General features: G+C 46.8%; 3 protein-coding genes and 1 non-coding gene across 4 annotated transcripts; 2 read left to right on the forward strand and 2 right to left on the reverse strand.

The window, feature by feature from the left end:
• The first annotated feature begins 11,416 nt into the window (after positions 1-11,416).
• ankrd34c (ankyrin repeat domain 34C) lies at positions 11,417-13,012 on the forward strand. The gene has a single exon (XM_056282531.1). The coding sequence runs from the start codon at positions 11,417-11,419 to the stop codon at positions 13,010-13,012; it is 1,596 nt and encodes a 531-aa protein (XP_056138506.1).
• Positions 13,013-20,986: 7,974 nt separating this feature from the next.
• idh2 (isocitrate dehydrogenase (NADP(+)) 2) lies at positions 20,987-39,059 on the forward strand. The gene is made up of 11 exons (XM_056281577.1): positions 20,987-21,412; positions 25,714-25,805; positions 28,209-28,374; positions 33,128-33,288; positions 35,051-35,194; positions 36,253-36,389; positions 37,543-37,694; positions 37,813-37,925; positions 38,194-38,291; positions 38,382-38,474; positions 38,652-39,059. The coding sequence occupies exons 1-11, from the start codon at positions 21,298-21,300 to the stop codon at positions 38,734-38,736; spliced, it is 1,356 nt and encodes a 451-aa protein (XP_056137552.1). The 5' UTR covers positions 20,987-21,297; the 3' UTR covers positions 38,737-39,059.
• Positions 39,060-39,169: 110 nt separating this feature from the next.
• On the reverse strand, positions 39,170-46,788 carry znf710a (zinc finger protein 710a). The gene is made up of 5 exons (XM_056282483.1): positions 46,744-46,788; positions 42,865-44,355; positions 41,579-41,770; positions 41,316-41,490; positions 39,170-40,868 (listed from the first exon to the last, which is right to left on the reverse strand). The coding sequence occupies exons 1-5, from the start codon at positions 46,786-46,788 to the stop codon at positions 40,702-40,704; spliced, it is 2,070 nt and encodes a 689-aa protein (XP_056138458.1). The 3' UTR covers positions 39,170-40,701.
• An 18,439-nt stretch (positions 46,789-65,227) lies between these two features.
• trnak-cuu (transfer RNA lysine (anticodon CUU)) lies at positions 65,228-65,300 on the reverse strand. The gene has a single exon. It is a non-coding gene; the product is annotated as a tRNA-Lys (tRNA).
• Between the last annotated feature and the right edge of the window lie 6,238 nt (positions 65,301-71,538).

Raw genomic sequence — 71,538 nt, forward strand, 5'->3', positions numbered from 1 at the left:
ACCTCCACCTTGAACCCATCTGTCATTCCAACCGCACACCTCACCATTGTCACACTTCCCTCATACATATCCTGCACCACTCCTACATACTTCTCTGCAACTCCCGACTCCCTCATACAATACCACACCTCCTCTCTCGGCACCCTGTCGTATGCTTTCTCTCAATCCACAAAGACACAGTGTAACTCCTTCTGGCCTTCTCTATACTTCTCCATAACATCCTCAAAGCAAACGTCACATCTGTGGTGCTCTTTCCTGGCATGAAACCATACTGCTGCTCGCTGATCGTCATCTCTCCTCTTAACCTAGCTTCTATTACTCTTTCCCATATCTCCACGCTGTGGCTGATTAACTTTATACCTCTGTAGTTGCTACAGCTCGGTACCAGTATGCTGCTTCTCCACTCCTCAGGCATCCTCTCACTTTCCAAGATTATGTAAAACGGTCTAGTTAAAAACTCCACTACCGTCTCTCCTAAAACACCTCCATGCCTCCACAGGTATGTCTTCTCTCTATTAGTGCATTCATAAGATATTTAAACACAAGAACAGTTTTGTGTTTGTTAGTGTGGATATGATGACCCAGCAGGTAGAGGCATTTACTGATCATTTCCCTCAGCAGTCGAATACGTTCAGAAAACTGTGTCATTTTACTGTAATGCAGCCTTCAAGACAAGGCAATCACAAATTTTAAGCTGTATCTCAATATCACGATAACCAGAATCCCAGACGATATCCAACCTCATATCCCAATATCAATATCAAACTGATGTGTCGCCAGGCTCTAATACAGATTAGCTTCGGTATTCTCAAAGTGATATCAGTCTGTAAATGAAAAATGAATGAGTGCTGAATCATAGCCCAGACTACTGTTTACTACAACAGTCAAAATGACCAGACGGAGACAGGCCTTTATTGCTTAAAGATTCTCATTCAATCCTAAATTTAGATGTTCACTGCCACTTCTAAACGTCCTGTGATAAAATGCCAGTAAAAAATGAATCTGTAAAGTCAAATATATCAGTACTGAGGCCTATAATACCTCTATAATACTTATGACAACAAAGTATTGAACTCTGAATGATTAGGACTATGTGATCTATGACAACATTTATCTCTGACAACATTAGCATAAATGTACTGGAAATGAGTATTTTATATAGACCGCTGTGTATTTTACAAAACATGATTTCCAAAATCACAGCTAGAGAAATGCAGTTATCTGAGACCAGGTATTTATTTATAGAGTACTTGAAAGAGTGGGTGTGGGTGAATCTCCCTCAGTTAGGTCCAAGACAAACAAAGACCTTATCGAGCTGAGTCCGAGTCCAGATATAGACCAGAAGTGTGGTAGAGAGAGAGAGAGTCGAGTCTGACTGAGGACAAAACACCAAACCTGTGAATAGATCTGGATGGCCATGCAAGCCGGATGTAGGATTTACTGGATTTATACTTTATTTCGTTTGCCAACGTTGAACTGTTTCCACAATCCTCCTGCAGTACCAGAGAACCCCTCCGTCAGCCACCATCGCCTCAAACTGCTTTGAGGCGATGGTGGAAACTAACTCTAGAGACATAGAGTACATGGATCTCTGCTGGTTTGACTTCCCCAGACGGTCTTGTCTCCTCAGAGAGGTCATCTCCCTCTGGGGTGTGGAGAGCTGTGAGGCGTAGACGGCCGTTTCTTATCTGGATCTGCTCAGTCAGGTGTGAGGGCTTGAGGCCGAGGGGGACACTTGTAGGGGTCTCAATCCCAGGCCCCGTTAACGCACAAGGAGCTCAGAGGAAACCAGAATGTTGTTTACATTTGACCGAGTACCCTGTTTTTATTTTCCTAGAATTATTTAACTTGAACTTGTGAATTCACTGTATCCTCACTGAGCACTTAGCAAGCTAGCATTAAGATGATGATGATAATAACAATAATAATAATGATAATAATAATGAACTCTATTTGTAGAGCACTTTTCATACAAGAGATGTAGCTCAAAGTGATGCACAATAAAATAAGAAATAAAAATGCAACTCATTGAAACGGGAAAACAGAAAGACAATAAAATTAGACGATAAAAAGACAGTAGATGATGAAGTATATAAGCGAAAGTAAAAACAGAAACCAGTAAGAATAATAAAACACAAGACATTTAGTCAAAACAATGAATAAGAATGACGTTAATTAAAAGCCAAATTGAATAGACAGGTTTTCAGCCGTTGTTTAAAAATATTCAGAGCCTGGCTCTCTTAAAGGTCTTGGTAGGGTTTTCCATAATTACGGAGAATAGTTTGAAAAAAAAGCTGCACTGTCTATTTTCTGGTGTGCATAGTTGTGAGTATTTAAAGACCCAGCAGGAGAAGATCTATAAGAGCTCGTGAAGGATTATAAGACGACAAGGAGTCTGCAATGTAGGCCGGTCCCGAACCATTCAGAGCTTTAAAAACAAGTAAAAGAACTTTAAAATCTCTTCTAAAAGAAAAGATACTTCTAAATGATATACATACCATGGAGCAGCATGGTATTATATATATATATAATTATATATATATATATGTGTGTGTGTGTGTGTGTGTGTGTGTGTGTGTGTGCCCTGTGATGGTCTGGCGGCCTGTCCAGGGTGTCTCCCCACCTGCCGCCCAGTGACTGCTGGGATAGGCTCCAGCACCCCCGTGACCTTGAGAGCAGGATAAGCGGTTCTGATAATGGATGGATGGATGCTTTCATTCAGAAAATTATTCATTCATCCATTATCCAAACCACTTATCCTGCTCTCAAGGTCGCGGGGATGCTGGAGCCTATCCCAGCAGTCACTGGACGCCAGGAGGGGAGACACCCTGGATCACAGGGCCCACACACACACACACACACATTCACACCTTGGGATTTAGTACGGTCGAGTCACCTGACCTCCGTGTGTTTGGACTGTGGGAGGAAACCCACGCAGACACGGGGAGAACATGCAAACACCACACAGAGGACGACCCGGGGCGACCCCCAAGGTTGGACTACCCCGAAAAATCAGAAAATGAATTCAAATTCAGGGAATTAGATTAAAATTAAATCAATTGAAGATTAATTCAATTTAATTAAATGTATTTAAAAATCTACTACTACTACCTTCGGCTGCTCCCGTTAGGGGTCGCCACAGCGGATCATCCGAATTAAATGTATTTAAAAATAATTAACATTAATTAAAATTCAGAAAATTAATTTGGTTAAAAATAACCTTTTTAAGTACCTTGCTTAAAAAAGAAAGGTTTGATATAGGCCTATAATGAGGGGGTAGGAGTAGATCACACAAGCATCCAGTTTTTGTCATGCCTTGATATATCAAATCATATTTTTGAGGAAAAGAGAACTCTCGCTCTCTCTCTCTCCTCTCTCTCTCTCTCTCTCTCTCTCTCTCTCTCTCTCTCTCTCTCTCTCTCTCTCTCTCTCTCTCTCTCTCTCTCTCTCTCTCTCTCTCTCTCTCTCTCTCTCTCTCTCTCGCTCTCTCTCTCTCTCCCCTCTCTGCGATCTTCGGGATACCACTTCTGCCTTTCCCTGATTGCGCTGCAGTAACAGCAGGACTCAAATACAGAGAGCTCGGCCAAGTGTGTCACTTGAACCATTAGGTTTAGAGACATGGAATGAGAGAGGGAGGGAGGGAGGGAGGGAGAGACAGAGAGGGGGAGAGAGAGAGTCGTTGTTTCAGTGACAACAGAGTTATTTTTTTCCCTCCTTCAAATGTCCCCGTTATTAGGATGTGAGTTCGAGTGGTACAGAAGTTCTTCGAGGGCCTTGCACAGAGGGAGTCCATTTGGATGAATGGTGGTTCGGTGGGGTAAGGGTGGGTGACGGATGGGTCATTTCATGCCACTGATCAATTTCTCAGTTGTCATGAAACCTTTTGGTGTGGCCATCCTGCAAACGGTGAAGGCAAACCGGAGACTATGCATGAGGAATCAGGAATCAGGACCACCATCCCTTCGGACCGGCGAGATGTTCACCGTTATAGCTGTCTTTGTGTAACCCCAAGGCTTCTTCCTTATAGTGAAGAGCAATAATTACCGACTTTCATTTGTCCTCTTGCACCTGCCAGTACTGTCCACCCCCTAACGTAGCTGATTAGCCCCGGCTGTGATACGCTCTCTCTGTAGACCGTCTTCCTCTTGCCATCCGCTCTTGTATCTGAAACCAGAAGCATAATCAACTCTCCTCACAAAAGGCCCGTTCTCCAGCCTCTTATTGTTTGAGTCGGATCGTGGTTGATTAAACGCCCACCTAAGACATCTGAGAAGATACCGCCTGTAAAGTGAATCTAACGTTTAACCTACTACAAGGTTGATATTGAATTTGACTCGGTGGCTGAACGGTTGCCCATGGGTGTAGCTCGTGAAAGGAGGACTCACGAAGAAACAGATGACACGTTGTTAGCTCTGTCACCTCGAGACCTCATTTCGCAGAGGCTCGGGTGGTCCTAATCGGTCCCGTCGGGCGCCATTCTGCAGATGAACCTTGACATCCTCAGAGATAGACGGAAAGGTTCGACGTCACTAATGACAACCGACGCGGGAAACGATTTCTTGCCGGCCTTGTGCTGCAGAGGCGGTGTGCTCCGGTCAGAGCGTCTCATGGTGTCAGAAGCGTCACTGTCACAGGATGCCATGTGCAGGCGGAAGCTGTCCCCCTCCCTGTCAGAAAACACACGTCCTCGCCGGTCTGTAATACGCTAACGTGCTAGACCCGTTTAGCACCCATACTGCTGCGATGACCTCATGCCCTTTCAGGGCTGTGCTTCGTTTCGTGTTAGCCATGTTTCAAAGTTCTTCTGCTTTGTTAAGACGAACCTTGCTGGAGTCCGGCTAGCGCGGCGGTCTGTTCCGTTGCCCACCAACATGGGGATTGCTGGTTCGGATCCCCGTGTTACCTCCGGCTTGGTCGGGCCTCCCTGCAGACACAACTGGCCATGTCTGCGGGTGGGAAGTCGGACGTGGGTGCGTGTCCTGGTCGCTGCACCAGCGCCTCCTCTGGGGGAGAAATAGGGGGAATAGCGCGAACCTCCCACGCGCTACGTCCCCCCTGGCGAAACTCCTCACTGTCAGGTGAAAAGAAGCGGCTGGCGACTCCACATGTATGGGAGGAGGCATGTGGTAGTCTGCAGCCCTCCCCAGATGGGCAAAAGAGGTGGAGCAGCGACCAGGAGAGCGGGGTAATTGGCCGCATACAATTGAGGAGGAGAGGGGGGAGGGGGGGGGACAAACCTTGCTTGCTTGCTTGCTTGCTTGGCGTATATTTCCTCTGCAGACACAGTCAGACGATTCGACCATCTAAACAACTTATTCGAAGGCAGGGACAGAAGTCCTTGGAGTCCAAGCACTCCCTGTTCAGCCGATGGGGTGCAGCTACACCGGAAAGCTTCTAATCTGATGGTGTGAACAGGGGTGTGACATGTCCAACCAAAACACCAATTTGCTGCTAATCACCTTTGTAGCTGGTGAGGCATCTGTGGAGAACCTGGGTGTCTGAAAAAAAACAATAATAAAAAAAACAACAGATGAAAGTGTTAGTTGGGCAGGGGAACGGTAGAGAGCGTAGAATGGGAGGATACTGGTTGGAAATCCCACTGCTGCCGAGGGTGGGTTCTGGTTCTGAATTCTGTCTGAACGGTACTGGCGACGCTGTCATCTGTGCTTTTATCCCCAGCATCTGATTACCGAGGGGGCGTTCAAATGCCACCTCTTTCAATATCCAATTAAAGGTCTCCCAACACCTCCCAATAAGTGGGGTCTAGAGTTGAAAAGCAACCAATGCTGAAACCCCCCCTCAGCCCCCCCCCCAGCCCCAGCCCCCCCCCCCGGGCTTCATTAGGGAGATGCGGAACTGACACTGGGACTTGAACGCGGAGGACATCAAAGCAGCCACTCTGCAAAATGAGAAACAAACTCCGTATTGAATGTGGCCCCGATCTCCTTGGATACAGCCGCCGCGCACGAGAACCGCTCGGCAAAATCGTCGGCTGAATAAGGCTCTCGAACAATGCGTCCCCCGATCGCAGCCCGCCGGAAGGAAGGAAGGAAGGGCAGGTGCTGGTTTGATCAGCGAGATGCGAGGGAAAAACGGAAATTGGCCAAGAAGGGGGGGGGAGAGGGGGGGGGGGGTGGTGGAACAATTTCACGGCTTGAAGCGTGGGGAAAGTGGCCCTTCTCAGAATGAAATGATGAAAGGGGGGGGTTTTGAACATGTGCCATTCTTGGCGGGTCATCAGCATAAGCGGAAGAGGAAAGTAATAGGTCTCCAAATTAAGGTGGGCGCGTGCGGGTTTTGAAGCCACGAACAGCGGTAGGGCTCGTGCCGTTCCACCGCCGTCGCTGCGCCACGCGTTTCACTTCGCCACGGCGGCCGAGACGCCGAAATGCCACGAGGATGTCAGACTCACTTTCTAAAAGAGACAACTAGCTCAGGGCAACAAACAAGACCACGATGACAGAGGCTACACCCCCCGCCCCCCGCCCTACCCCCCCTAACCCCCCGGCTTGTGTGCAGGAGAATTCAGCTGCTTGACAGCCAGCATGCAAATGGAGATGTCAAAAGAGGAAAGTCACGTGAAGAACTCCCTTCGCAATTAATTGCATGGAATCAGTTCATTTAGACGTTCTGTCTCGTCTACATGGACTTTCAGTATCCTCCCCCACCCCCCATTAGTGGCAGATGTACAGACTTGGTGTGTGAGTTTCATGTAGGTGTGGGGTTCGAGTCAAATTCCCAATTTGACTGACAGTTCTGTCACGTTGAATGTGAACATTCGTGTACAAATCGAAATCATCACGCTTAACTAGTGGCAAACCAAGCAGACCAGTCCTGCTCTCGGATGGGAATCTGTGTAGGATGAAAAGGAGCCACAGCTCCGAGCAGCGGGTCACCCTTGTGGATTGCTTCACTAGAAGATGCTGCACGCCGCATTTGTGCTCTTCCGTCTCCAACCAGAGAAATCCAGTCCTTTGGTAGTCCACTTGTGCAGTCTATCTTAACAGGTTTGCCTTGTGTTCCTGTGAAGTCTCTTACAGTGGCCGGGGTAAAAATGTGCCTCCATCCACTCAGGAGTCAATACACTGAAGAGCTCGGGCAACTTTAGAGGCAGATGTTTCTACAGAGGTTCCGGGTCTGAAGAAGAGGAGCAGAGCCAGCCCCAGCTTTCATGTGGTTTCCAGCAAATAGTTTTTGATAAATCCCCATTTTCCACCCTACCGTCTGCTTTGGAGAAGGTAGACATTACGTGTGTGTGTGTGTGTGTGTGTGTGTGTGTGTGTGTGTGGGGGGGGGGGGGGGGGGTTGATGCCAGATTTCATATTTGCAGGGGTTGATGGCTGGAGGAGCTGGAGGACAAAGTCATCATTTTGACGAAAGCAATATTCGTGTGAGGGAACTCTTCAGTTTTCCTTTGTCGGATCCAAGAACAGGTCCAGGAGCCACGTCATGCCTGTCGAATAAAATCCCACAATGCAGAAGAGCAAAGAAAAGGTTATATTTAGACGGAGGGGGGGGGGCGGGAGAGCAGCAGGTGCGGCGTTATGATATCTGAAAATGGAAACTGCTCCCATGGGTGGGAGCGCTCGTGCTCTCCCACTTTAACTATTTATTCCCCCTTTTGTGATGGAGTGCCGACGACAGCATCGCAGGGGGCAAAGATCGCATGTGCACAGACTGCCGACGCCCCCGTGGCTTCTCTGCTAATGAGCGTGTCTAAACCAGTCAGCTCGAGGAGGGAGCTGTGCTATGTGGACTGTTTCCCAGTCCATGGCGCTCCTCCGGGAGTTCACGGAAAGCGTTGCATTGCACACAAGGCAACATTTCTGCAATTCTCTATGCCGCATTAAAAGATTGCGCGACGTTGTGCACCTACAATACCGACCTAGAATGTCAGATATGCATGAAGAAAAAAAAATGCATCTGGCAGCCTATACCTCCTTCCACCTCCGGTCCCCATCCTTGTTGCTTGATATCCCACACAACAAGGGTTGCACTCCTCTAAATATGGACCCTGTTTACGCTCGCTACAATCAAGATAAAGCCTTAATCATATGTCAGCTAGTTTGATCTTAGCATGGAGAATGCTTGGGATTCTGTGTTTATTTTTAACAGAGAGACACCCCGCAGTCTGCAATCACTCAAACCCGGGAGCAACACTTCCCCGCGAGGAGATGACTATGTGCTGTTTTATAAGCCACCTCTTCCATGTGCCTTGTAAACAGCATGTCCCCGGAGCCCCGAGAGGCAATCACAGGTGAGAAACCACAGCCGCCATTGACTGCTTTAGTCCTGAGACATCAGATGGGCGTGCGGAGGGATAATGAAGTGATTAGTGCCGCGTCTCGGGGGACCGAGGCCGGGGTCAGAGGACGAGCGATCAAATGCGCTCCGCGGGTTCTCTATGTAAATGGAAAAAACACCGTCGAGAAGTAAATACCGCAAGAGCTGCCCAGGTTCCCGGTGCGCTCTTGCGTTCCCGGTGATGCGTCCCTCGCGGGGCTGAGAACGTCACCGTCGTCCTTAGAACCCGCTTCCATCCTGTCTCATAGCAACCTAAATATAGAAATGTCCCCGTTAGCCTGCATGGCTGGTACAAGTTTTTGGCCTCTTTGATCCTGCAGGAGTAAAGCGTTATCACAGGAACGACTTCCTGCCAGGCTCCCGGTTTACGCCAGTTACCTTATAAATCAGATGAAATCCGTCACATGCAGTAGCGCTTACCTTCACAGAGCGGTTTGCCGGTTTTGACATATAGGGTGCACGAGCCCAGAGAAGGGCAGGGACCTTTTCTTCCGCTAATAGCCGCATCTTGGTAATTGGTGCTGTGTTCTGAGCGTGCACTGAAGCTCATTTATATGCTGAGTGGCATTTCATCAAACCGAACATTTCCAGTAAAGACACATACGCCACGATGCCACGGCGATGCTCCTGAACAGATTGCTTTCTCAAGATTTGCCCCTTTTCTATACATAGCCACATGCACTATGTAAAGAGACAGATTGAGTGTGTCCCAGATTTCTTCCCTTTATCAGTTATGAGAAAAATCCATCCATCCATCCATTGTCTTAACCGCTTATCCTGCTGTCAGGGTCGCGGGGAGAAAGTGACGTATGAGTATGTTTATTTTATTTTCCATCAGTGTTTATTATTTGCCCATCGTTTCACAGTGCCCCCCCCCCGAAGAAGACACCCCTTTTTACTCTTGGGCTACACAGTGGCAACAATGGCGCGCTGCAGATAAGAATAGAACGCAGGTTTTCGCAAGACGCAATTTATTTTTGGTCGACTCTGACGTCAGAGAGCACACACGTTTCATTCAGCAAGCAAAACAGTAAGTTATTTATAACCCCGGCCATGTCGACGTTGTGAGTGCGGAGTGCGCAGCGACGAGGAATGCTGCTGGCCGCCTATTGGGCTGATGGAGCGCGCGTCCACGACCAAAACCAAGAGGGCTCATGGTGCACGGGTACTGTCGCCTCTGGACAAACCTAAAGTGCGATACGTCTTTTGGACCACTTACGACTAAAAGAAAAAAAAGAGATAAAAAGAAAAATATCAATACAGAAATAGGAATATTGCCGTCCTATTGTTTCCTCTTCTTCTTCTTCTTCAACGAGCAAGCACTGCGAACTTGAACATGGCACACCTGTCCTCTGATTAGGTAAGAAATGAAGTGGACGCGAAAGTGATGATGAAAGTGTGCAATTGCGATTTGAATAGTTTAACATACACGGCTTGCCCTGTTACGAGGCAGCCAGGGAGGGTGGTTAGTATTACTTTTACCCCAGGGAGGGTGGTTAGTAGTACCTCTACCCCAGGGAGGGTGGTTAGTATTACTTTTACCCCAGGGAGGGTGGTTAGTAGTACCTTTACCCCAGGGAGGGTGGTTAGTAGTACCTTTACACCAGGGAGGGTGGTTAGTAAAACCTTTACCCCAGGGAGGGTCGTTAGTAGTACCTTTACCCCAGGGAGGGTGGTTAGTAGTGCCTTTACACCAGGGAGGGTGGTTAGTAGTACCTTTACACCAGGGAGGGTGGTTAGTAAAACCTTTACCCCATGGAGGGTGGTTAGTAGTGCCTTTACACCAGGGAGGGTGGTTAGTAGTACCTTTACACCAGGGAGGGTGGTTAGTAGTGCCTTTACCCCAGGGAGGGTGGTTAGTAGTGCCTTTACACCAGGGAGGGTGGTTAGTAAAACCTTTACCCCAGGGAGGGTGGTTAGTAAAACCTTTACACCAGGGAGGGTGGTTAGTAGTACCTTTACACCAGGGAGGGTGGTTAGTAGTGCCTTTACACCAGGGAGGGTGGTTAGTAAAACCTTTACCCCAGGGAGGGTAGTTAGTAGTACCTTTACCCCAGGGAGGGTGGTTAGTAGTGCCTTTACACCAGGGAGGGTGGTTAGTAAAACCTTTACCCCAGGGAGGGTGGTTAGTAGTACCTTTACCCCAGGGAGGGTGGTTAGTAGTGCCTTTACACCAGGGAGGGTGGTTAGTAAAACCTTTACCCCAGGGAGGGTGGTTAGCAGTACCTTTACCCCAGGGAGGGTGGTTACCGAGACTGGTGAGATGAGATAGCCACGGGGTGGCTCATGGGGCTTGTGAGGAAATGAAGGCGAGCGCTTCTTTCCGTATTGCGACGGTGCGCATCAAGTTATCCATCACGAGGACCGCGGAGAGCCACTCCGCACGTGCGCGCCGCTCCGGCACACGCTGCCTCGCGCTGTCATGTTATAATCTTGTCGAAATGGGCAAACATGTTCTCCAACAAGAATAACGCTCAGGTTCAGGGGCTGAAGACGTCGCAAAGACAAGAGGGAGACGGTTTAGTTTGTTCGCCGACATGCCGGAGATTATTTAAGGTTGTTTCCGCGTTTGCTGTGAAAATTGCACGAACGGTGTTTTGAAAAGCAGACGTGAGGTTAAGATTTAGTGCAGACAACGCAGCCCTCGTATTTCACTGCTGTCTGTAAATCTATAATAGCGCCTCCAGATTTTGGAACTTGTCGGTTCCCTTGATGCATGGATTTGGTGTTTCAGTAACATTTTGCATGTTTAGATTTTGCACATTTTTTAATTGTTTTACCATCGTAGTATCATATGTTGCAATAGCATATGTTGCACATTTGTAATAAAAACGGCAACTTTTATCTGTTTTAACATTCAGTTGGACACAGAGTGCCCCCTACTGGTAAATATGATTCTGTGGGGCGAATTGGTGAACAAAACCTCAGAATCAGAATACTTTATTCTTTTAGGGTAAAACCTCTTGAGAAACAAGCAAAAGCAAAAAAACAAAAAACAAAACTTCAGTCTTATGAGTTTTGCACTGTTGCCTAAACTGCTCCAATGATTTGTTCAAAGGGTTAAAGGCTGTTGCTGCCTTTCAACACCGAGGGAGAGCTCTGTGACTGGGAGATGTCAGACATACTGGAGCTGCGGACTGATGGCAACTCGCTGCTAAAGGCAGTATGGCTCAGACGACTGAGACTCACCAGGCTCCTGCTGGAGGGGGGTGCATACATCAACGAGAGCAACGAGCGTGGAGAGACACCACTCATGGTGGCCTGCATGTCCAAACACAGCGACCAGCAGAGTGTCAGCAAGTCAAAGCTGGTCAAATATCTGCTGGACAACAAGGCAGACCCCAACATCCAGGACAAAGCAGGCAGGACGGCCCTAATGCATGCCTGCATCCATTGGGCGGGCCACGAGGCGGTGGCTCATTTGCTATCCAATGGGGCTGACCCCAGTCTGGAGGACAGGAGTGGCGCCTCAGCACTGGTCTACGCTATCAATGCTGATGATAAGGAGACACTAAAATTGCTCTTGGATGCATGCAAAGCTAAGGGCAAGGAGGTCATTATAATCACCACGGACAAGTCACCATCTGGTGCAAAAACTACCAAACAGTACTTAAATGTTCCACCATCACCTGCACTGGAGGAGAGCTGTTCCTCTCCCTACTGCACTTCTCCCTCTGACATTGAGGTCAGTGCATCTCCCACACCTCAGCCAGCTGAAAAGCAGAACACCGTCTTCAGTTTCCAGACAAAGTTGACTACATCCTCAAGCTCAGCAGCAAAGCTTGCCAACGGGCCCACCTCTCCGACACGTCGGCCCACTAACCCGAAACGTGCACGTTTGCCTCAGCTGAAGCGGCTGCAGTCAGAGCCCTGGGGGCTCATTGCTCCATCTGTCCTGGCTGCCTCTGCTACCCAAGAGAACAGCAGGAGAACCAACTCCGACGAGGATGTCGTTGCAGGCGTGAATGGCCTCTCTCTCACCAGGAGGTCAACTCTGTCTCGACAGAACAGTGTCGATGGCAAGGACAGTTTATTTCCACTGATGGGTGAACAGCCCTACAAAATGACAACCTCACTATCAGTCCCTCCAGCATACAAAACATCATATGAGAGGTCTCTAAGCCAGCACCAGCCCCTTGCAAGGCGCAGTACTGTTCCCACTGAGCATGACAGCTATTGCTGCAATAGCGGACCAGCCAGTCTAAGAGACACAGTGCATAGGAGATGGCTGGGGAATGATCACTATGACTCAGACTCCCAGCTCTATTCAGACTCTGCTATGGTGGACTCTCCTAAGGTCCCAGTGGAGCGGAGGAAACTCAACACTTCACCACTAGCCATGCTGACCAGTTCTAGGGAATCCCTGGACAGCAACGCTAGCACATCCTCCCCTGGCACAGCACGCAGGCGTGTACCAGGTCTCCTGGAGAGGCGAGGCTCGGGGACTCTGCTGCTAGACCACATCTCTCATACCAGGCCTGGCCATCTGCCCCCTCTCAATATTAATCCCAACCCTCCTATTCCTGACATCGGGGCCTGTAGCAAGCCCTCTTCACCTCTAGCCACAGGCATTAGATCTATTGCTCCAGTAGCACCGAACACACCAAAGAGAGGTGTCCTCAAGTCTAAAAAGAAACTTGTGAGAAGGCACTCTATGCAAGTGGAGCAGATGAAACAGCTTTCTGATTTTGAAGAGCTGGCCCATTAGTCAGTGTTGGTAGAGGGCAACGCTGTCTAATACAGGGCGTACTGTAGGAGCAGAATGAAAACCATTAAGTGTTGGAGAATAAATCTATCAATTCAGTTCAGCAGCTTTTAACTCTCTCACATACATCCTAGTTGTCGTGGAATAATGTAGAATTTATTCAAAATTACACTGAAACTGAGCAATATAGATAGATTTCCTGCACACACTACCCCCAACAACCCGAGTATTTCGATCTTTTGACGTCAAGATCTAAATGTAGTCAGCTTGTGAATGTAAATACCAAAATATGGTACCTTCCTACACGATAGGGTGATGTGTATGGGGCATAGAGTGCTATTAATGCTCGACAAGCCCCTTGAAACCACCTTGTGTATATGTAATTAGCACCATAATGGACTTATTTTAGATGAGAAAACGTGATGCACTTGTTTGAGATGTAGCTCGAGTAAGGTATGAAGTTTGACTCCTGGTAGCAACACAGTGCCTTCAAGACAAGGAAACTATAAGACTGGAACGAAAAACACAGTTTATCAAGACCATACGAAATTCCCAGTGACATAACCAAAATGTTGTTGTTCCAATACTGTTAGGCCAATGAAGGCTCGGAATACTTTTGAGATGAGCAAATGAATGAGTGAATAGATGAATGGATGAATGGTATTGCCTTTAAAAAATAGGTAAATGGGGTGTATTAAAGCAGCACTTTACTGCCCACGGGAAAAATCGTGATGCTCTTAGTATCGGTTTTACAAAAGCACATGAATTAAGTTATAACCAGTACAGGCAGTGGTGATACTCGTCTTCTAAAGTCGTTTTACACTAATGGTAATCAATTAGAAGTTAGAACCTCAAACTGCTTCTGTGTAAATTATCTCTGAAGCATTCCTTCTGCTACAAAAAAAGGGGGGGGGAATCGAAATTTGGTACTGTAATGCATAGTATTTTTGTATGTACTTTGTCGTATGTTCTAAATAAATGTCTAACATTTGTCATTTTGTGATTACTCTCACAGTGATTTTCTTTTTCTTTTCGCCAAGAGCTCAGTTGATAACAAAACTAGAAATCACACTGACTGGGTAACCCACCTAGCAGGGGGCTGTTTGGTGGTCCATTGTTGATGTAAACATCATCATCATCATCATCACCTAGCCAGTACAATCATCACTGAGGCATTCAGATCCCCCAGCTTCTTGGCGGCTTCATCATCCAGACCCTATGGGGGGCACTGTTTTAGGGGCATGGCCTCTATAATTGCAGCAAATTACATACTACATACAAAGCCCTATGCATTAAACACCTGACTTTGCATGTGACCCTTAATCTGCGTCACTCAAGACTTGATGAGCACTACTCTCTACCATCGCAGGCCAGAGATCCCAGGTTGTAGGCTGTACGTAGTTACCCGTGTACCCGCATAATGACAAGAAGTAAAATGCGTTACACTCCTCGAATTCACACAAAGTTCCAACAATTTTCAACAATCACCTGGGATTAATCGTGGACTACACCACCCACTTTTAATCTTGCAAGCCATTGTGAGGAAATGCTGCAGTGATAATAAGGGTCGAATCTAAAACGCTGCAAACAGTCAAGATATTTAAGGTTTCAAAGGTGTTTCCAACCTTGTTTTTCAGATGGCCAGCTCTCTATGTGAACAGCACATGGGTCCATTCGCTTCAGTCTTCATCCTGCTCCAAGTCACCGAGTTAGATTTGACCTGCTGAGAGTGTGTGCTAAATCCCTTGGCAAAACAGCGCTATTCATTAATATGACATACGAGGGGAAGAATGTCATTGCGAGAGAACTCTTCTGATATGCAAAAAAAGGAGGTACTAAACCTCTTTCATGAGTGAACTGGAGACAGTGACGACATGAGTAGGAGCTGGTGTCTTGAGGATATCCAGGACAGTTTGCCAACAGCATGTGAGCCGAGTGGGCCACACCAAGCTGCATCTCAAAGCCATCTCCAGGCTTTCATGTCAGAGACGCCACGACTCCTAAAACTGAGCATATCACTGATATCTCTGTGGAAACACGTGTTCATCTTACGTCCCTCAGTGTTGCGTTTCATGTCATAAAACATAATGAAACAAATAACCTGGTATTGCACCACAGCGCGTGCCACTCAAGTTATTACAAAGAGGCACTTTGCAGTCAAAAACAGCAGTGGATTTCTTGTTATGAAACTCATGTTAGGTTTCTACTTTTGCAATTTGAACAATAATATCTTAGCAAACAGCATCGCCACCGATTCAAAACAATCTGAGCAGTATGCTTGTATGAGCACATTGTAGCCATCTACTAAAACCATCTGTCATTATCTTAACAGGCCATCAGTTACTAAAATCATACAGTAAAATAACAAATGATGATGAACATTCATTTCAGCAAAGGGCATAGATGGTGACTGTGTAAAAACTATAAAGACAAAATGGGATTATGACACGGCTGTGGGAAGGCATCATTCCCGTTTCCGGTGTGGGAAGATGGCGGTGCGAATTCACGTTTGCAGCGGCCTCACCCAGTACCGGTGTGGGAAGATGGCGGCATGAACTTACGTTTGTCCTCACCCAGTACTGTCCATGCAGTGTCTTTGTCCATGTCTGCGTCTGAGTTTGTCTGATGGCTGGGAGAGCTGGCGCTGGATAGGCTGGATTGGCACGGCCCTGCCTGGAGCTGCGCCCAAAGAGGAAACACCGAGGGTGGTCTGACAGGAAGCTAAAGCGGGGCAGGCTAAGCTAACTGCTAGCCCATGCAGACCGGCAGTTCCGATAACACCAAGAGCGGCCTGGCGGCAGCCTCACCTGACATTGACTGTGTTTTTGGTGTCGTCGTGTGGAGTGCGGAGAGGTGTGTCGCAGGTGTCTGGCTGGGAGAGCTGGCACTGGATCAGCTGGGGCAGCTTGGTCTGCTGCATCCGGTGGGCCGAGGGACCACGGACCTGCCTGGAGCTGCACCCAAGGAGCAAACACTGGGGGCGTTCTGACAGGACGCGGAAGCGGGGCAGGTTGCGCTAACTGCTAGCCCATGCAGACCAGCAGTTCCGACAGTCATCATGGCCTTTGCTCCCTTGGACAGTGAACAATTTTTTTTAAATATGTTCGATATATGTCTTTTTGTAGTTTTTTTTCCCTAGTTTGGATTTATGTGGTCTTGTAGTTTGGATATGTATTTTTTCCCCTTGTGTTGCACTGCTGTTGTGGGCTGGGGGGGGGGAATGATATTTCATTTCATTTCATGTACGCAAGTGCATGAAATGAAATCAAAAATAAATGTCCCTGATTCAGCTCATACATACACATTGCATAAAATAATACACTGAACTAATACATAACAGTATATACATTGAAGCAGACCAAAGTGCACCATTATACACCATTTGCACCACTGCACTCAGTGATACAGCAGGTCCCAGATAGCTCACAGAAAAGACGATTTGGAACTAAGAACCATACATCAAGATTTGAGATAGTCCAATTGTGTCGAAGAAGCTGGCAAACAAAATGTCCTTTCAAGCTCTGCATATCTGCTCGTTCTATATCTTGCATACAGACGGATTAACGTAAAGACCCAGTCACGAAGCCCATCTGGCCACACAGCGATCAATTTGATCTCGATCACAACCGCTCCAAGCCAAGGCAATGTTGAATGATGCCAAGCAGGTTTGCTAGATATCACATGAGAGAAACAAGCAAACCAGGCTGTCAGAACAAAGCCCAAATCAAACAAATGTTTAATGTATAAAATGCCCAAAACATGTACGCTATCCCTTGGCTGGGATAGTGTACAGGAATATCTGTACTGAATACAGACTGGAAGTCCCCAAGTCCAAATGGGAGACACCACCAAAGGTGGTTGAGAACGGCAGAGCTAAGATCCTGTGGGACTTCAGGTTCCAGACTGGCAAGCAGATGCTGGCTAACAACCAGACATTGTGGTGGTCGACAAGGAGCAGAAGACGGCAGCAGTGATCGATGTAGCGATCCTGAGCGACGGCAACATCAGGAAGAAAGAGTACGAGAAGCTAGAGAGATACCAATGGCTGAGGGAAGAACTAGACCGGATGTGGAAGGTGAAATCCACAGTAGTCCTAGTGGTAATAGGGGCACTAGGGGCTGTGACCCCCAAACTGGGGGAGTGGCTCCAGCAGATTCCAGGAACAACATCTGAGGTCTCTGTCCAGAAGAGTGCAGTCCTAGGAACAGCTAAGATACTGCGCAGAACCCTCAAACTCTCAGGCCTCTGGTAGAGGACCCAAATTTTGTTCTTTAGGGACTCAACTTTTTCATGTCAGTGACCCCCCCCCCCAAATAGATGAGCATTAGCATATTGGCTCCCATTTGAAAACATTTCAGCGGAAAGTTTTCGTTGTTATGACAATAGACTACTATAAATGTTTGTATCGTAGTTGGAGAGGTAGCAGTGACTGAGGAGAGAGAGATTTTTTTGGGGGGGGGTCAATGCGACAGCAGCTATAGACAAGTGACTGCTATAAAATTTGCGTAGTACATAAAATCAGACAGCAGATGGCAATGTTTGGCAGTTCACGTCTCATTTGCTGTTTTGCTTTTGCGTCGATGCAAAGGCAGGTAATCCTAAAAACCCAAAGGCGGGCTGAGAGAGACGTTCTAAAGACTCGGCCCACGACTGCTATTTTTTTTTATCCACTTTCTGGGGAATAAAAACCAAAAAAAAAAGAAAGAAAGATGTGAAGGCAAAATATTCAAAATCACACAATCGTACATTGTACAATAGTGCTATTGCGCCATAACATTTGCATATTTTCAAACCGGCCAATTTCTCAGAGAGTGTAATTAATTAACGACTTGTTTTTAATATCTCCAGATATAAAAAGTTATGCAGATTATTTCCGCCCAATGTCAGGTGTTTTACATCATGACATCTTATAGAGTTTCTTCATAGCAAAGCGTTTTTGAGAACTTTGGAGGGGGGGAAAAAAAGCAAAGCCTTTGCGGCGAAGTGAAACCGAAAGGTTATGTAAAGCATCGTTTGGCCAAGCTACTGCGCCGCAAATAATGGAAAAGATCTTCCCAATTCCTCCGGGAGATGTCACTATACGCACACTCATAGCAGCACTTTTAAATCAACCCAGCAGATGGCGCCATTTGACCCAGTTCGAATTTGTCGGCCGCTCTCGCCAGGCTTCAGCGACGAATGTTTAACCCCACCCCCCGTTGGATTTGATTCGTTTAGCTCTCGAATTTGAGCGCGAGGGGGGGGTTAAACTTCGATTTCATTGGTTTGGACTTGGGTTTGGGCGGGGTTAAACGGGGCTGCGGTTAGGGGATAACGAAGTCAAGACAACAAATCAAGATTAGTATCACTTCATCCTGCAAGCCTGTTAAAGCTGAGCAGACGCAAATAAATCATCGTGACCTTTGGAGTTAAACCGGTGTTGTTCTCCACTACGCGAGTAATTAAAGGGTTGAGACCCCTAATCGCTGGTTCACCACCTGCAACGAGTCATAAAAGATTTCATTTAAAGTGACATTTAAGAATAAATGTAATAATAATAATAAATAAAACAAAAAATATGTAATAATTAAATAATAAATGTGGCTTGATTATAGTCATGTCTTAACCTCTTAATATGCCACCAAGCCCCGGATAGCAGCTCAAAGACAATTCTCCTCCAGGGTTTCTGGCTCTTGGCTGCACATGTGGGGTTGCCTGACGTTGTTGCCTCGGACGATTCAAGAGTCACTCTCCTTATACCTTGCACTATCTCCTTACAGTTTCTTTTAAATAACCTAACACGTTTCAACTTGCTATATTCTATGTATTAACTGCACATAATCTGCATTCCTTGTTCTGTGTGTACTGGTTGCACAATGTAATTCTGTTACTCGTGCCTACTACTATGTGCACTCGATGCATTTCTCTGCGTCCTGGAGGAGGGATCCCTAATCTGTTGCTCTTCTCGAGAGTCCTCCCATCTTTTTGTTTTCCTGATAAGGTTTTCTTGTTTTCCCTCATATTGCCGTGATTGCAAAGCCCTGCAACATTCTGTCCTTAGACCCACGCATCGGATAAGGAAGAAACGCAACAGAGGAGGGATCCCTCTCCCAAGATGGACAGACGTGCGGTGGAGCAGCCCAGGACCCGAGCCATGCGACCATGCAGCCCCTGACAAGAGGACAGACTACACATGCGCACAGGGGAGACTCGCATCACGCCATTCACACGCACGGGAGAGGAGACAAGTAAACACATTAATCACACATCAGCGAGAGAGGAGGATACAACACTGAAACATGATAACAAAATTACACGGTTTTATAAGCCATACAAAGAATGTGATGAGGGGGATGCCAAGCAGCGCCCAGGTGGCGACCGCCATCGCCATGGAGACCTGGGAGGAGGACAGACTGCACGTGCACACACGGGAGACTCGCGTCACACCCATTCACACACAGAAAAAGAGAAAGCAGAAGACATCATTCAGAGAGAGAGAGAGAGAGAGAGAGAAGACATGTGAGAGAAGAGAACAGTTAGTCATTAGTCATAATCAATTAAGTCATCAATTAGTCAGAATCTATATAATCTCGTCAGCAGAACAGTGCTTGGTAAATTCATTGAGACATAATCTGGCCCACCATGCAGTAAAGGTGAAGTACTCAATTCAAAGGCAACTAATTATAGGTAAAGGGAAAAAGATGACTGTTAAGTTTGGATTTAAATGACTCAACAGACTGATTGTCTGGTGGCAGCAGGCAGGTTCTTCCCCAATAGGAAAAGGCCCTGCCACCAGATGTCTTCTCCTTAACTCTGGGGACACACAGGGGTCCTGTATTCTGAGAGCGTAGAGCTCGAGGTGGAACGCACGGTTTAAGGAGATCAGACGGGTAAAATGGGGCAAGCCCATTTAGGGTTTTATAAGTCAGCAGAAGCACCTTGTATTCTGACCTAATATGCATATGAAGCAAATGAAGGGAGGCAAGAATAAGTGTAAAATGGTCAAAACTTCTAGTTTTAGGTAGGACTCCGGCTGCAGCATTTTGAACCATGTAAAGACTTTTAGTCTTCTTTGGGTCTGTGTTGTAATCTTGGCCTACACAAATAAACCCGACTACCTACTTTGACCTGAAATGCAAAACAAGCCCTTCATTATGAGAATGTGTACATTTTCTTTCACATGACAAATAATTTGAAACAACAACAGCAACTTAGTTTTGTATAGCGCCTTTCAAGGAACCCAAGGACGCTTTACACTAGATAAGAAAACAAACATAGACACTATGAACCCTACAGTTTGCATAAAGAGATACGTGCATCTGACCATTCTTACTGGGGATGTCCTGGCCTGCCCTCCCTTTAAAAACAGAAACCATATGGGGGCTTGTTTACATTCCAAGGGTTCAAAGGTTCCCGTTTCTTGCAGAACAATTACGTCATAGGCATGCGTGTCCCTCGTCTAAACTACTCTCGCAGTCCCGCGTAGAGGAGACCGAAAATTGCGTCCCCTAAGGATATGACAGGCGACATTCTCAATTTAAACAACAAAACGGGACAAAAATGCAGCTTTAGTGGTTTCCAAGGGTCTCATCGATCCATGTCCCATTCTCCAGCTAAGAGACAACTGCACCGTCGACGGGCCTGGTTGGTGTACACTGAGGACTGACTGACTGCTTGCTGGCTCGCCTTCACATGACTACCCCCCTCCTCCTTCTCCCAGTATGGTAACTTTAACTCTGCCCAGCTAAAATTAGAGACGTCTCAGTCGTCAGAAGAAAAGGAAAAAACAGAGGCGGGTGGGGGTGGAGGAGGGATGCGATCAAATCTGACTCGGAATAATTTCAGAGTATAACCAAACGGGTCCTGCCTTGATGTGTGCATCTCCAGCGCGCCTATAGCAGCTCTTGGAATGGAAAGTGAAGGGGGAGGAGGAGGGGGGGTTCAAAGATCTTCTCGCCTCGGCTTTAGCAACCCGCCGAGATGCGCAAACCGTGCTCGGTTTTAACCCGAAAACGAGGAGTCGTGAACCTCCCCTGCTCTCGGCCGTGAAACCACGAACACCAGCTGCTCGGGAGGAGAGGGCGGCGGGTTTCCATAGATCCACTTTCCCATCCCCTCCTCTTGTCATTTGACTCTGACGTAGCAGTCGGCGTGCACGTTCAGGGAGGTGCTGAATATATCGCGGAGAGCCGCGCGTCCACCGGCCTCTCTTCTTTCAGACCTTCGTCGAGCGTCGACCCGCAGCGGGGCAAAGAGACAAAAAAACACCCACCCCACCAGACAGGAACCATCAGCCTCTGCAACCAGACATGGCCGGGTATCTGAAGGTCCTCAGCTCGCTGTCGAGGTCCGCCGCCGCTCTCTCCAAAAGCCCCGCGGTGCTCGCCCCGGCCGCCACTTGCCAGGCTCCGCATCGAAGACACTGTGAGTGGGGAGATCGCCGGGGACGTCGCGTCGCCATGGCGGAGCTTCTGCTGCGAAGCGGCGCGGCGGAGGTGGCGTTAGCGTTAAACGGGTGGCGGTAACTTTAGCTGTACCCTTTCCTTGTTTGACCGGAGAGCAAAACATCGAGCCCGGCACCGAGAGCTTCCGCCGGTGGCTGGCGGCGAAGGTAGCCGAGCGGTAGGCGTTCGCTAACCCGTCCCCTGAATCCCTTTGATCGTGTCGCTTTCTTGATTATTCCCCCCCCAAAAAAACGGTAGCGATTTATAGGGTTGATTGTTTAGTTTGGAAGCTTTCCCCCCACAAGTTGTCGGTGTTGTTGGAGAGAGACGGAGGCAGCGAGTGTCCACGAACGAAGGTCTCCGAGCCGGCGACCTCCTCGCCCGTCCTCTTTGTCTTCGCCCCGCAAAGTTTCTGCCCTTTTCGGTCCGTCGCGGCACATTCGCCGCGCCGCTGGCCGCGAACCGTTGGCTTTCCGAACAAACCCGCCGCGCCGCCTCGCCTCGCTTCCCTCCCGCGGGAGGAAATTCACGCCATTTGACGCGTTTCCTTCCCTTTTTTTTTGCACGTTTCTCTGTGAAAACCCAGGCCACGCCAAGTCTGGTAGCCTTTGAATGGGGTGGGTACGAAGCGAGAGTATGCAAGTGGCCATATGCGGTCGTGCAATTATTCTAATGCCAATCATGAAAATGTTGCAATGTGTGTGACCAAGTACTTATGACTAAGTTTCTAACTTGTAAGACCTGCTCCATCAAGGAAGAGCCCGAGAACCCGTTGTAGCCATTGTTATTCAGAGCAGTACTACTAGCAAACTTTCCCCAAGGTCAGCTATAGGATACGAGGCCCTGCCGGGGGGAGCAATGGCTGCCAGTCTGCCACAAGTGGTCTGTTGCACATAAATCCCGTCTGGGTTAAAGAATCACCAGAGCTAATTGCAACACAGTTACTACATTAAGGTCCACTTAGTAAAGTAGCGGGGTGGGGACGTGTGTAGTCTTTTTACTCTATATTGGATCCAAAACTACTCCAGATTGGTTGGTCAGAAGTAATGTAGTTACTTTACTTTTTTTTTAATGAATGCAACTAAGAGCTAACGTAAAGATGAGGAATAATTGGGAAAAACCTGCAACCCTTGGCGTTTGCACGAACTTGGGTCAAATTTGTTGCACACGGATGCACCCTCCCTTTCTCCACTTGGTAGCAGTATGAAATAACGGGTCAGTTGAAGGGCACTTTGAGGGGACTGGTTGGCCCTGTCTTGTTGGGCCTTGCACTGCCAGCTGTCTCGAGTCATTTGAGCTTTGCATTCGTCTGCTGGTCACTTTGCTGTCACTCGGCGACTTTGATACACTTTCAGCGTGGCGTATGCAAGGCTTGACCAAGTTAACGAGCTCCAGATAGAATGAGGAACATGCTCCTGTTAAAACGACCTACATACGGTGCCATTCTAAAAAAAAAAAAGGAACGAAAGTGGGACATGCTACTTTTGATATACTTGAGAATCAATGAAAATAGCCAGGAGAAGGTAAATGCAAGTAGACGGAACAGATTTAAAATGATGGCGACGTGCCTTTATTTCATACAATGCATTGATTCTTAAAAATGGGTTTTGCTGAGACTTGTGGAGTGACCGTTTGAATTGCCCAAGCGCTTTCTCCTACTAATTGTGTGATTTGTAAATTCCCACTTCTCGTGAAATTGCCCAACATACAACTGCTTTCCATTGGAAGAGCAGATGCAAAGCTCTTATCAGCTTTCAACCTGAGTACTGTGGTTTGCTCTAGCTTCACCACAACTTTGTTTATGGTCGTCAGTGTTTTAAAAGGAATAGTTAGATGATAACTGGCAGGACTTTATCCGTGACGCAATGTATATAGCTTGGTGACAGTTGTTCAAGCTCATCCTGGCTGAATTGTCTTTTCTTTAAACTTTGTGGGTTCAAACTGTTTGTTTCGGACCGCAAATTGACCTAAGAAAGAAGAGCCATTGCTAGTCATTGTTCCAATGACCTCTTTCAAAGTCGTCATTGTTTCGAATGTCCTTGATGGACTTCTCGGCTCTTGTGCCTATCAAGTGACTAATCTTGAGCGTTTACACTAGCAGCCATTCTTGGATCAGGTGTCGAGCTGACTGCAGCTCTCTTCTGATAATGCGTATTCCGTGTTCTCCCGTGTTGAGTGTGGGTAGAAAAGCCTGTCTTTTTGTACCTACCGTCTCAATCTGATATTTCTAGCTGCAGTTGGCAGACCTATGCCACAGACAGGCAAGGATGATGTGGCGGGCCCACATGATTCCTCTTCAACTGGCCCCTAGAGCGCATAGTTTGTTGATAAACCCGACAGAGAAAAAAGTTATGTAACTCACAACCCCCTCCTCCCGTGGACTCGTAGAGGAGGAGGGGACTCTCTCTCTCTCTCTCACACACATTCATTTTTGTAAATGTCCTGCCTGTGCACATTCAGCTTAGACTGATCTGAAAACCGTGCAGCGCGGGCGCTGTTGAATGAATCTCGGCCTTGACGCCTCACGTGTGACCTGCTTAACCACCGGCATGTAGAAAATGTCCGTTGTTGCTGCAGTTGATGTTGTCAAGTTTACCGCTGATCGTGCAGTGCTCAGACACTCCCCTAACCGTTTGATGTCTTCTTTTCCCTTCAAGATTTGTAGTCACCGGGCTCTCGATGCGAAGGTGTAGCGAAACTTTTGGAAATCCTGTTACTCCCGGTGCAAGTCCTCGGGGTTTCAGGGTACGATACTACAATGAATGCACGGGCCAGGGTAGTTTTCCAAATGAAGGAAAGACCAGCAGAAGTGTCACCACGGTGAAACTGGGTTCTGTGCCTGCTTGGCTCTTTGTAATTGCCTAGTAGTATGGAGCAAAACTAGCCATCCCTTATGGGATCTGGGCAAAGTCTAAATGCTGCCGGCATGATGAGTCTGGCGTTTGATCACCTTCATTACTTGTTGCTTTCTTGATCCGAGTGGTGCCTCGGCAGAATGGCGTTGGCCGGTTGTTCAGTGGTTTAAAGAAGAGCGTAATGAATCAGCAGAAAGCTTTTTTCATTAGCTCGAGGAGATTCCGACACAGTGTTTGCATTCGAGCCTTTTTTTTCCAGCCACTGTCATCCCTTTCAAGAAGATGGGGTGGGGGCGTGGATAATCAAAACCACTTATCGGTCTTTGGCGCTGAAATTGTATCAAACCCGCGGCAGATAAGTCACATCACATAATACTGCGACTGTAACTCTTGAGATAACATTGATTCCTGTGTTGTGTGTTTTTGTAAGCCGTTCTCAGGATTCTGCTTTTTTTGTATAAGATGATCAGTCCACGGCGATTGTATATGATAACAACTGTGTTCAGTGTCGGGTTATTTCAGCTGCCCCTCAGTCATTAGAGTCTGTTCTGACGGGTGTGACTAAGGGTTGAGGGGACCCTGTGAAAGGTTAAATATCGCCTCAAGATTGCATGAATCCCTGGTTTTTAAAAAGGTCTTTTACGACTGTTCTGCTATACCCCATCCTCCTGCCGAGGCGTAGCTGGATCGGATGAAGTGCGACGCGTCTCCTTCAGCAGTGAGGGTGCATTAACTTGGCAGGAAAGTCAGCGAGTCACCTGATTATCTGCACCTCTTTTTACTTGACTGTTCGCCGAAAGACTCCGAGCTGGCTGGCCTCTGGCAGGCAGGCAGTATCCGGGTGATGTGAGTGGAAAGTAATGACGTGGAAGTAGACTCTGTAGTTCAGGCTTTCCTAAAGTGAAAATAAAATATACTAATGATACCGGTACTGTTGTAGCCATGGGCCTCGAAGTGGTACTTCCAAGTACCACCTCGAGTACTTCAAGTATCCAGGTGGAGCAGAAAGAGAATTTGGATGACGACAGGTCTATGTGACCCGATACGAAGTAACAATATGTGTAATAATGGAAAAAACAAAACAAAACACTGATTCCTATAATTCAGAACCAGCAAACCCCCCCCCCCGCAAGATATGCTATCCAAACGTTAGTCTGTGCCCATAGTGTGAACATTAAGGGTGCCTGTACCGATGTCAACCACTAAAAAGGGATGTTGTTGTTTTTTGGGGGGGGGTTTTCCGTCCCTGTGATCCGTCTGGTGGTTCCTCAGTATTCTTAAAAGCCATCAAATATAAGCTGCCAGCGCTGTATCCGGGCAGATTTTTACATTCTAAGGAATGAGAGTTGGATTGCAAATGAAAGCCAGGGCACACAATCATATTGCTGTGTGTGTGTGTATGTGTGTGTGTGTGTGTGATTAACAGATGCCGACAAACGCATCAAGGTGGCCCAGCCAGTGGTGGAGATGGACGGAGATGAGATGACCAGGATCATCTGGGAATTCATCAAAGAGAAGGTGCTGTAGCGTCTTGGGATGGAGGGGGCATGAATTTATAAACCACGGTTTGTGTGTGTGTGTGTGTGTGTGTCTGCCTGCCTTAGGGGAGTACATGCCTACGCTGTCTGACTAATCTATTTTTGTATCGCTGGCTGACGTGCAGATAGAGGGGTAGCGCGAGCGAGCGAGCGAGCGCGGGTGTGTGTGGACGGCGGCAGGGAGCTTATGTATGTATGATGTGGGGGAGGGGTTTTGCGAGGTTTCATTCAGTCACTGGCTAATTGCCGGGGGGGGGTGGTGGGGGGGAGCAGATGGTACGTTGGCTCAGAGAGGAAACGTGGAGAATTATGGACTAACATCAATCCCTCGTATCTGACATTTGGTGTTGGGGTTGAGTGTTGAAATGTAGAGAGAATGGGAAAATGCAAATGCCTATATATCCTATATAACCCCTACAGCTGGGAATAGATTTGCCAGGGTCAAATAATTTTGTGTATAATTTTTCCTTACATATTTGTTTTGTTTTTCTTTGCGTGAGCGGGATGTTGTGTTGCCGTAAAAGCCCCTTTAGACAAATAAACTTGACTTGCGCTTTCACAGCTACCAAATCCAGTTTACTCCACACTGTAAACAGTTGGGTAATGCTATTGTTCTCAGAGTGTATTATGGCCAGAGAAAGCTATTTTTGCTATTCTTTGGAAATCTGGGGCAGTATTCATGAAACATTTTGAGGCTTAAAGCTCCTGATTTAGGAGAGAAAGTCCTAAAGCTAAACGGCGCTTGTTTAAAGACGCCTACATTTTTTTTGTCTTGGAGAAATCGGTGAAGCGTGTTGACACTGAAACTAGCACCCGCATCTACAAAACATCCGGGGTAGCTGAGAGGGCGTTTTCATGTTAGGCACTATTGCTTTGTACCTTTCCCGTACAATTGCCCCTACCCTGCCGGTCACCTTTCACATTAGTCATGTTGTTCTGTACCGGAGTACACCCGCCTATCTGCATGAGATCGGCACTCGCTCACCCAGATTTCGGAGGAGATAGGCAGTGTTTAGAAATGCCTTTGTAGCACAGCAGTCCACTTCCGTATTTTGGGACAGTTGTTTTCACACCTGATGCGAACCGCACCTGAGTACACATGAACCGTATATACTCGAGACCGTCTTTTCAAGGAGACCCAGGCACGGTTCTTTGATCCATGCCTGGGTACGGTACGCAGTTTCCACACTACTCAAACGAACTGGAATTTGGGGTCAAGTGTACTTGGATCCGGGGCTCGGGTGCCTAGCGTGAAAGCACCCTAAGTCGCTAAGACCTAATCATAACAGTCTCAGAAGTGGCTGTTGCCATTAACAGCTGCTGCTGTTAGATTGGGTGGTGATCCCAGGTGTAAATTCGCCTGTAATTACTGCTTCTATTTCATGGATAAGTCGTGCAAGAAGTAAAAGCTGGACTTGCGCACAATATGGTTTTCATTTATGTTCCTGTCAGCCATTGTCATTCGACATAATTAATGAAAAACATGCATTTTAAAGCCTTGCGTGCTGTAAGCTAGCCAGTGTTTTTTTTTTTTGAGGAGGAGGGGGGGTTGCCAGATGGGCAAGAGGCTGCATTAATTACCCAAAAATATAGCCTACTTGATAAATTCAGTATTTTATTTTGGATTCATGTACATAATTGGCTTTTTAATAAACTTACATGTTCTTTAAAAATACGTCTTTGGATTTTTTTTCTCCCCAATTGTATCCGGCCAATTACCCCACTCTTCCGAGCCATCCCGGTCGCTGCCCCACCCCCTCTGCTGAGCCGAGGAGGGCTGCAGACTACCACACGCTTCCTCCGATACACGTGGAGTCGCCAGCCGCTTCTTTTCACCTGACAGTGTCAGTGACACCTGACAGGAGTTTCGCCGGGGGCATGTAGCGCGTGGGAGGATCACGCTATTCCCCCCAGTTCCCTCTCCCCCCTGAACAGGCGCACCGACCGACCAGAGGAGGCGCTAGTGCCGCGACCAAAGTGCTTGGGGAACCCACCCAATCCAAATTTTGGAGCTTCTTGTTATGAAGAATTCCTCACACAGACTGGTCCCCTGTCAGCTAGCCATTGTGGGCATAGTAAGCTAGCGCTTTAATGAATCACGACGTCATTGATAGCGACGGGGTCGAGCCGCCCTTAACTCCTTCAGCTCCGCTTAAAACGTCCTCCACTTCCTCTGCAAAAGTTGATCTCAGCAGCTTCTTGAATCAGTTTTAAGAAGGAACTTTTCGCTAGGAACTTGAATTCCCATTTAGGAGTACTCTTAATGCTAAGATAAAATGCTTCATATGGCCCCTGGATAATCAGTTTTCTTGAGAGAACAATAATGTTGTCCCTTTAAAGCATGTAGTATAATTCCTCTTTCTTTTGTAATTTCATCCTGTAGTTAATCCTGACCAACGTTGATGTTGACCTGAAATACTATGACCTGGGCCTGCCGTACCGTGACCAGACAAACGACCAGGTCACCATTGACTCTGCCCTGGCTACCCAGAAGTACAGCGTAGCTGTCAAATGTGCCACCATCACACCCGATGAAGCCAGAGTTGAAGGTCTGTAGAAAAAAATAATAAGAAAAAAAAACACGGCTTGGATTTCTCATTGAAATTTGATTAAACACTTAATTAAAGCTTCTACGAGGAGTTTTTACTAATGATTCCAGCCTCAATTTAATTTTGATGCTTCTTGATCTCAGCATGAGTAATTGAGGCAAGAAGGTTAGATAACGTTATGTAATGATACCAAATGCTTTTCCCCGGGTCGGATCCCCCACGAAATCTGACAAAACGTTTTTTAACACACAGATGGGATAAAAAGCCACAATTGGCTTTGTATCCCATCTTTCCAAAACCCCATTACCTCTCTCTCTCTCAAAATAAATGCACAAGTGACCGACCAGGGGGTGAATTTAGATCTTTGTGACAAAAATGAATAGTGCTCATGCAAAGTCAAGTCAATCATTCATGAAACATTTCCGCTTTTGTCCACCAGGGCAGGCAAAGTACAAAAAATAGAAAATCCAAAACTCTTCGTAGAAGCTTTAAAACTTTGAGCATTGAAGTTGTTGGAGTGTAAAAAATGATGGTGAAAACTATCCAGGCCTGGTCATAAATTCAACATTCATGAGCTTATATCGTCTGTCTTCTGGAAGAAAAAAACAAAACCGCAAGCTATGCTGTTTCCCCTCAAATGAATCAAATATGAGGTCACAATTCCTGCCAAATTCTGTGATGCCCTAACCCCAATTGTTGGGGCAAAGACCTCCATAACCCCCCTTTCAAACCAGGGCTTGTTGGAAACGGCTTAAAGACTGAGCCTATATTGATTTCTTAAAAATTTGAATCTTGTATGAAATTAAAAAGGAGATTGTTACTCTTTTTTATGTAATTTCAGAGTGAAAAGGTTCAGCTGATTGATATTGGTATACTTGATATATCCAAAAGGTACCTAGTCATATGATGATTTGTAGCTGCTCGAACTGAAGCTGGCGGAGCTAGGGTTTCACCTCCTCAGTCCTTATGTCGCGTCACTTGGAAGTGAAAAGTCCTCCACCTTAAATAATCCCTGTGGGAAAAATATTGTGAGAATCCTTGTCTCTCTAAACAAGGTAGCGGGCTATGAGAATCTTAGGTGAGGCGCTCTGTCTGTGACCCTCCCCATCTCAACTTCTCTCGCACCTAGTTGCATTTTGCACTATGTGGAATGGGTGGAGGAGCTTGAAAACCATGTCATTCCCCTTGATGCTTTCTTAAGTTCTGCCAAACCTTTAGCATAGTTAGGATTTGCCAAAAGTAGTTTGTGCTTGCCAAATGAGATCCGAATCAGAATCAACTCTATTGGCCGAGTGTGCCTATGCACATGAGGGATTTGACTCTGATTCACAGCAGCTTCTAGCACTTGCACACATCACTCACACAAAAAAAGAGGAACCCCCCCCCCCAAAAAAAACAAAAAAACAAAAGAGAAGAAATAAATGGAACAACAGAAAGCATATTGGAGGCAAGCATGTATGCACAGCAGGTATGCCACTACTGTACATAGTTTTTTTATGGTTGAATAAACAACCTATGCCCATACCAACTGCTTCTATACTATATTGCCCATACACTAGGGCTGCACAATATATCGAAATTCTACCTTCATCGTGATATCAACGTGCGCGATATATGTATCGCAAAAGACTGCTTGAACTGCGAGAAATGGTATATGCAGTTTGTGTTGACTTTGGTGCCCCCTTCTGGGAAAAAAGGCGGTAGTGTCACTTGGCTGCACATTGTTTTTAATTACAATAAATTGAATTGAATTGGCTGATTCCGCCTCATTAACAACAAAATATAATGTAAAAAAAACAAAATTCTAACATTTGTTACTCACTGCAAAACCGGTAAGACATCAGTTTTAAATTGAGACTGTTACGTAATCACTTATAATATAAACTCCTAGTCGCTGCTATATTTAAATAGGCCTAGATCTTGTGTTAAAGCGATGAAGAAACTGTATTGCCATGCAACCAAGTTGGTGGTATTTGTTCATTGTCAATATAGCGGCTGTAGCCGGGTGCATTTTTTTTCTTCAATAAAAACATGTTGCTGGGATGTAAATAATGCATTTGATTTTTTTATTCTGTGTGCATAGGCTGTTCACTGTCTGGGGTCCATGGTAGCAGCAAACCTAAAGCAGAAAGACATTAAAACTGTATACTTCAATATTTGTTTATTTATCACGAGTCATATCATCATCGCAAAATTCAACAACGTTATCGCATGTTTACCTAATATCGTGCAGCCCTACCACTATACCAATACCACAACTCAACAACCCATCATGCCCGTATACAATGCAATATACTCTCATTATATTACACTATACTATCTTGTATACTAAAAGTATACGATATATATTCACCTACCATCCACCTCACAACTACATATTATACTATATACCTATGTTACAACCGCAACAATAACGGCAATAATTTGTAACCAGTATACAGCAGTTGTATGTGTATTTCCAATTGTACATTTGTATTTTACAAACATTTGTATCGCACATCTGGTTTAAAGAGGTAGTGCACATCATAGATATGTAGGTGAGACGTCTTGACCAAAGGGAGCTATTTAGAAAGTGTCATATTTACATAATAAGTATCTATTCTTGCACCATGCTGCTAAGTGTTCATGAGAGAGATGGCCAGTGGGGGAAAAAACTGTTTCCTATGTCTGGTGGTTTTGGTGCACATTGCTCTGTAGCGCTTGTCAGAGGGTATGAGTTCAAACAAACTGTGTCCTGTGTGTGTGTGGGGGGGGGGGGGTCTGTGCTGATTCTGCCTGTCCATTTCCGTGCTCTAGAGGTGTCCTGCAGGGGAGCGCCAATTTTTTTTTCTCTCTCTACTGTCCTTACTGTTCGCTGTAGTCTGTTTCTATCCTGTTTTGTTGCTACTCCAAACCAGTCCGTGATGGATGTGCACAGGGCAGTGCGGTGTAGAACTGGCTCAACAGCTCCTGTGGCAGACCAAATTTCCCCAATTTCTGCAGAAAGAACATCCTCTGCTGGGCCTTTTTGAGGATGGAGTTGATGTTGGTCTCCCACTTCAGGTCTTTGGAAATAGTAGTTCCCAGAAACGTGAAGGTATCCACAGTTAACACATGGCTGTTGGTTATTTTTAGGGGGAGCAGTACTGAGGGGTGTCTCCTAAAGTCCACTGTCATCTCCACAGTCTTGAGCATGTTCAGCTCCAAGTTGTTCTAACTACATCAGAGCACCAGCCCCTCAACCTCCCGCTGATATGCAAACTCGTCATCATCCTTGATGAGTCCAATGACTGTAGTGTCATCTGCAAACTTCAGTAGTTTAACAGCTGGGTCCTTGGAGGTGCAGTTGTTGGTGGGAGAAGAGCAGTGGGGAGAGGACAGATCCCTGGGGAGCACCAGTACTGACTGTCTATATACCAAAAGTGACTTCCCCCAGCCTCACTTGCTGTTTCCTGCCTGTCAGGAAGCTGGTGATCTATTGACAGATGGTGGGGTATACAGTGAGCTGGGAAAATTTGGAGGAGAGGATTTCTGGAATGATGGTGTTGATTGCTGAGCTGAAGTCCACAAACAGAGGTGTGATGGGGGCTGTTGTCATTGGGCTGTAGTGGGTGAAGAGTGTGAATGTTTCCCTTTCAAACCTGTAATAGAAGACATTCAGGTTGTCAGCCAGGTCTTTGTTTGCCTCAGCATGGGGGGATGTTCTTCTGTAGTTGTGATGTCTTGCAGGCCCCTCTACACTGACACAGGGTCATTGGCTGTAAACTTGTTTTTCAGCTTTTCCGTGTATCTTTTTTTGGCCACTCTGATCTCCTTTGTCAGGGAATTTCTGGCCTGCTTGTACAGGGCTCTATACCCGCTACTGTAGGCATCCTGCTTGGCTTGCTGAAGTTGTCTTAGTTTGGCTGAGAACCATGGATTGTTATTGTTGGATGTGCAGAGTGTCTTGGTAGGTACACACACGTCTTCACAAAAGCTGAAGCTGATTTTGGCCACAGGAAGATTTATTTAAAGACACGGTGAAATTAAAATTGATTGTTAGCCAAAAAAATATACAACTATTCAGCTTCTACTTATTTTACATGAAAATCTAATCACCTTAACTTCCTTTTAAAACAGCCAAGTTTTTGTGATTGTCACCAGGTCCAAGGGGGTGGGCAAGTGACATTCCAACCAGTATTATCATAAAACGTTTTGCACCACCCAATCAAATTCAGAAGGATCAAATTCCAACCCTTCCTACGTTTGTCCCTGCTTTGCCATCCTGTTTTACTTGTTAATACATCATATTATGAAAGCAAGATATGCCCCGAATGCCATTTCACATTGTCTGCAAAGGTCCCGCGAATGAAAGCTGCATTTTTCTTTCTACCTCTTTAATCTGCACTTAATTGTATTTACTTCTATGTTCTTGAAAATCACATCACTCTGCACTTGCTGGCTTACAGTAGAAGAATGTCTGAAGAATTTGAAGCTTGATTGAAAGACTAGTGTCTACTTTCATGACTACTCTGTCCTGAAACTTAGACTAACTAACATTTTTTTTCGATTTCTACATTCTTCTGAAAATGCATAGCCATTATGACCTGTTGGTTAACTCACACGTCCTCCTCCCACAAAATTCGACCATTCCGTTTCCTTCAGATGTGCCACCAATCACAGAAGGTCGGGGTGCTCTAAATGCCATTTCATGGGACCTTTAAGTAGGATGTTGTAGTTTGGGGTTTGTGCCATGGCTCTGTATTCACAGATGTATGTTTTGTTGACATTTAAGAGTTCAGCCTGAAAAAGATGTGGAAGAGCCCCAATGGCACCATCAGGAACATCCTGGGTGGTACAGTCTTCCGTGAGCCAATCATCTGCAAGAACATTCCCAGACTTGTTCCAGGATGGACGCAGGCCATCACTATTGGCAGACATGCCTTTGGTGACCAGGTAATCTTGCCATTAAACATTAGAGATACTCTGACTTCTTCTTTTCTTTTTTTTGTTTAGATCAGTTTTTCCACATAGAAGTGATAACAAGGACACAGTGTCATGGAGGTGAAGTACAATCCATCCATCCATCCATTATCCAAACTGCTTATCCTGCTCTCAGGGTCGCGGGGATGCTGGAGCCTATCCCAGCAGTCTTTTAACAAAATTGTGTGTGTTTGTTATGAAACAGTTGGAGATTTTGAGAGATTTTCAGTGCCTCTCCACCTCCTCAAAGTTTCATAACAATCAAGCAAACTGTCATGAAGGTATACTTGTTTTCCTAAGGCTATGCCTCCTTTCAAATTTACTGGCTAATATCTTCAAAAATCTGAACGATATCCAAAATCTGCGAAGAGAATATGTTTGGCTTGTTCTATACTTTGTTCTGCCCAAGTTTGGAGGTAATCAGTTAAACTTCATAAGGAGGGGTCGGGGAAAAAAATGTGTTTTTCAAAAAATTCAAAATGGCAGGAATATTTTATAGGGGACACTAGAAGAACCCCGCTACAATGTAGCGGTTTGGTTCTCCACCCGTCTAAATCTCCCTCCTCTTCATCCAGCCAGCTAACCGCCTTCCCCCTGCCCCTAAACCCCCCCCCCTGCCACTCCAACTCCCTCCCCCCAAATGCTCAGAATCACCGGAAATGCCGAGAAAAGTGGTTTTTAGCCATTTTTAGAAAATGCATATTTTGCATAATTATGCATAATTATGCATAATTATTTTAATTTTCTGCTATTTTTCTGGTCCTCTCTGGAACAATACCTACCACCTCCAAAAAAAGTGAGGATCATAAGTGCATTTTTGCAAAAATGTATTTATTTTGCATAATGCCAAAACATATTCTGTCCTAGAAAAAAAATTTTATAGGTGAAAAAATCAAAGATGCTCAGAATCATCTGAAATGCCGAGAAAAGTGGTTTTTTAGCCATTTTTAGAAAAATGCATATTTTGCATATTTATGCATAATTAATTATGCATAATTTTAATTTTCTGCTGTTTTTTATAGGTGCCCCTGATCATCCCCAATAACCTCCAAAAAGAATCAAGGCCCCAAGTGCTTTAGTTTGGCCGTTTATAGACTCTCACACAGACACACACCACACACCAGACACACATTGTGACAATACGGGAGTAGATTAGAGGTCTAATTGGCGAAGTTGTAGAGTAGATCTGCCTGAATATGTCTCGCGGGTTTGGTCTAATTTGGAACTATGTTGTAAGAGATATGGCCTATCAAAGTAGAAAATGTGGAGCTTTAATTATAGCGCCACCATCTGGCCGACTGGGGAAATTTTTTTTTGCATTGCCTGCGTTTGCATATCAATATCTATTACTGGGCAAAATTCCACGTCTCTATCATGTACCACCTTGCAGGAATATGCAAAAACATTTGTGAAGATCAAAGTAATGAATATGAAAAAGAGGCTACGAGAGAATAGTGGTGCGAATATCAAGGATATATTTATTTTTCCAAATGTCCTACCAGAGAGTATTAAAAATGAACCAAAAAAACACGCAAAATCTTTAATACCTTACAGCAGTATATACTTACAGCTTTTAGATGCACTCACAAACGGCAGCCGCCGAGGTGCTTTGCATCTAAAAAGACTTACTGGTTACGCGTAAACCCACTCTTATGAATTAACCATGCGGTTTCAATATTGATATCGCCGCAATTTTTCTCTCCGACTTACAGCTTATTCATCATTTCCTCTACAGTACAGAGCAACAGATTTTGTGGTGGACCAGCCAGGCAAGTTTAAGATGACCTTCTCGCCTGCCGATGGCAGTGCAGGCAAGGAGTGGGAGGTCTTCGACTTCCCTGCTGGCGGCTGTGGAATGGGCATGTACAACACAGATGAGGTGAGTCCTTTTGTGCCGAGCGCTTCTGTTTTCGTGTCTGCTGCACTGAAACTATTTAAACGGTGCAGAAAAAAATATCAGCTGTAGAAGCGAGAATTTGCTGGTTTCCTCCCCGAAGACTGAGGTAACGAGGAAAGCAACGCGAATGTGCTTTCTGAACTTGAAACCATTAGTTCAGAATCAGTCAGAAATTCTTGTACTGCCATGTCCGTTACCTGCGGTAGGAATTTAGCCTGGCGTTGTATAGCAAACAATAAAAAGGTGGAATACATATGTGGGGAAAAGTAATATATACGAAAGAACAAAAACAGATCCAGGAAAAATAAAAACTGCAAAAAGTAAGTCTGTCAGTGGGGGGGGGCTTGTGGACAGGGGGCCTGTTGGTTAGTCGGGGGAGGGTGGGGAGGGAGGGGGGGGGGGGCTGTTGATTAGTCTGCAGCAGGGAAGAATCTGTTCTTGTGGCGTGAGGTTTTGGTGCCGATGGACCTCGGCCTCTTCCCCAGAGGTTAGTCTCAAAACGGTGGTGTCCAGGGTGGGAGAGGTGGGCAACGATCTTTCCTGCCCTCCTGCGGGTCCTGGAGGCGGGCGGGTCCTGGAGGCGGGCGGGTCCTGGACCGGTGGGAGGCGGCAGCCAATCGCTTTCTCCGCTGAGCGAATGAAAACAGCAGTTGTAGCACACGGGATTCCAGTTGCTCTGCCGTCCTTCTACGTTTGGTTTTGTTGGCCCTTATCGGATGAAGAATTACCTGATGGCTCTGCCAAAGTGGATCAATAGCATATTAAAAATGTCTCTTTGCAGCAGACAAGCCTCCTTGTGAACCCGTGTTGCTACTGCCCCCCCCCCCCTGATTAGTCAGGGATTACCTGATTTTTATGACGTTAGAGGTCACACTGTATCAGAGACTCCAGACTCGTCCAGGGAAAGTGGACGTGTGAAGTCGCGGCGAATATACGGATTCTAGTCAGGCCAGCGGACAGACAGTCGTTAACCCCCGTTTCACCTTTTCGCTTGTATGACTCCCAGAATTCGCGACCTCTGACCTCTGTGTATTTAACAGTCTATTACAGGCTTTGCACATAGCTGCTTCCAGTATGCCATCGGCAAGAAGTGGCCACTTTACATGAGCACCAAGAATACCATCCTGAAAGCTTATGACGGCCGATTCAAAGACATCTTCCAGGATATCTATGAAAAGTGAGTGTTTCTTTTCTTTGTTCTTTTGTCTGATCTAGCTCCCCCCCCCCCCCCACAAGTTTTTCTGTAATGGGGTTCCTGCAGGTCCTGATAAAGTCCTGAAACGTTTTCAGTTTTACTATCTAACGTTAAGGCTTTTTTTTACAGAAGGTCTTGGGTATGATTAAATCTATTATTGTTCTGTTCTAGCAGGGTTCTTGCACAGGTCTGGAAAATGGGGGAAAAAACTGACTTTTTTTAAAATTTCCTGGTCTGACAAGATATGGAAATTGCTTTGGGAAAAGGGTGATGAGTGGTATGGAGATAAAACATGTTTTGTAAATTTCAGCTTGAATCAGTTTTTTTGAACGGCCGTATGAATATTTTTTGGGGATAGACATGATTAGTCAGCATACGTGGCCTTCCCTTGACTTTTTGCGTGTTCGTGTTTCCTTTCTGGGAGTCAGTCGGTGGAGATGTACACTACAGCAGCACTGAATCCAGCAGCAGGCTCAGTGCTCGAGCCAGACCACTAGCCCGTCTGCAGTCACGGCGAATTGCAAGTTACCGTTTTCTCGGACAATCCATATGCGTGAAAATCCACAGATCTGCCCAGTTTCTTTGCACGCAAGACTGGTCGGCCGAAAAGGTTTCTTCGGATTCGGTTAACGACGTGCTCTTACAGGTTCATGATCACACTACATGTACCTTGTAGTCTTGAGCGCAAGTGTCCAGAACTTGGGACAGTCGATTTGTAAAGCACTTTTCAACCAGATCACAGAAAGTTGAAAATACATTAACATCGCAGCAGCAGATAATACACACACGACACTACATGTCCCAGTTGCCGGTCATACAAAATTAAGTAGTGTTCCCTGTAGCCGTCAGGGAAAAGTACGGTATTTCCAAGTCCTGAAGATTAGGTCTGGAATTTTAGATTAAAAATGGGCCAGAACCCTGTCGGAGTCTTAAATGTTGAAATATCTTTGTCTGGTTATCAGCGAAGAAACTATGTTGTCTAAACACGAATGACTTCAGTTGAGGGTTTTTTGGACCAGGGGGCGGGGGGGGGGGTGATTTTGTATTCCTGATTTTTCTTGCTAATGAAACTGTTGGAAAAAAAATTAAAATCTTCACACCCCCCCCCCCCCCATTTGTTTCATGTCTGTGACAGGCACTACAAGCCTGACTTTGACAAGCTGAAGATCTGGTATGAGCACAGGCTTATTGATGACATGGTTGCCCAAGTGCTTAAGTCCTCTGGAGCCTTTGTGTGGGCCTGCAAGAACTACGATGGAGATGTCCAGTCTGACATTCTCGCACAGGGTGAGAGATTTAAGAACCGATACTGAATCCTGTCAGCAAACTTTGTCGTTGGGAAATACTGAAACTTCTTGTGGATGTGCTGTAATACCAAGTTTTTCACTTTTGTGTTGTGGCTCAGGTTTTGGCTCTCTGGGACTGATGACGTCGGTTCTCGTGTGCCCCGATGGCAAAACTATCGAGGCTGAAGCCGCCCATGGGACTGTGACTAGGCATTATCGCGAGCACCAGAAGGTTGGTAGCCAGTGGCTTTTATGTCATTTTTAACGCTGTCCTGGGAAACTGAACCTAACCTGAGAATAAATCATAAGGGCTCCAAATTCCAGCCTCGGATCGCTGCATTTGTGTGCCCACAGTGCCACCACGTGGTGAATCTTGAAATGATCCCAAGAGGTGCCTAAAACTCTAGAAAAAGATTAAGGACTCATTTGCATACGGTTCAGATAAAATGCGTTATATTGACTCCGAGTTGAACGACTGACTGGATCGTGTTCACATTAAGGGTAGACCAACGAGCACCAACCCCATCGCCAGCATCTTTGCGTGGACCAGAGGCCTTGAGCACCGTGGGAAACTCGATGGCAACCCAGACCTCATCAAGTAAGATATTTACAACGGCGCCACCATTGCTCCGAGCACACTGATATAGAAGTGACGTGTCTTTCTCTAAACATCTTTGCTCCTCTGCAGGTTCTCACAGACCCTCGAGAGGGTGTGTGTTGAGACTGTTGAGAGTGGTATCATGACCAAAGACCTTGCGGGCTGCATTCATGGCTTAGCCAAGTAAGTTCTTTGATATCTATAATAGATATGTTTTGGCTGTTTTGGTTTTTTTTTTGTGTGTGTTGCCTTATCATCTGTTGTATCATCATGCTTTTATTAAAATTCCCCGAGACGTCCATGTCTTTTGAAAATGGCTTCCCGTTCTCTAATTGGCCCTGCCCCTGTCTGTTCTTCTAGCTGCAAGCTCAACGAGCACTATGTCAATACCACAGACTTCCTGGATGCCATCAAGATGAATCTGGATAAGGCCCTGGGCAAGTGAAGGACTAGAAAGAATACAGCTACCCTAGAATTGACTGTCATTATATATATATTTTTGTACCTCATTTCAACCAAGGTCAAGAATACTACCTTTGTTCATCTGAAGGAAAAAAAAAAGAAAGTTCATTGTAGATAATTACGTAGCATACCCATTAGGTTGTTCTACGGTTGAGTTGATCTTCCATCTGATGCCTCCTTCATTATTCTGACCCTCAATTTCCAAGGTTTTATTTTTATCATGAAGTACTGTAAACATTACTGCATTATGCCTTGGAAGACTGAAGCCTACAGCCATACATGTGCCAATAAACCTTCCTTGTTTGATCCTCCACTATTCTCATACTTCAAATCGAACAACTGGGGAAACGGATTTAAAGGTAAATAAATTTTATTATTTTACAGTATTGTCTGGTACACAACATTGTACATACAGATCTATCAACATTATCTCAACACTGATGTCTAACAATACAGAAAGCCATTTAAATTTTAACATGTTGGTAGTTCCCCTTTTTCACCATCGAACCGTGATGGGATGAACACAAAGCGTAAGAATTCACAAAAATCGCGTTTTTATTTTGAATGCACTATATATCGACATTGCAGATGGAGACCGTGTTTGCGGGTTATGTTTGAAAAGCTAAGCACTGGGAAGCTGAATATATTGAGCATTTCCCAAATCATTTTCCATGAGGTCCATGGCCCTGTCACATGTTGGGAGGTTGTCGTTCATCACTTTAGACCAGCGTACAGCGTGATGGATGGCATGCTCTTGCAGACACACAGGGGCACTTAATATTTCTGTCCAAGTATTTGGGACAATTCCTGTTGAAACCCATCCATGGAAAAAAAGGACCTGCAATAAGAATGCAGGGGTATGCATTGCTTTTGAAAAATGCAGTAGGCTTTACCTTGAAGGCCCGCACCGGGCACAAACACTGAAGTTTCTGGAGAGAAAAGCTGGATTGTGGTCTGTTCTCTGTGATAATCTTTTGGAGAAATCTACAGATGAGTAGGGGGGGGGGGCTCAAATGTAATTAGATGAGGTCTGCCATTGGGCCCCATGAAAGCCATTGTCTTGGCTCAATACAGCACTAAGAAAAATAGACTGGTCCTGCCCTTATTTAACACTGGCAAAAGGTTGATCCAATTCTTTGGTAAAGGCATCTAAAATTAGAAGGTTGTTTTGATTTTGTTTTCATTTGTGTCTTAACATTCCACAGCAACAATTACATTCATAGACTAGGGGTCAAAACAGGGAAACTCAGAAACTTAAAAAACTCGAGACTGGTCACAACAAGTGGCCCTCAGTGCAGTGCACCGATCACAGTACCAGCCGCCACACAGGGCCGATACATCTCTGTACAGTAACACACAGTAATCGTTGACTTGCGGATCCCACGGTATTCGGGTCATCTCGCACACCTCCGTTTTATTTTTATCACAGTATAAATCAGAAAGTGAGGAAAAATGACATTTCGTTTACTTCCGTAACTTTGTAAGCTTTGGCAAAGTGAAATGGCTAAAACCTGATCAGCTCTCCCACCTTGGTGTACCCCAGGAGACTCACTTGGAGGAGACCAGGATTGTCTGGATAAGTACACGCTTTGTTTAAGCTTACTAAACAATTCCCTATAATTTAGGCTCGCGGGATGTTCCTGTTGTTATTGTTCCTTTTACTGAACGCCAGGTATTTTGTGAGAGTGAGTCCTCTCTTGCCAAATACTATATATTTTTTTCAGTAGGTTCGTATGGAGTTACGCCGGATGTCTACATTTCCAAATAGCAGAGCATAAGGAGCGGTTCCAGTGCATACGAGTGTGCAGATTCTGCAGGGTTACTTAATGCCCTTGAAGAACAATCCCAGGACGGTGCCTTTCACAGACCCCCAAAAATATCACATTGCCTCCTTTTTTTTGTATTATTAGTTCACACTTAAACTAAATTTGAGGTCATTTTAAAAAATTCATGCAGTGTTATATCGCCCACCTCCCTTCCCATAGCTGCTATAATACTCCATTTCAGAGAGTTTCGCAATGTCTGGTGTGTTGTTGCTCGCACGGTTCTCTCGCTCGCTGAATTCAAAGCTCTCCTCTTCGTAGTCCTCTTGGCCCTCTACGTCTTGGGGGGCTTCTGATGGAGGAAGCACAAAGGCACGCATAAAGTCCACCATTTCCTCAGTAGCACACTGAAACACACACACACACACACACACACACACAGCTTCACTAAGGACAGTCGATTGCTCCTCCTCTTCTGCTCCCATATCACTCTCCACTGATAGAGACAGGCATGTCTAATCCAGTCACTGCTATATTTACTAAATACACAGCGAGGGAGTGAGAGAAACATCAAAACACTTGGCCACCAGATTACAGTACACGCTGAGTCGAAGTGCATTAGTGGCAAAGTGAGACTGACACAGGTGCAACGTGGAGCTCACCATGCAGTCCTGCTGAGAAACTCGGCTATCGGACACCAAAATCACAAACGTCATCCCCAAATGTCACGTCATGTCTTTTTGTTTGTTTTTGTTTCTTAAAAGGTGCACAAAAAAAGGACTCCATGAAGGTTATTCACCTTGTCCTTCTATAGAGGCTTCCAGGATTCCATGTTTGACCTTCATGTGTCGGCTCAGGTTGCCCTTCAGGTTGAACTTGCTGGTGCAGTAAGGACACTTGAAGGGCTTGCTGCCAGCATGGAGGTGCATGTGGCCGAGGAGGTTATACATTCTGTTGAAAGACTTCCCGCACACCTGGGAGGCAAGAGAACAGCGGTCAGTACCCCTGCCAACCCTCTTAAGTACAACCGCGGCCAACTTGTTCACTTCCGCCTCCGCTCACCTTGCATTTGAAGGGCTTGACCGGCAGGTGGACGATCATGTGGGTTTTGAGCGTCTGTTTCTGGACGAAGGTCTTGAAGCAGACGTGGCACTGGAAGGGCCTCACGCTGGCATGGATCAACATGTGCCTCTTCAGGTTTGCAGAGAGAGTGAACTCTCGGGAGCACACGTCACACTTGAACTCTTTCATGCCCTGGGAAAACAGAAGCGTCCGGGCCTTTTATAATTAATTGAGTTACATACACATTCAGAGGAAAACGTGAGAAGATCTCATGGAGATTAGCATACAAGGAGTAGGCCACGTGGTGTAACGAAGGGGGAACTACTGAAGTCGGGAGAGTTACTGTTCAACGGGCCAAACTACTACACAGAGTGATGAGCGAGAGCGTTGTCATGCAAGCTTTCGATCCGCACTCAGCTGCTGAGACATACAGCAGAGAAGTCCAGCGATAGGCGGAATACAAGTTTTAACAATATCAACACAGACCACTTAAAAAAAACTAAAGCCAGTATCATGAGGAGAGAAAAAAAAACACGATTTTTTTTTAATACATACTGAGACAAGGACTGTATTTAGAATAAAATGGAGAATTGGTTTAGAATGATTCATCAGCGAGAAAGGGAAGTAAATCTGTGAACAACGCACAAAACGAAATGCATGCAAGTTTGGGGGTGAGCAGCACACAAAGACTCAAGGCCTCTGAAGGGTATGTTTACAAAGCAGCTGGGTTTGGGTAAAAAACAAAAAGAGGCTGTCAAGCGAGTATGCAATGTACTGCCAATCAGTTTTAATATCTTACTAGAAACACAATAGACCTCCTAAATGGTAATTATGTGTTTTTCCATTTCAAGCCATAGCTTTGTGGGTTTGTGGGCACTACTTTGCTTAGAGGAGCTGATTACTTTACTTAGAGGAGCAGATTACTTTACTTAGAGGAGCAGATTACTTAGAGGAGCAGATTACTTTACTTAGAGGAGCAGATTACTTTGCTTAGAGGAGCTGATTACTTTACTTAGAGGAGCTGATTACTTTACTTAAAGGAGCTGATTACTTTACTTAGAGGAGCAGATTACTTAGAGGAGCAGATTACTTTACTTAGAGGAGCAGATTACTTTACTTAGAGGAGCAGATTACTTTACTTAGAGGAGCAGATTACTTTACTTAGAGGAGCTGATTATACTCTTGTGAGACCTGGTTCTTGCTTTTAAACACACAAGTGGAGGTACAAAATGAGGCACATCGTTTGGTTTCAGTACCTTAATTGCGAGGGCGTGCGCTGCCAGTACCTTGTGAGTGAGAGCGTGTTGCCGGAGGTGGTGGATCTGGACAAACTCCATACCACACTCGGGACAGACATAGGGCCGCACATTCTGATGTTTCATCAGGTGGTTTTGGAGCTGGCTGCGGTACGCAAAGGACTTGTGGCACTCCGTGCACTGGTAGGTCGTGGGTCCCTGATGGCTAGTCAGGTGGCGCTTCAGGTGCGCGTAGGTTGGGAACTCCATGCCACACTGGGAGCAGACGTGGCACTGGCCGTTCTCGTGCTTGTTCTCATGGGTCCTCAGCTCGCTAGGGTAGGCGAAACCACGTCCACAGAAACGGCAGCTGTAGGGTTTGACGTCCGAATGCTGCAGCATATGCCTCTTGAGGTGGCTGGTCTGGGTGAAGGCCTTCTCGCAGACGGTACACTTGTGCGGCCGGGTCCCCTGGTGTGTAAGCAGATGGGTCTGGAGGTGGCTTGGCTGCTTGAATAGCTTGCCACAGTGCAGGCACTCATGAGGCTTAATCCCATTGTGGCCCAGGATATGAGTGACAAGGTTATATTTGGACGTGTAGGACTTCTCGCACATACGGCACTTCCACCGCTTTAGGCCCTCTCCCACGTCCACGCAATACGACTCATCAATCTGGACGTTGATGTCCAGGCGGTCTATCTGCATGCGCCTGGCGAGGCCCTCCGGGTCTGACCACAGCATGGCCTGGCCGTTCTCCTCGTACTCTCCTGGCATGGCCATGTCATTGGACTCGTAGGCCACCTCGCTGGACTCGTAGTAGCGGTTCATCAGAGGGCTTTCCGTCCCTCCTCCGGTCTTGAGGTTTAACGCCTCTTCCTCCTCTTCCTCCACGACCAGCTCTTCTTCTTTTCCGTCTCTTTCCCTGCCCATATTCTCTCCCTGCTCCTGCTTGGGCTGCCCTTCTGTCTGCTGACCGGATGGATCCCTGACACACACGAGACAGCTCCCGCATGCCTTCTCCTGTTTGAGGGAACCCAGTTGGGTGGCCGTATCATCTGACTTGCAAGAGCTTCGACTATGGCCCGTGTGGAGGCAGGAGGGAGGGGTGTCGGACTCCAGGTGCTCGCCTTTAATCTGAGCCTGCGGACTGGGGACTTTGTGCGGGCGGTCCTGCGGTTCTCCATCGTTCCTGGGCCTCCTGGTCCTACCGCGCGGCCCTGGCCGCCTCCTTTCACTGCTGTGCGGCTGGGCCTCTCGCTCCCTGGCAGGTTCAGCCAGGTAGTCGCCGTTAGCCCCGATCAGTTGATCGGCGTACTCGTACTCCATGGCCTCGGGCGGGGGAGGCGGGCACTCCCGTGGCTCTCCCATGTAGAAGCCGTTGGGAGCAATGGTGGCCCCAAAGATCTCATTCTGGGAGATGAGGCCCAGGACGGCAGCCTGGGCCAGAGACAGTACCACTACAGGCTCCGTTTGCGTGCCCACATCCACTTGGCCCTCAGACATTTTGGGGTAGCTCCTAGCCAGACGGCTACTCTCCTCCTCCTGAAAAGAAACACAACAGGTCAGGAAAAAAACAGCTTGCACCGAAGACAATTATAGATCCATGTTATTTTTTTTTTGGAAAATTTTCTTTAAAAAAAAAAAAGAAAAGCGTCTCGCAAAGCATTTCATTACGTGATCTTTGCACCCTTACAATGACCTCATGAAGTTTTGTTTTTGTACGGCGATTAACAATAATCCAACCAGACAGTCATTACAACTCCGAATTTGATCCCGACACCGAAGGCTACGTGTGACGCTCCTCCTCTGTGACTCCAGGAGGGAATTTGCAGGCTGTTTTTTAGCGTTGGCCTGTGAAAGCCGCATTCTGACTACGCCTTGTTTCATTGCTCCGAATCCAGAGGAGAGCATTAGATGGGAGAGATAAGTCAGATCTGTGTTAGCGCCCTGCTTCCTTCCTTGACAGGCTGTAGAATAATAAAGAATAGAAAAAGGGATGCAGGTCCAGCCAGGAAGTTGACTTCCGTGGACTGTCCTCGGCACTTCCTGTGGGGTCCGGCGGGGGGGGTGGTGGTGGTGGTGGAGGTGGCCGGCGGCCCGTAGCTGACCGGGTCGGCTCATCACTGGAGCTCTCTCTCTCTCTCTCTCTCTCTCTCTCTCTCTCTCTCTCTCTCTCTCTCTCTCTCTCTCTCTCGCTCCCCCATTCATGAGGAGCAGAGTCTACAAACGCAGACTCTCTCTGTGGCGTTCTCCGCCGCGCCTGCCACACAGGTCTCCCTCAATAAGATGATATATGCTGCCGGGCGGGCTCATATCCATAACAAACACGCCACCGAGATCCGAGCTCAGCCCCCCCCCCCCCCCCCACTCTGGACCCAGGCAAGTGGCGAGCTGACATAACTGTGTGGCTGGGGAATAAAAGTGTCGCGGACTCACAAACACATGTTTACCGCGGCTGTCTGAGAAAGCGGGGGGGTGGGGGTGGGGGTTGGGGGGGGGGGCGACACTGAGGGAGAAACCGCCGTATCGCCAAACTGTCACTCCGCGGCGAACAGGAGGGAGGAGGGAGACCGGGACGGCTCGCTGAGTGTATCTCTCGGGCTTGTGTCTTTGCAAAAAAAAAAAAAAAAAAAAAAAAAAATCTAAGATGGTTGGGAAAATGTATGAAGAAGAAGCTGTGACCCCCCCACACACCCCCCACCCACCCCCCACGAGTCTCTGTAAGCACCACAGGGGCTGCACTCTAGTACTATACGGTACCGGCAGGAGCTGCTCCCCTATCCTGACACAACACTGATGGGAGAAGAGAAGGACGAGTGGATGGACAGGAGGGGGAAGGAAAGGAGGGCTAGGGACTAGATAAAGAGAGAAAGGTGTGTGTGTGTGTGTGTGTCTGTGTGTGTGTGTGTGTGTGTGTGTCTGTGTGTGAGATGTGGGGAAGGGGGAGCAGACCTGGATGCCCTGATAACCACGTCATTTATAATTACGGCTTTTAAAGTAGTCAGACAGAGACAGACTGTGTGTTTTTGAGAAAGAAAGGCAGGAGACTGCGTGTGTATTATAAAGTGTGTGTGTGTCTGTGTGTGTGTGTGTCTGTGTGTGTGTGTGCGTCTGTGTGTGTGTGTCTGTGTGTGTGTGTGCGTGCGCGAGTGAGAGAAAGAAGAGAGGGAGGAGGTATAGAGAGAGAAGGAGAAAGGGCTGTGGGCGGGGGAGGGAGAGAGAAATGAGATGGAGGGGCTGAAAGATAAAGAAAGAGGGGGAGGAGGAGGAGGAGGAGGAGGAGGGGAGAGATTGAGTGAGCATGTGAGAGGAGGGAAGAGAGAAAAGGAAAAGGAGCGGGAGGGGCGTGGGGTGCTTCTGGGGGGGGGGGCAGCCGTGAAGACAGAGTGAGTGAGTGAATGAGTGAGAGAGAGAGAGAGAGAGAAAGGGGAAAGAGGGAGGGGAGGAGAGAAGAGGAAGAAGAAGAGAAAAAAAAGGACAGCAAAATGAGAGGCTGACAGAATGAAAGAGAAAGAGACAAATGACAAGGGGAGAGGGAGAGGGAGGGGGAGGAGGGGGGGGAGGATAGTAATTGCAAGACTCTGTACTTCCACATTCTGAAGTTGCGGGCGAGAGACACCTCGGGACAAGACACAGACGACATGACAAAACAGCACGAGACATGTGGCGGAGACGGGCGCACACAGCACTTCGTCTACTCTCCTCCTCTGTGAAGACAGGAAAAGACGTCCCCACTTCCCACTGCGGCGGGCGAGCGCATGGGAAAAGTAATCTAGCCTCTGTCCGTGCAGACACACAGCGAGAGAGTGAATGGCTCATGAACAACACAACACAACACAACACAACAGCAACAGCCTGGAAACTAGTTCCCCGGCGGCGGCGGCGGCGGCGGCGGTGGAAACGGTGTCCGTCCCCGGGCTACAGACTCACCACATTGTTCCTGGAGTGATGTTTGAGGTGTTTGAGGGATCTCATCCTTCAGGAGAAATGAGTAGAGTGAAAAAACCCAGCTCCTATTTATATCTGCCGGAGAGCGGGGCGGTCCCACGGCTCATCCTCCTCCTCCTCCTCCTCCTCCTCCTCCTCCTCCTCCTCTACTGTTGCTGTTATCAGAACTGACTGTGCCTGCCCCCCCCCCACCACCACCACCACCACCCCCCACCGCCCCCCCCACCCCACCACACACACACACACACACAGTATCACCCCACTTCTTTCTCTCCCTCCCACCCTCTCCCTCCCACCCTCTCCCTCCCATCTCACTTCTCTTTCTCCCTCCTCTTTTCTCTCTAACAAACACACGCGCGCACGCGCACGCACGCACGCACACACGTCTTATCTCCCTTTCTCACTACACACAATTCAGCATGACCCTTCAACACACATTTCTCTTTAAGGCACACACAGGGGGAGAGAGAGAGGGGGGGAGAGGGGGAGAGAGGGGGGGCTCTATCTTCTCTTGATCGCACTCATACTTTGCATTTCCTTTTCGTGAGCGCGGTGCGCAAATCGGACAACGCACACACGCACACACACACACACACACACACACACACACACACACGCACAAAATAAAATAAATACACGTGCGTGTTCTCGAGACGTATGTGCAGGCGTACGTACAAGAGGATGAGCACGCGCACACAAGCACCGCTTTACACACACACACAGACACACACACACACACACAGAGACGCACACAGACACACACAGACTTCGGGTGGAGGTGTGTCTGTCAGTCGCAGTCAGACAGATAGTGCCGGAGATACGCCGAAATTTCAACTTTGCGGAGAGCGGCGCGGAGTTTTGCCGCCTTTGTTTGTGATTTAAACTAATTAAGCGGCGAGACGGCCCGAAGTGCACGAGTCTCTGAGAGATTCAGGAGGAGGAAGAGAGAGAGAGAGAAAAAAACAAAAAAACACACTGAGTGACAAAAGAAAAGAGGAGGAGAAAGAAAGGAGAGAAAAGCAGTTAGGAAAGAGGGAGGGAAGGAGACAGACGTGGGGGAGAGAGAATAAGGAAGAAAGAGGCAGAGGGAGGGGGAGCCGAGCGGAGTGGAGGAAGAGCAGGGGGGGGGGGGTGGGGGGTGGGGGGGTGCGTGTGCGCGCGTGTGTGTGTGTGTGAGAGACAGAAAGAAAAAGAGAGAGGAAAGAGAGCTGTGGGGTGGGGGAGGGAAGAAGAGAATGCAGCAAAAAAGGAGGAAGAAGGGAAAGGAGAGACGGGGGAGGGAGGGCCGAGGCATAAGAAAGGATGTGGCAAAAGAAAGAGAAAGAGAGAATAAAAGAAAGAGGAAAAAAAGAAAAGAGAAAGACGGGAGGGAGGGAGGGAGGGAGGGGGGAGCAGCGGAGAGGGTGTGGGGATGGGAAGAGAGATAGAGAGGGAGGGTTGAAAGAAAACGCAGTGAAAGAGAAGAGGAGGAGGAGGGAGGGGGGGGGAGAGAGAGAGAGTGGGGGCTGGAGGAAAGAAGGAGAGAGAAAAAAGAGAGAAGAAAAAAGGGGGGATGGTGGAGTGTGAAAATAAAAAAGAAGAGTCCATCAGTAAGAGAAAGGGGGGAAGGTGCAGAATGATGGGTTGGGGGGGGAGGGAGGGGGTGTGTGTGTGTGGAGGGGGGGGGAGAGCAAAGGGAATGGTGAGAGGAAAGGAGATAGAGACAGAGTGAGAGAGAGAGAGAGAGAGAGAGAGGGAGGGAGGGAGAGAGACAGAGAGACAGAGAGAGAGAGGAAAAAGGAAAAACAGCAAGGGAAGACATTAACTATTGAACTTCCAGATTTCTTTCGGGCTGTGTGGAGAAGCAGTGCGGCGCAGTACCTGCGGGTGGAGGCGGTCCGTGGCCGAGCCGGTCCTGGTCATGAGACAGGTAACGCGCCGTTGTAGCCCAGCTCGCCTCACCTACGACTAGTCAACACCCTGGCATCCCCCGAAAAGTGTTACTACCACCGCACACACACACACACAAACACACACATATATATACATATCACACAAATAAATAAATAATGATATACATTATATATGTATTTATATATATATATATGTGTGTGTGTGTGTGTGTGTACAGGCGAAGGCGGACAGCATTATATGGGCACATGCCGAACCCAAGTGTAGGGGCCGTGCATAAACATTTCCTGCTAAATAACAGGAAAGGGCAAACCTTGAAATCCTTGATCAATCATCAGCGGCTGGGAGTGCTGTGAGAATGAGAAAGATAGAGAGAGAGAGAGAGAGTGGAGGGGAGGGGAGGGGAGGGGAGGGGAAGGAGAGATAGGGAACGAGAGTGAGCGTGAGGAGGAGGGGGGGGGGTTGAGTGAGGGTGTGAGCGAGGAGGAGGAGGAGGAGGAGGGAGGAGGAGGGGGGGGAGATAGCAGGAAGTCGAGGGAGAGAATGGAAGAGAAAATAGAAGGAGAGCAGGGGAAGAAACAAAGAGATAAGAGGCGGAAAGACAAAGAAACCACATGGAAGAAACAACCAAGGGACACGTACATAAAACAACACAGAACGAGCCTATAGGGAGAATAAAGGAGACGCAGACAACAAAAGTTTTTTGGGGGGGGGGTGGGAGGGGGGTTAGGGGGGGGGGTGGGGGGTATACGCTGGCTCCTCTCCAGGCCCAAATCTTCACAACACCGAAACCTGCACGCCCGTCCATTCACTCGGCGCGGTATTCGCGCGGCTAGCGCCGCGGCCAAGCTAGCAGCGTGGGGGGAACGCGACGCGGCGAGTGATGAAAGTCCGACTTCGCTCATTTCTGGTGTTTCCGCAGGTTTCTACACGTACGAGCCGGCGGGGGGAAGTGAGCCGTGGCCGGCCGCCGCACGGCGAAGCCAAAAAACCCTCGGCCGGCATCTCGAACGCCAGTGTGAGTCTGTGTGTGTGTGTGTGTGTGTGTGTGTGTGTGTGTGTGTGTGTCGGACATCAGGATTTGAGAAACGCCACCGACACCGAAACACTTTCAGTTCCCCAGCGCCCTGAAACAACACACGTCTGACACGAGCGTCCGCGTGGCTCGTGTTGGAACGACGGCTCGTCCTCCACGTCTGGAAGGAGGCCGGTCCTGTACGTGCAAGAGACCGCGTCACCTCCTCCTCCCCCCCCCCACCCCCCCCCCCCGGGGTACCGGCCAAAAGTTACAAGTTTGGTTTTTTTCCTCCTACCCTTTCTTCGCTTTCGTTAGGAGGAGATAGACGGTGGTGGTGGTGGTGTTGGGGGCTACATATATCAGGGCCCTGCTCCACCTGTGAGAGGGGACTTTATAAATCACCACGCTGCACCAAATCCTGGCTGCGCGTTGGCAGGAGACTCCTCCCCCGTTCTCCTTTCACAGGCGTGCACACAGACGTACGTCTAGACGGACGCCGACGCCGGCGAGCCCAGCAGACCGACCGGTCCGCCCTGCCTCGGGTTAGCCCGCACATATACATCCCACCCCTCCGCCTATGGGCGGTGGCGGAGGTGCCCCGCCTCTCTCGTGAGGTGACCCAGCTGTGGAGACCCTTCCTGGGCCGGGACCCGGCGAGTGTTTGGTGCAGTGAAATAAGCGGTGTATTCTCATTACCCGTCGTGAAGCGAGGCCATCACCGGCTCTCCCTGTACCGCTCGCCAAGCCAGTAGTCCCGTTTTCGGTCTTTTGCGAGACGACGACGACGATGACGATGATGATGATGATGATGACTCCTCTTTTCAGTCTTTAGCCGTGCCCTGCTAACGAGTAAGGGAAAGGTATAAGGCAACGTCAACATCAAGTATCGTTTCCGTGATATTCCGGGATGCGGTTGAATTACGGCATCGTCTCAAATCGAGGGAAAATCCATCTTTTCTTTCCTTTCTTTTCATTTAAGTGAGAGAAAAAAGAAGAAAGAAAGAAATGTGCCATTTTGTTCCGTCTCTGGGGTCATTATGGACACCCTGGGACCCACCTGGCCCCCCCGCTGCCATCCACTTCTGGGTCTCAACCCATACTTTGAAAAGCAACGGGGGGGCGGGGACGGGGGGGGGGGTATGGAGCTCATGCGGCCGGTGTAGCGGACTTCTCCATCCGGCACGGTGACGGGACTGGACACGCGGCGTTTCGCTAGGTGGGGATCCGCCGTGATTATTCGGGCGACTCCGCGCCACAGGTCTCGGACTCGCGGCGCCTCCTCTTCCGCACTGCGTACGGCCGCTTGTTAGGGTGGCCGCGATGTTCGGGTAAGGATTCGCCTTTCATATTTCATGATGGGTTTCTCAACACCCCTTGAAACAGAGAGGAAGGGGAGGGCGGGGGGGCGGGGGGTGGGGGGGGTCAGGCCACTCTTGTGTTTTTGAACTCGTACCTGTGCTTTCGTAAGTGGACCGTAGTTGATTTCTTCGCCGGCTATCCGTCTCCGACCTGCGTCTGGGGAAGAAAGCCCACACACACCTTCTGTCATTTCCCCCCTGCTAAGTCGGCCTGATATACTGATATAATATGGCGCACGGATGTAATAGTAAGTCTCAAGCATGATTAGCTGCCATAATTAAACTTCCACACAAAAGAAGAAGAAGAAGAAGAAGAAGAAGAAGAAGAAACAAAACGGCAGGCTTTTCATAAGCAGCCGAACAGACAGGCGCACAGCTCGGGCGTGAGCGACGCAGACGGAATAAAGCAAAACTGTTTAAAAAGAAGCCACACCCAAGCTCGAGAGCCTCCAGCCTCCTCCTCCTCCTCCTCCGCCAGGGTCAGACGGTGGACGCGTGGACAGGTGAGCACAAAATCCTAAGAAGGAGGCCATCGTCTGGATCTCTTCTCTCTCTCTCTCTCTCTTTGCCGTCGCTCGCCAAGGGTAAAGCCGTTCTGAAGAAGCACACAAACTTCACATGTTAGATATGCGTGGCCATAAAGGTGCACCCTTTGCCGCACAACCCCAGACTCAGGCAAACACAAAAGCCCCCGTGCAACATTCCACCCCTCTGATTAAATACCGACGTGTCGGTGTGGCGGGGTTGTTGTTTTTTTTTGCATGCGAGTGTTTGTGTGTATTTGAGCAAATCAACTCTTAACCCCCCCGCCCCCCCCCCCCCCATTAAATCAGCCTCACAGAAACAGTTAGACAGGATGCAGAGATGGCCAGAGCAACAACAAAACCCCCCCCCCCTCCAAAAAAAACCTAAATAAAAGATCACCCCTCCACCCCCCCCTCCACCCTCCACCCTCCCTCCGTTCTGTAGTGGGGGTACTAAATGGAAAGACAGAATATTAGCAATGAAATAGCTCTGCTTGGAGACAACATTGGAGAAAGGAGTGTGGGGAGAGCTTGAAAAAAAAAAAAAGACTGAATATAAAGGAGAAAAGACAGAGTTGAGGGAGGAGAGGAGAAGAGCATTCAGCAAGGAGGATATAAAAGGAACAGAGAGGGGGGCGAGGGAGTGAGACAGAGAGCTATGGAAGGAGAGAGAGAAAGAGAAGGGAGAGGGAGAGAGAGAGAGAGAGAGAGAGAGAGAGAGAGGGGGGCATGAGAGAGCGAGGGAGAGGGAGCGCGTTTAGAGAGAGAGTGAGAGGAGAGAGAGATCAAGAGAAAGAGGGAGGAGGGAGGGGGAGTGAGTGAGAGAGAAACAGAGACAGAGGACGAAAGAGAAAGACAGAGAGAAGAGAAAAACAGAGAGGGGGAAGGGAGAAAGAGGGATAGCCACCAGAGACTCAAAAACCACAGAATAAAAACCCTCTGTCTGTCTGTAACTCTATATAGACATACAAATATGAATTCTAATATACGGCTACACACACACACACACACACACACACACACACAAACAGACACACACACGTGCAGCTATATAAGCATATATATATATATATATGTGGAAACGCCACATGTTTATTCAGTGGAAAGTATAAACTGCAGTACTCGGTATACACCCCAAGTTCGCTCAAAGAGTGGGCGAACGCGATGGAGGTCTACGGAAAACCTGTATCTCCCGACCGGGAACGCAGTGGCGCCGCGGCGGCGGGGGAAGAGGAGCCTACGAGGGCGCTTATTTCGGCTTTCGTCAAGTCTTTCGTTTTCACGCGCCATCCAACCCGAAGCGTCCTTACACCGTTTCTGGTCGCCCGCCAGGCGTTCGCCCCGTCACGCCGCGTAACGCGCGGTAAGGGCTCCATAGATCTCGCCGGTGTCCTACATACACCGCGATGGGCCCAGATTTACTCAAGGTGAGGCCCAACAATGAACCACGGGAGCCTATTAACACTAGAGGTCTCTGGAGTGCCTTGCGTCGGTTGGAGCCCATCACATTCAAACTGGCTAAAGCAGACGGCGAGGACGGAGCCGCCGTCCCTCTATGGCCGTCAGTCTTTTGTGTTAGTCTTCCACCTCCCCGGTAACAAATTTCAGTCGGAATTACTTTTCTTTTCGTCCAAGTTTCATTCTTTTAAATCAAACCCTTTGTCTATCTCTTCTTTTGTACCTTCCTCCTGTTTCCATGGTTACCTCTCTCTCTGCTCTGTACACTATCTATCTCTTCCTCCGTTTCCCTCTCTGTCTCTCTCACTCTGTTCTTATCTTTCTCATTTTGCTTTCATCTCTGCCTCCCTTCCTCCTGCTTTATCCCACACCCTCCTCACTCCGGCTTTTATCTCTCTTCACTTTCATCTGTCTTTCACCTTTCTCTCCCCTTCAAGCCTGCCATTCCATCATGCTGCTTTTTGGTTCTTACTTATAGAGGGAAAGTTTTATCGGTTTCCCTGTCAATTCTGCATTCTTAATCAATTCCAATTCATCCAGCCCCACTCTCAGTGCCATTGGGGCATGCATTAAATTGTCCTGGGCAGAATGCGCTGTGGCTGTGGCACAGAATCCATAGGTGCACCGGCTGCAGCCTTTTCACTATCGCGAAAAAAAAAAAAAAAAAAAAGAGGAATGATTTATGTCACGATACCCGAAGATTAACTGTTTTTAAGAGTAGCTTCGTCTATCCGGAGCACTGATCACGGGCTGCGTGTTTACCAACGCAGCTATTTTTCTGCCACTAACATATTAACACCTATACTGACAAATTTGACGCCCTGGCGTTTATCGTTTCATTATTGCTGATTTAGTGGTGGGGGGGGGGGTGCAGCCGGATGTGCTTATCTGGGTGGAAACCCGCCGAGACGTAAGGCCACCGAGCAGGTAGCGCTCCTCTACATGGGGCTGCCTCTTGCAAGGTAGCCTGTCATTTCTCTGCAGTGATGAAGATGTTCTAGCCGAGCACAAATGCTTCCCTCCGCGCACCTCAGCTGGGAGATAATAGCGTTCGCACACACACACACACACACACACACACACACAGCAGAGGCAGTTTAACGCACCGCCACATCATGTGTCACAATGCGATACTCGACACTAAACAGACACTGCTCAGCCAGGACCACCGACTGGAACACAATGGCTTTTTACAGCCTGCCCTGTTGTCGTTTTAGAGGCCAATCATCGGTATATAATGTGTGTAGGTCTATGTGTGGAAGGCTCATACCACTTCACTGTAGGGTTGTCATCCATGGTAGTACACATATAGGGAGGGTATCCGGTGTGTGTGTGTGTGTGTATGTGTGTGTGTCTTCCAGTCGGTGACAAACTCATTCCAAGAGACACTGCATGTGGTGTGGGAGGAAGTTTTGTGCTGCAGCTTTGACTGAAAGTACCCCTCTCTCACCCTCCTCCTCCTCCTTCCCCCCACTCCCTTTCCCCTTAAAGTACCACAACTATTCAGAAAAGAGAATAAAGAAAACCTGAATAGAGGAAGAGAGGAAAAAAAAGGGGTTCCAAGGCGAGAAAAGAAAAGAAAAACAATGAGAGAAAACAGAATGAAAAGCAGCCAAAGACAGAAAGGAGAGAGGACAGCGAGAGGGAGGGGAGACAGAAAGGGGAGACAGAAAAAGAGACAGAGCAAAAGCAGAGGGGAAAAGGAAGGAGGAAAGAGGAAGAAAAAAAAAAACCCCATTTAAAGTTGTAAAAGAGAGAGGCATTTCAGCGGAAGTATATCTCAAGGAGAAAATGAAGGGAGCAACAAATATTGTGTTTCTGAAAGATATTTCTGCAGATACCGTCTGTACGGAAAAGAATGAATCAGATCTGCAGCATCAAACACATCGGCCGTGGGCTGGTTTTTTTTTTGTTGTTGCAAAAGTAGAGGACACTAAGGGAAAATAAGCTTTTTTGATCCATGATTGATAAAGAAACATCTAACCGATTAGATTGGCTGCTAAATTTTACTTTAGATTATCTATCATTGCTCTGCTTGATTTTGCCAGAAGAGTATTTCCTTATTGTTATTATTATTATTATTATTGTACAGCAAGTCCTACCCGTTGTCTGTCCAATATGTATGGTGGCACTCAGTTTCCCCCTTGGGGGATTTTTTTCCCTTTCATTTCCCATCCCCCCCCCCTTTTTTCGCCCCAATTGTATCCGGCCAATTACCCCACTCATCCGAGCCGTCCCGGTCGCTGCTCCGCCCCCTCTGCCGATCCGGGGAGGGCTGCAGACTACCCCATGCCTCCTCCCATACATGTCGCCAGCTGCTTCTTTTCGCCTGACAGCGAGGAGTCTCACCAGGGGGAGGAAGCATGTGGGAGGATCACGCTATTCCCCCCCCCGGTTCCCCCTCCTTCCCGAACAGGCGCCTTGAACGACCAGAGGAGGCGCTAGTGCAGGGATCAGGACACATACCCACACCCGGCTTCCCACCCGAAGACACGGCCAGTTGCGTCTGTAGGAACGCCCGACCAAGCGGGAGGTAGCACGGGGGATTCGAACCGGCGATCCCCGTGTTGGTAGGGAACGGAATAGACCGCCACGCTACTCGGACGCCCGGAACGCTCGGGGGAATAATAAAGTATTCGGCATCGTACGTATCGTATCGTAAGTGCGGGTCAGAAGATGCATGTTTAAGGATAGTGGCTTCAGTTGTTTTTGTGTAAAAAAAATCCTTCAGTCTTTAAGACGCGCGCAAACCCCCGACGCATATGACAGCTCTTTATTCATAGCGATCAGACTTCAAACAGCCATTTGTGTCTTTGTTTACCGTCTGTAATTCTCTTAATTTATACAGTTTCTACTTTTGTTGACCAAACGATGAAGTCAGTCAGCAGAAAAATTAAAACTTTGAAAGTATTTGATGCCTAACGCTGCGATTACACTTTTTGCACTTTATGCAACCAGCTGAAGCTTGTTTTTTTGGGTTTTTTTTTTTTGAGTTTTCAAATCTTCCCTTATTCAGCCTTGGCATACCTCCTTATGACTTTCAAAACATCATTTGAAGACATTGTACGGTCTCCACATATTTAATAGTATTCATACATACAGCTATCCTGGTATATTGTTTGACTTCGTTACTGCTGTTTGTTATAACCACAATGCAACAGACCTCGACTCCTTAAGTTTTAGCATCACAGTGATCAACAAAAACTGCTTAGCGCACTCCAAAGAAATCTGACAGACGCCCATATGTTTCTTCAGTCACACACCTTCACATCAGCTCTACAAAAAGACACGTAGCCCAACAGGCAAAACGCCTCAAAAATCAACTGATATTTTCTAATTTATAAATGACTAAAAAATCTAAAACTGAAAAAGTAACAGATCTTTCTTGCAACAGGGGATTTGGTCGTGTCTAAAAATGAAAAGCTTGAATGTTTGGAAGACGGATCAGAAACATCTGGCTGGCAAAAGGCTCTCATACACAATGATTAATTAATCTAGGAAGGTAATGCTTGCACTTTTCTCTGATTGAAAAAAAAATGGATGTAAATCCAACCACTCCGTTTTTCCCGTGGTAATAACAGTATTCAATCCTCCGTCTGCAGCGTCCACCAGGTTAACTCTGTCCACTGGCACTGATGACGTCTTGACCAACAATCTGATCCTACAGCTATCAGCAATGCGATCTCCAATTGAAAACGCTGACCTTCCAGCTCCACTCTAGTGGAGATGCTTGTGACAAACAATGATAACTGCATTGGTCTCTACAGGAAAGATGATGAACGACGGGCTGCAGCTATCCCACAGATGTCTCCCTTTATCGTAGTATTTATAGATTAAGTGTCTAATCTCAATTTCATTCAAATAACACCCCAGAATCATTACGGTTACTCAGGGTCATAATGGCGATGCCAACAGCCAGCAGATACAGATGTCACTAGGTGGTATAAGGCATCCCTGCATTTGCCTACTCGTGGTGGTCTAGAGATCATCACTTAGCTTTTGCACAATTTCAACTGATAAAGAATAAGTAGTGGGGCTTTTACAATCAAAATTTTTTTTTTGCCTAATTCAAACAGTGGGATAGATGCTTTCTGTTCACCTGATGCAAACATGTGATGATGGGTGGAATTCAGTTAGTTGTACAGAAAGATATAGGTGGATGGACTGTGAGTAATCTCACTTCTGAGCGACTTTACATTGAGCAATGAAATCTTACCAAGGAATGAATTGTTTGTGGGGGAAAAAAGAGGCATTTCCTTATCATGGTCAGAAAAGGCAAGGTTTAACAAGATTTCCAGCTTTCCTAATGGGCGAATATTTCCAGACAAACAGCAAGCAGATAGACAAAGTAAAAAAAAATAATAATAATAATAATAAAAAATAAAGACTAAAGCAACAGCTGATGGTAAGCCAAGATGTGTTGACATCATTGTGTCCCTTAAAGATTTACCCATCCAGTGATAATAGCAAATAATAGCGCTAGGCAATTCAAATATTTCTGCATCATTCAATGTATCCAGCAAGATACACAAATAATAAAGATAAGTGATGGGTGGTGCTCAACTTTTGGTCGCTTGTAAGGCAATGCTACAGCCTAATCATCAGAGAACCTAACATTTTGAATGCCTTTTCATAATATCTTACAAAAAAAAAAAAGTGCGTACATCAATTTCTCTGTCTCTTTCAAGTGGGCCACTACTCCAAAGCACATTTCACTTTACTGTCTGTTGCTACTGTGTAATTCCTATCTGACATTTTGCATCACAAAGATTTATTGGCCTATTGCTGATAGCAGCATGCAAGGTATAAAAAAAAATCGTCTAATCCTTTAATTCTTTGAAAAAAAAATCTGGGCTGAATTGATGTGTTTAACAAGGTGATCGCACAAAAAAAATAAAAAATAAAATAAGATTAAAAAAAATCTACCAAATCTATCCTTTTTTGTGTGGTAAAGGGCATTGTATGTCAACAACATCATATTAGTTTGCATTGTGACATACCCAGAGAAGCTGTTAACCATCCTATATACATCCATCCATCCATTATCCAAACCGCTTATCCTGCTCTCAGGGTCGCGGGATGCTGCAGCCTATCCCAGCAGTCACTGGGGGGGCAGGCGGGGAGACACCCTGGACAGTGGTTTCTGAAAACACTTGTGATGTGTGCAGTGTGTGGTCTGACACACCCACAACAGGTGTTTTTTTTTGTGTGTGGATTTTCCTCCCAATTGTACCTGACCAATCACTCCGCTCTCTGAGCCATCTCGGTCTCTGCTCCACCCCCTCTGCCGATCTGGGGAGGGCTGCAGACTACCACACGCCTCCTCCCATACATGTGGCGTTGCCAGCCGCTTCTTTTCACCTGACAGTGAGGAGTCTCACCAGGGGGTATTCCCCCTCCCCCACAAACAGGCGCCCCGAACGACCAGAGGAGGCGCTAGTGCAGCGACCAGGACACATACCCACATCCGGCTTCCCACCCGCAGACGTGGACAATTGTGTCTGCAGGGACGCCCGACCAAGCCGGAGGCAACACGGGGATTCGAACCGGCGATCCACGTGTTGGCAGGCAACGGAATAGACCGCTACGCTACCCGGACGCACAACAGGTTTGACTCATTTCATACATGGATGCCAACACTGTTCACCAAAGAGAAACTAGTTTATGTTATGTGTGCAAAAAACTATTGGTAAAATTTAATTTACCTAACAAATATTTTTTGTTTTCATCTCAAGCCCAAAGTCCGTTTGAAGCAAATTAATAAAACATGGATAAAATATCCTTAATAAGCATTCATAACGAAGGATAGAAACCATGGCATATATTTCACTTCCAAGAATGATGTGATTCTTCTTCTTTCGGCTGCTCCCGTTAGGGGGCGCCACAGCGGACCATCCGTTTCCATCTCTTCCTGTCCTCTGCATCTTTCCTCTGTCATGCCAACCACCTGCATGTCCTCCCCCACCACATCCATAAACCTCCTCTTCGGCCGTCCTCTTCTCCTCTACCCTGGCAGCTCCATATTCAGCATCCTCCACACATGTCCAAACCATCTCAATCTCGCCTCTCCTGCTTTGTCTCCAAACCGTCCAACCTGAGCTGTCTAGCTGCTGTTCTATCATCTGTCTTTGGCCTCTAATTCTCAAGGTTTGGGTTACAGTCACCATCTAATGTCTGAGTGGACTCTGACCTTTGACCCTCTTCTCATCCGTTGCTTGTAATGTTGACTAGCCACCCCTACCTCCATAATACTGGGGAGAGACATTACCAGCCGAACGGATACATGAAAAGTCAGACGTCCTGTGTTATTTATTACATCTCAGCTGTTTGAGAAACTACTTCACATCATATGCCACGGAGGACCACGCGCATACAGGCTTTTCATAAAAACCCAACGCCACGCCAGCTGACTTTTTAGCACACCTTCAACCAGACAGGGGAAAACTATTCAATGAAATTAGCTGATGTTGTGTTGGGTTGTAGAAGAGCCCTCTTCGTGATCTGCGCGATGAGTTTAAAAATGTGAATCACCAACATGTCGGCGATGACATGCAATCGGCGTTACATTCCTAACACGACAACTGCTAATATACGCATTCCTAATCCTGTCCATTTTCGTCACCCCCGATGGAAAATCTTCGCATCTTCAACTCTGCCACCTCCAGCTCCGCCTCCTGCCTTTTCGTCAGTGCCGCTGTCTCCAAACCATACAACCTAGCTGGTCTCACAACCATTTTGTAAACCTTCCCTTTAACTCTTGCTGGTACCCTTCTGTCGCAAATCACCCCCGCCACTCTTCTCCACCTACTCCACCCTGCCTGCACTTTCTTCTTCACCTCTCTTCCACTCTCCTCGACACTTTGAAAAGCTGACCCCGAGGATTTAAACTCATCCACCATTGTCAGCTGTACTCCTTGCAGCCCCACCTTTCTGCTCTCCTCCCTCCCTCTCGTTCACGCATATGCATTGTGTCGTGCTCCTACTAGTCAGTGGTTCATTCCTCTTTCAATTGTTGTAGTCTGTAAATTGTGTGAACACAATATCCATTGCACGCTGTCCATCTTGGGAGAGAGCTCCCTCCTCTGTTGCTCTCCCTGAGGTTTCTTCCTATTTTTTACGTCCCTGTTAAAGGTTTTTTTTTAAAGGGAGTTGTTCCTCATGTGATGCGAGGGTCGAAGGACAGGATGTTGTGTTGCTGTAACGCCCCTTGGGGCAAATTGTAATTTGTGATATTGGGCTATACAAATAAAATTGACCTCTCTCCAGTGCATACTACCTCCACCTCTCCAGGCTCTCCTCCCTACCTGCTCCCTACTCTCGCTACAGATCACAGTGTAATCCGCGAACATCATCGTCCACGGAGACTCCTGCCTGATCTCGTCCGTCACCTGTCCATCACCATTACCAACAACAAAGGGCTCAGAGCCGATCCTTAATGTAATCCCACCTCCACCTTGAACCCATCTGTCACTCCTACCACACACCTCACCACTGTCACACTGCTGTTTTACATATCCTGCACCACTCTTCCATACTTCTCTGCCACGCCCGACTTCCTCATACAATGCCACGCCTCCTCACTCGGCACCCTGTCATATGCTTTCTCTAAATCCATAAAGACACAATGTAGCGCCTTAGGACCTTCTCTAAGCTTCTCCATCAACACTCTCATAGCAAGCATTGCATCTGTAGTAGGGATTGACCAATTATCGGCATGGCCGATTATCGGCTTAGATATTCGTCATTTTTCATATTATCATTATCAGCCAGCCGATTAAAATAAAAGTCTGCTGCCCTAGCGTGGTGAGCTGTTCCACTGCCTACCAACATGGGGATCGCCAGTTCAAATCCCCGTGTTACCTCCGGCTTGGTCGGGCGTCCCTACAGATGCATTTGGCCGTGCCTGCGGGTGGGAAGCCGGATGTGGGTATATGTCCTGGTTGCTGAACTAGCGCCTCCTCTGGTCGGTCGGGGCGCCTGTTCAGGGGAGAGGAGGAACTGGGTGGAATAGCGTGATCCTCCCACGCGCTACGTCACCCCTGGTGAAACTCCTCACTGTCAGGTGAAAAGAAATGGCTGGCGACTCCACATGTATGGGAGGAGGCATGTGGTAGTCTGCAGCCCTCCCTGGATTGGCTGAGGGGGTGGAGCAGAGATCGGGACGGCTCGGAAGAGTGGGGTAATTGGCCGGATATAATTGGGAGAAATAAACGGGGGGGGGGTCCGCTGCACAACATACACACTTCTGACACAGCCTTCGCTCTCCCGAAGCAAAGCACGACACTCACTGCAACGACACAAACACAGAAGAGACGCATCCAGGGGTCAGACCACTTTTCTAAGATAAAAGGAGCGTGGCAGATGCCATAAAAGCGACTTGGTTGGTAAGAAAAGCACGCCATAGCGTTAGTTACAAAACTCCCTCCGTAACATTAGTTCCTCCGTCTCTCTCCCCCTCCCACACACACACCAAAGAGCATAATGTCGGTCCGACATCAACTCAACAACAGGTTGTCAATTCAAACAGAGAGCACAACCTCCAAATGTAACTAGGCTAAAAGAAACAAGCTAATAGGGGTCGACCGATATCGGTTTTTTCAGGGCCGATACCAATACCGATTATCGGTAAGTTATGGAGGCCGATAGCCGATATTTTTGGGCCGATATGTATGTATGTAAAAAAAAAATGTGCCAAAAATTACAGCAACACAAACCCAAACACAAGGCTGCCTTTAAATGAACACATGTTTGATTGATTTTTGTGTTATAAGAAAATGCTAAAGTGTTAATAAGTGCATGATGTTCAAGGCACTAGATAACAATCTGAGTGGAATTCTTCAAATAAAAATAAATACCCTCCGAAATATAAAAATGGAATGAAATAAACTGTATGGACAGCAGGAAGTAGACTTTGATTAAACTGAGTAATTATATTATCAAAATAACTCCACATGAATTGGTTAAAGTGCTCCCAGCAGGCTTTGACTGAACTGAATGGAAAAAATGTACAGCAGTGTCATTATTTCCCCTTTCTCTTGTCTTTAAAGTGATAGTTTTGGGTTTTCGGAGGCGGGGTTGTATGAGGTGCTTATCGATAGTCGGTGTATTACCTGCAGTAGATGGGCGCCTGTGTGCTCCCAGTTTGGAGATTCAGCAGGAGCAGCGGAAGCTGAGGAATGGGACACGGACAAAACGCATCTTAGCCACTTAAGAAAAGGCTCACCTAAAAAAAGATAAAAAATAAAAATCCGTGTAAGTGTATGTTATGTTTTGAATATTTTCACCGCTCTATCTTGCCGTCAGACGGCCCTTTCATGTGGAACTACATTCTCTCAACCGCAGAACGTCCGTATTCCTTCGCATAAGTGCACCTATGCAGCACACGTTATTACGCCGAAGATTAGCAAAATCAGATGGAAGTTTTGCGGTCGAGAGAATGTAGTCCCACGTGGAAGGGCCATCTGACAGATCACGCACAACACTGACAATAACACTGTATGTAACTAAAATATCAGACATTACCTTTTTTCTTTTAGCCTAGTTACATTTGAACGTTAAGCCCAGCAGTGCAAACTGTTCTCTCTGTCGTCGAGTTCATGTTGGACCACCAACGTTATGCTCTTTGGTGTGTGTGTGTGTGTGGGAGAGGGAGAAAGACAAAGAAACTAATGTTATGGAGATTAAAATGAACTAGGATTTCAGCGTTACTACCCGACCTCATCGTCTGGGATTAACGACGTTGTATATACATATATATGATATCAAAATATGTTGTACAAGATACCACGTTTAATGACCGCTGCTCTTTTAGCAATGTGTTACCACCTGACGTGGGATTGATGATGTTGTCTATGACATCAAAATATGTTGTAATGTACAGGATACCACATTGAATCAGAAATACTCTATATCACTCCCTCCAGGAAATATATGACACTGTGGTTCTTCTCGTTCTGATGGATTTATTCATCTTAATTGTACTTCATTCAACATCACTGTCATCAAATCCACCGTCGAACGGTTCAAATACATGACAGTGTACAGAATAAGCACGCCTTCATATTATGGTGATAGGAGTTAATACTAATATACTTACCAATACTTACCACCTGAGGGCAGTAGCCACAAACGTACCTACCTGTAAGCTATACCAGTATTATCTTTAGTAGTTTGTAAGATTCTGGCAGAAGAAGACACCACATGTTAGCTAAGTGGTCACAGTACCTTAACAAATAGTTGTAATTGTTGAACCCAAGTTTCTTCATTTATAATAAGAAACATAACACATATTACATACAAACTGTCGAAACCTAACTATAAATATGCGCGACCAAACACAAAACGCGTAAAAGAATGTACCTCGCTGGCTGCACACAACCAAGAAGGAATGGGTCCACTTGAACAAAGCATTTCTGCAGTAGTTGCCCAGCCATCTGGCAATTATTCACCATCACCCAGCGTCTCTTACTCCTCCATGAACTCCACACAACAGTCTTCCTTCTTCAACTTTCACAATTTGGTCCTTGGCTCTGTCTTCATTCTCTTCCTCTCCCTGATCTCCAAAGTCATCCTACAGACCACCATCTGATGCTGCTTAGCTACCTTCTCCCCTGTCACCACTTTGCAGTCTCCAATCACTTTCAAGCTGCATCTCCTACATAAGATTTACAGGTGGTCCCCGGGTTACGAACGAGTTCCGTGTTTGAGTCTGTTCTTATGGCGAAATTGTATGTAAATCGGAACAGTTACGTACAGTTCACATCTAGCATCAATTAGTCAAATGTTTGTCTTAGTATATAGTATATATTTTACCTAAAACATAAAAATGCAGTAATAATAATAAATCTAACTACAGTAAAGTATTTATAATTGAGAGAGTGAAGGTGTGTATAGGTATAAAAAACATTTCTTACAGTTCAAACTCCCCACCTGCCACTGTCCTGGGAGCAGGTCGCGACCGGCGGAGGCTGGCTGTTTGATGTCAGAAACGAGAGCCCACTTGGGGCTCGCCTTCCCGCCTCATTGGTTAAGTGAAAAAATGATAAGAGCGCTTCACCTCTCTGAACGCTTTATTATTTCCACTTTAATTTCAGTCGTGATCGTTTTCCTTTTCTTCGATGCATCACCATCACTTGCATCAAATTTACGCTTTGAAGCCATGATTACGAGGGTGAACACACAACATTTTTTAAGTCAAAACACAACACAAACAATGTTTACGTGATCCCACTTAAAATGGTGACGACGGCGCGGTGTTGTTCTCCCTCGGGCCGACAAACTGCCTAAAACTCGCAGTGTCTTGAGCGTCGTGCAAAGTAGTCCATCCGTTCATTAGTAAAATCCATTGTATATAGCTCAATTTTTTAAAATAGGCTTTATGGAGGTCGGTTTGTAAGTACAGGCGTTCGCAAATCGGGCGTTCGTAACCCGGGGACTACCTGTAGTCTACTTGTGTGCACCTTCCTCCACCAACCTATCGCCTCCTCATCACCTTTGTTGCCTTCACCAACATGCCCATTGAAGTCCGCTTCAATCACCGCTCTCTTCTCCTTGGGTACACTCTCCCCCACGCCATCCAAAGCACTCCAGAATTCTTCTTTCTCTTTCATCTCACACCCAACTTGCAGGGCATATGCGCCTATATCATTCACCATCACCCCTTCGATTTCCAGCTTCACACTCATCACTGTCCGACACGCTTCACCTCCAACACACTCTTGACATACTCGTCCTTCAGAATTACCCCTACCCCATTTTTCCTTCCATCCGCACCAGGGTAGAAGAGTTTAAACCCACCTCCAATGCTCCTGGCCTTACTCCCCTTCCATGTGGTCTCTTGCACACACAGTATATTTACCCTTCTTCTCTCCATCATATCAACCAGCTCTCTCTCTTTACCAGTCATAGTGTCAACATTCAAAGTTCACCTCCACACTCCTACCCCTCCGGCAGCCTCTGGACGTATCTTCCTCCTCTCTTTCGTCCAACAGTAGCATAGCTTCTACCGGCACCCGGCTGGCAAACAGTACTGGTGGCAGTCGTTGGTAACCTTGGGCCTCGACCGATCCAGTATGTTAATCTGATTTATTATCCGCATATTTGATTTGGCAAAGGTTTTACGCTGGATACCCTTCCTGACGCAACGCTCCCCGTTAATCCGGGTTTGGGACTAGAACTAAGAATGCTTGTGAATCCACAGTGGCCGGGTTTAAGCTAGTCTCCCAACGTGGAGCTTGAACCCACGACCCTGAGATTAAGAATCTCATGCTCTACTGACTGAGCTAGCCAGGCTCTCAAGCATGACGTGATTAAATTTAGAAAAAGTTGTGGATTTTGAATGTTGTATTTGAATCCCAATAGCTCCCTGTGACACTCTATTTTTTTCTATTCCATTTTTACTTTGATTTCAAGTGAAGCTTTTAATACTGGAATGAATTTCCACTTTAATAAAGAACAATAAATTCTTTGACACTGGATTTTTTTTGTTGGGTTTTTTTTAAATTGCAAATAAACTTCTCTTAGAATTTGTTACCCACTGTAATGCATATAAATGGGAATGAATGAAAAAGTTTCCCCCCAGAATTAGACAGGGCTATTTAATATGTACTTGTAGACAAAATGTATTCTTGCACCAGTAACTATTCTTCATCATTCCTAATGACTATTGCTAAAGTCTAAGTAATCTGCTACTACAACTTTTGGCTTGGTCCCATTGGATGTTCTCCCTCACCCCATCCATAGCCCACTTGTTTGGCTTTCTCTCTTTTCCTCTTCTCTGGCAGCTCCATATTCAGTCAGCATCCTTCTCCCACTATACCAAGCACATCTCCTCCACACATGTCCCAACGATCTCAATCTTGCCTCAATTGCTTTGTCTCCAAACCGTCTAACCTGAGCTGTCCCTCTAATATACTCATTCCTAATCCTGTCCTTTATCACTCCCAATGAAAATCTTAGCATCTTCAACTCTACCACCTCCAGCTCCACCTCCTGTCTTTTTAGCAGGTTGCAGGTGATTAGAGATCCTGCTAGGTTTAAACCTAGTGTGGATGTGGAGTCAACTAGTTTAGTTAATATGTTTAGTCAGGGAATTGCTCATAGTATAGTTTATCAGATTGACAGCTTGGTCTATAACATTGAGACTGTCTCCCTACTCTGTTGTATTGCTCCCAAGCAATAAAACAAACCGTCCAACCTGAGCTGTCCCTCTAAAATACTCATTCCTAAGCTTGTCCTTCATCACTCCCAATGAAATTCTTAGCATCTTCAACTCTGCCATCTCCAGCTCCGCCTCCTGTCTTTTCATCAGTACCACTGTCTGCAAACCATATAACATAGCTAGTCTCACAACCATCTTGTAAGTTTTTGAGACTATTTCTCTTGATACTTTGACTAAGCTTGTGTCAGCTTCCACTTGCCTACTTGACCATTTACCAGCAAAACATTTTAAAGACCTCTGGTCTTTCCTGAGACCTGCAATGCTAGACATTGCTAATTTATCACTTAATACTGGTACTGTTCCACACAGTTTTAAGACAGCTGTGGCTAAACCTCTACTTAAAAACCCACACCTCGATCAAGGGTCTCTTAATGACTATCGACACGTCTCTAATCTTCCATTCTTTTTAAGTACCAGAGAGAGTTGTGTATCAACAACTTTTGACCCATATAGAAGAAAAATATCTATATGAACCTTTTCAATCGGCTTTCAGGGCCTGTCAATCCACTGAAACTGCTCTGACCAGAGTGGTGAACGATCTTTTACTACCTATGGACTCAGATTTCACTTCTGTGCTTCTGCTACTGGACCTCAGTGCAGCCTTTGACAACACTGATCACTGTACACTATCAGACAGAATAAAGTATAATTTTGGTGTCTGGCTTAGCTCCCTCTTGGCTTAAGTCATACTTATCTGGAAGAACACATCGTGTCTGCTATAATAATATTACATCAAAATTCTCTGACATTAAATATGGTGTACCTCAGGACTCAGTTTTTGGCCCTCTACTTTTCTCTCTTTATATTTCAGCTCTTGGCCAAATTATACGCAGTCATGGAATGAATGTCCGTTGCTATACGGATGATACTCAGCTGTATGTGCCTATAAGGGCCGATGATCACACTCAAATGACTAATTTAGAGGTCTGCTTGGCTGCTGTGAAAAATTGGATGTCACTAAATTTACTGTTTTTTTTGTTGTTTTTTTTTAACCCAGCCACTGAGGATGCACAAGCCAGTGCATTATTAGTGCCAGTCCCAAGCCCGGACAAATGGGGAGGGTTGCTTCAGGAAGGGCGTCCAGCGTAAAATACTTGCCAAATCAAATATGCGGATCATAAATAAGATTTCCATACCGGATTGGTCGAGGCCTGGGTTACCAACGACCGCCACTGGTACTGTTAACCAGCAGGGTGCTGGTGGAAACTATGCTACTGTTGAGCGAAGGAGAAGGAGAGGGAGAAGGCATGTCCAGAGGCAGCTAGAGAGGAGGAAAGGTAGGCGTGTGGAGGTGAGAGTTGGAACTTTGAATGTTGGCACTATGACTGGTAAAGAGAGAGAGAGCTGGCTGATATGATGGAAAGAAGAAAGGTAGGCATACTGTGTGTGCAACAGACCAGGTGGAAGGGGAGTAAGGCCAGGAGTATCGGAGGTGGGTTCAAACTCTTCTACCATGGTGCGAATGGAGGAGAAATGGGGTAGGGGTAATTCTGAAGGAAGAGTATGTCAAGAGCATGCTGGAGGTGAAGAGAGTGTCAGACAGAGTGATGAGTATGAAGCTGGAAATCGAAGGTGTATTGCTGAATGTTATCAGCGCATATGCCTCGCAAATTGGGTGTGAGATGGATGAGAAAGAAGAATTCTGGAGTGAGTTGGACGACGTGGTGGAGAGGGTACCCAAGGAGGAGAGAGTGGTGATTGGAGCGGACTTCAATGGACATGTTGGTGAAGGGAACAGAGGTGACGAGGAGGTGATGGGAAGGTATGGAGTCAAGGAGAGAAATGTGGAAGGACAGATGGTGGTGGATTTTGCGAAAAGGACGGAAATGGCTGTGGTCAATATATATTTCAAGAAAAGGATATACTGCACCTCTAGCTGTCGCATTTTAATAGCCATCTCTGCCTCCAATTTCTTCAATTCCAACTCCCTGCAAAGCTGGAATTCTCTCTCCCTCTCTCTTTCCTCATTTTCCAACTGGAGGCGAGCAAGACAGACTTTTAACTGTGCAGCCTGCTTAGAACCAGGAGTAGACATACATGACTCAAAAGTAGCCATAGCTAAGGGAACGAACAACAAACACCATACATGGGCTGAATGTTAATTAGCCTCCGCTACAGCCACTCGACCTCACACTTTCTAAGTCACGTCCACCGGTGGCAAATTACGGCAAGCTGGAAATAAACATAGGGTTAGCCTTACAAACAAACTTCCCCGGTTCATGCCTGGTTGGAACTTAACCTATCTGTCTTATTGGTGAGTGCCGGGCTCGGGGTGGCTTTAAAGGCTGAATTTCGGCGGCCTGAGCCCCGGAATGCCTACCCCCGCCAGGGAAAGTTGTCCCCGCCCAGGATTACTCCTAAAACAAGAAAGGCAAAGTAAGAAAAGACTGTCCGATGGAAAGACTGCTCACAGCCCAGCTGGACACTCCCCTATTCTAACCAGGGAAGCTGTCTGAGACACCAAACAAATCACAATACTCACCGCGCACGCCACCGGAGACCAGCTGCACACAGCAACGACTACCACACACAAGGAATCCACCTCCGAACTCTTATTCACAAAAAAAGTATCCCGGACGAGCCCCCAAGTGTTACGTTCCCCGTTAAAGGTCCAGGGGATGAGGGAAAGTAACAAAGAAAATAAAAGTGCCCCGGGGGAATAAGAAAGGTGAGAGGCAGAACCAGGTGTAAAAACAAACATATCTATTAACAAAAATTAACACTAAGCCAATATATACAATAAAAAGGGCAACTAAAGAAGCTGGCTCTTAACTAACCAGGCTTAGATAGCAAACAAAACTCAGATCAGACCACAAAGAAAAAAGGAAAGAAACAAGAACATTAACACAGGTTTCACGCTCCATCTCAAGGAGTATTGAGTATTGACACAAGAGCTCGCTCTCTGGTTGACAACAATGGCCCACTGGCCGACTCTGGCTGCCAACAATGGCCCACTGGCCGACTCTGGTTGCCAACAATGGCCCACTGGCCGTCTTTCACTCTGGCTGTCACCAACATTGGCCCATTGGCCGTCTTGGGTGTCTCTCTCCAAGGTATATACTCAGCTGATGAGGAACTGATATCACCTGGGTTCAACCAGCAGCTCCCCAGGAGGTGGGGCATTACCTGGAGAGGGAAAATTATAGACACATGGCACTAGGGCCGTAACACCCCCTCCCATAAAAACAAACCTGGGCTTGTATACAAGAGGGTAATTGCACACAACACACGGCACTAGGGCTGTAACAACCCCTCCCATAAATACAAACCCTAGGTTTGCATTCACAAGGGTAATTGCACACATAACACATGGCACTGGGGCCATAACACTTAATACTTTTATAATTTTTTATTTTTAATTCTTCATATTTTTCTTTCATCAGCTTATTTTTTATCATATTCCTTGTTTTATCGGCTCCAATTCTCTTAATTTTAATTATGCTCTTGTGACTTTATCCTGACCGTGTTTTACCTTGTTCTGTGGAGCGGATCTGGCATTATGCCCTATATCTTTTTATTGTATTTTGTTGTTTTATCTTGATTATGTGCGTTATTTTATCCCGTTGTGTATGGCATCTTGTAACGCTGTTTAGAAAGGTGCGATATAAATAAAGTTTATTATTAAAACCCAGCAACTGAGGATGCACAAGCCAATGCATTCTTAGTGCCAGTCCCAAGCCCAGATAAATGGGGAGAGTTGCGCTCGGAAGGGCATCTGGCATAAAATCTTTGCCAAATCAAATACGTGGATCATAAATCAGATTTCCATACTGGGTCAGTCGAGGCCCAGGTTGCCAACGCCCGCCACCGGTACTGTTGGCCAACAGGGTGCCGGTGGAAACTGTGCTACTGCAGGGCTAAGGAGAAGGAGAGGGGGAAGGCATGTCCAGAAGCAGCAGGAGATGAGGAAGGGTAAGAGTGTCAAGGTGAGAGTTGGAACATTGAATGCACTATGACTGGTAAAGGGAGAGAGCTGGCTGATATGGCGGAGAGAAGAAAGGTAGGTATACTGTGTGTGCAAGTGACCAGATGGAAGAGGAGTAAGGCCAGGAACATCGTAGGAGGGTTCAAACTCTTCTACCACGGTGTGAATGGGAGGAGAAATTGGGAAGGGGTAATTCTGAAGAAAGAGTATGTCAAGAGTATGTTGGAGGTGAAGAGAGTGTCAGACAGAAGGTGTGTTGATGAACGTTATCAGCGCTTATGCCCCGCAAGTTGAGTTTGAGATGGAAGAGAAAGAAGAATTCTGGAGTGAGTTGGATGAAGTGGTGGAGAGGGAACCCAAGGAGGAGAGAGTGGTGATTGGAGCAGACTTCAATGGGCAAGTTGGTAAAGGAAACAGAGGTGATGAGGAGGAGATGGGTAGGTATGGTGTCAAGGAGAGGAATGTCAAGAAGAGGATGGACAGATGGTGGTGGATTTTGCGGAAAGGATAGAAATGGCTGTGGTGAATACATATTTCAAGAAAAGGGAGTAACACGGCGATGTATAAGAGTGGAAGAAAGTGCACACAGGTGGAATATATCTTATGTAGGAGGTGCAATCTGAAAGGGATTGGAGACTGCAAGGTGGTGACAGGGGAGAACATAGCTAGGCAGCATCGGATGGTGGTCTGTAGGATGACTTTGGCGATCAAGACAAGGAAGAGAGAGAAGGCAGAGCCAAGGATCAAATGGTGGAAGTTGAAGTAGGAAGACTGTTGTGTAGAGTTCAGGGGGGAGTTAAGACAGGCACAGGGTGGTAGTGAAGAGTTGCCAGATGGCTGAGCAAGCACTGCAAAAATAGTGAGGGAGACAGCTAGGAAGGTACTTGGTGTGTCATCTGGACAGAGGAAGGAAATCAAGGAGACTTGGTTGAATGAAGAAGTACAGCAAAGTATACAGAGAAAGAGGTTGGCAAAGAAGAAGTGGGGTAGTCAGAGAGATGAAGAAAGTAGACAGGAGTACAAGAAGATGCAGTGTAAAATGAAGAGACAGGTGGCAAAGGAAAAGGCGTATGGTGAGTTGTATGACAGGTTAGAAACCAAGGAAGGAGAAAAGGACTTGCACCGATTGGCTAGACAGAGGGACAGTGCTGGGAAGAATGTGCAGAAGGTTAGGCCGATCAAGGATAGAGAGGGAAATGTACAGACAAGTGAGGGGAGTGTGCTGAGAAGGTGGAAGGAGTACTTTGAGGGGCTGATGAATGAAGAAAATGAGAGAGAGAGAGAGAGAGAGAGAGAGAGAGAGAGAGAGAGAGAGAGAGAGAGAGAGAGAGAGAAGGTTGGATGATGTGGGGATAGTGAATCAGGAAGTGCGGTGGATTAGCAAG

This window comes from Lampris incognitus, chromosome 6, assembly GCF_029633865.1.
Source record: "Lampris incognitus isolate fLamInc1 chromosome 6, fLamInc1.hap2, whole genome shotgun sequence".
In the NCBI taxonomy this organism is placed as follows: Eukaryota; Metazoa; Chordata; class Actinopteri; order Lampriformes; family Lampridae; genus Lampris; species Lampris incognitus.

Coding starts and splice junctions, on each gene's coding strand:
- ankrd34c (XM_056282531.1), top strand. CDS start 11,417: ATGTCAGACATACTGGAGCTGCGGACTGATGGCAACTCGCTGCTAAAG.
- znf710a (XM_056282483.1), bottom strand. CDS start 46,788: ATGAGATCCCTCAAACACCTCAAACATCACTCCAGGAACAATGTG. Junction 41,771..42,864: donor AACACGCTCTCACTCACAAG/GTACTGGCAGCG, acceptor CTGTTTTCCCAG/GGCATGAAAGAGTTCAAGTG. Junction 41,491..41,578: donor TCAAGCCCTTCAAATGCAAG/GTGAGCGGAGGC, acceptor CTTGCCTCCCAG/GTGTGCGGGAAGTCTTTCAA.
- idh2 (XM_056281577.1), top strand. CDS start 21,298: ATGGCCGGGTATCTGAAGGTCCTCAGCTCGCTGTCGAGGTCCGCCGCC. Junction 35,195..36,252: donor GCATGTACAACACAGATGAG/GTGAGTCCTTTT, acceptor TGTATTTAACAG/TCTATTACAGGCTTTGCACA. Junction 38,475..38,651: donor TGCATTCATGGCTTAGCCAA/GTAAGTTCTTTG, acceptor CTGTTCTTCTAG/CTGCAAGCTCAACGAGCACT.